The sequence below is a fragment of the Lithobates pipiens genome, unplaced genomic scaffold, assembly GCF_037356315.1.
Source record: "Lithobates pipiens isolate NorthernLeopardFrog02 unplaced genomic scaffold, aLitPip1_a1.2 Scaffold_28, whole genome shotgun sequence".
Lineage (NCBI taxonomy): Eukaryota > Metazoa > Chordata > Amphibia > Anura > Ranidae > Lithobates > Lithobates pipiens.
This window is the reverse complement of record NW_027507789.1, coordinates 14,256,108-14,327,864: the sequence shown is the minus strand read 5'-3', so window position 1 is coordinate 14,327,864 and position 71,757 is coordinate 14,256,108. Positions and strand designations below refer to the sequence as shown.

The 71,757-nt window shown below is 45.8% G+C and overlaps 3 protein-coding genes across 3 annotated transcripts in view; 2 read left to right on the top strand and 1 right to left on the bottom strand.

The window, feature by feature from the left end:
• Positions 1-2,487: 2,487 nt before the first annotated feature.
• LOC143935090 (tetraspanin-10-like) lies at positions 2,488-15,867 on the top strand. The gene is made up of 3 exons (XM_077458705.1): positions 2,488-2,646; positions 5,016-5,632; positions 15,521-15,867. The coding sequence occupies exons 1-3, from the start codon at positions 2,551-2,553 to the stop codon at positions 15,825-15,827; spliced, it is 1,020 nt and encodes a 339-aa protein (XP_077314831.1). The 5' UTR covers positions 2,488-2,550; the 3' UTR covers positions 15,828-15,867.
• Positions 15,868-23,062: 7,195 nt separating this feature from the next.
• Positions 23,063-62,785, bottom strand: PDE6G (phosphodiesterase 6G). Its single transcript, XM_077458704.1, has 4 exons — positions 62,677-62,785; positions 27,441-27,680; positions 26,914-26,954; positions 23,063-25,706 (listed from the first exon to the last, which is right to left on the bottom strand). Exons 2-4 carry the CDS (start codon positions 27,584-27,586, stop codon positions 25,630-25,632), a joined length of 264 nt encoding a protein of 87 aa, XP_077314830.1. The 5' UTR covers positions 27,587-27,680; positions 62,677-62,785; the 3' UTR covers positions 23,063-25,629.
• Positions 62,786-69,384: 6,599 nt separating this feature from the next.
• Positions 69,385-71,757, top strand: part of CCDC137 (coiled-coil domain containing 137) — a 14,672-nt gene continuing 12,299 nt past the window's right edge. Inside the window, exons 1-2 of the mRNA XM_077458703.1 lie at positions 69,385-69,545; positions 70,604-70,728. Coding sequence (XP_077314829.1) covers positions 69,478-69,545; positions 70,604-70,728 — 193 coding nt within the window. The 5' untranslated portion in view covers positions 69,385-69,477. The remainder of the gene's footprint in view (positions 69,546-70,603; positions 70,729-71,757) is intronic.

Genomic DNA, 71,757 nt, shown 5'->3' with positions numbered 1-71,757 from the left:
TGATACTGATGGATTTATTGCAAACTAATTCTCAAAGGCTTTTTTTTTTTTCTAGTGATATCAAGAATAATATTATTATGTTTTTTTTTTTTTTTATTTGTGCAAGTTACCACAACGCCATTATCCCGTCGTTTTTAACCTCTTGGCGTCCGCGCTATAGCCGAATGACGGCCACAGTGTGGACCTGAATTTCTGGGAGGACGTCGTAAGACGGCCTCCCCTTTGCACGTGCCCCACACGCCCACTGCGGGGCGCGCGCTGTGATTACCGAGTCACTGAGACGCGGGTGATCACAGATCCGAGTAAGGGATCGATCCCGGCCCCTTACCACGTGATCAGCTGTCAGCCAAAGACACATGATGTAAACAAAAGCTCGGTAATCTTTTTTTTTCCTCAGTGTGAGGAGAAGCTGATCACCGGCTTATGTGCAAGGGACATTGGTCCTGAAGAGGCAATTCTGCCTCATCTGTGCCACCAGTACCCCCTGCCAGTGCCACCTATCAATGCCCACAAGTGCCACCTATCAATGCCCACAAGTGCCACCTATCAATGCCCACAAGTTCCACCTATCAATGCCCAACAGTGGTGCCAATCAGTGCCACCTAGCAGTGCTGCCTATCAGTGTAACCAACCAGTGCTGATCAGTGCCCATTATTGCCACCCATCGCTGCCACCTATCGGTGCCTATCAGTGCCACCTCATCAGCGTACATCAATGAAGGAGAAAAATTACCTTTTTGCAAAATTTTATTAAAAAAAATATAATTTTTTTTTAAAAATTGGTCTTTTTTAACAAAAAATAAAAACCGCAGAGGTGATCAAATACCACCAAAAGAAAGCTCTATTTGTGGGGAAAAAAATGATAAAAATGTAATTTGGGTACAGTGTTGTATGACCGCACAATTGTCATTCAAAGTGCATCAGCACTAAAAGCTGGGAATTGGTCTGGACAGGAGGGGGGGAGGGGTTTAAGTGCCCAGTAAGCAAGTGGTTAAAGCGGAGGTCCACCCTAAAGTGGACCTTCCGCTCATTGTAATCCCCCCCCCCCTCCGGCACCACAATTGGCACCTTTCAGGGGGGAGGGGGATGCAGGTACCTGTACTGTACAGGTATCTACACCCACTTCCGGCGTAGATTCTGCAGAAGGTATGCCCCTTTCCGCAGAATCCACGCCCCTTTCCGAAAGTCCCCCGCTGTCTGCTGGGAAACACACGGATCCCAGAGACAGCGGGGACCATCCTTATTGCGCAGCGTGACTTGCGCATGCGCAGTAGGGAACCGGGAAATGAAGCCAAAAGGCTCCACTTCCTGATTCCCATACCCTGCTGCCGACTCCCAAACTGATATTTGAATAAAACGCATAGCCAAGTATTATTACTATAAGTATATATTCTACACAATTTTTTTTTTTTATTGTGCATTAAAAAAAATAAAAATAAAAAATAGACATGCTATCTGCCAATAGAACTTAACCAAAAAGTGAATTCTATGCATCCAAAAATATAGAAAATATAAATAAATAAATATAAATCAAATCATTATTATTCAACCCAAAAAAATTATGTCAAAGGAAAAACTCCAAGGCCAATAATAAATAACACGTTATCTCCTCTGATTCCACAACATGTCAGGTTGACGAGCGGCCGTTCAGAAACAAACTGAAATCGCAAAATGAAAAGCGCGAATCAACACTCACCAAACTTTTACTAACACGAAATTAGCAGAAGGAGCCCAAAGGGTGGCGCTAAAGAGCTGAGAAACCACGTAGTACATCACTACGTTTGTGATTGTTGGCCAACATTTGTGTGACCGTGTGTAGGCAAGACAAGTTTGAGCCAACGCCCTTCGGACAAAATTCCACGGTTTTGTTGGCGGAAAGTCCGATCGTGTGTACGAGGCATTAGTGAAAAATATATATTTTTTTAACATTATTGAAAGACAACAAACGTTTCATGCAATTCTGTACGCAGCAGTGCTTTGCGGCAGACACACTGTGGCGCTATTGTGTGTCGCATTTTTATCCAACATGCCGCAACTGGGGGTGTAGGGAATTGTATGATTTTTTTTTAACTAGGTGGACTCGTGTTTTCTTTCAACCTGACTAACTATGTCACTATGTAACCACAATCGACCTTGCTTCGATCAATGCAAATCAGTGCAGCCCAATGGACACGGTGTGAATGAGCCCTCAGTAATTACTACAGTACATGTAGTCCTGCAGCACCCCTAGTGGCAGCTTACCAATCAGCACTCTGTAAAGTATAATTACCCCCCCCCCCCCCCCCCTGTATACTGTCAGCAGACATATAATTGCTGGAAAGGGATGAACAGTGAAATCTGATTGCACATCACTAAACGCCCGTGAGTTCCTCCCTCGGTATACAGGGATTTGGGGAATAGGACAAGTGTCGGGAAGGAAGGGGTTAAGCGAAGGAGATTTAATTGGGCTGCACTGGGAGCTGGCCTCACATGATGAGTGGATGACCCGAGTCTGCTGATCACATTGCTGGGGATGGAGCTGAAGTTCTGTTTTCCTCTATGACCTGAGAAGATGGGAGGGAAAATCCTTCCCTTCCTCCAGAAACTTTGTCTGTTTCCCCGAAATTCTGCGACAGAACCCGACGAGTCCAGCACATTGTTACCTAAGGTGACTATCGCTACAATGTACCCTTCCCCCAGGTGATCGTCTCTACAATGTATCCCCCCCCGCCAGGTGACTCTCCCTACAATGTACCCTTCCCCCAGGTGACCATCCCTACAATGTATCCTTCCCCCCCCAGGTGACCATCCCTACAATGTATCCTTCCCCCCCCAGGTGACCATCCCTACAATGTATCCTTCCCCCCCAGGTGACCATCCCTACAATGTATCCTTCCCCCCCCAGGTGACCATCCCTACAATGTATCCTTCCCCCCCCAGGTGACCATCCCTACAATGTATCCTTCCCCCAGGTGACCATCCCTACAATGTATCCTTCCCCCAGGTGACTCTCCCTACAATGTATCCTTCCCCCAGGTGACTCTCCCTACAATGTATCCTTCCCCCCCCAGGTGACCATCCCTACAATGTATCCTCCCCCCCCCCAGGTGACCATCCCTACAATGTATCCTTCCCCCCCCAGGTGACCATCCCTACAATGTATCCTTCCCCCCCCAGGTGACCATCCCTACAATGTATCCTTCCCCCCCCAGGTGACCATCCCTACAATGTATCCTTCCCCCAGGTGACTCTCCCTACAATGTATCCTTCCCCCAGGTGACTTTCCCTACAATGTATCCTTCCCCCAGGTGACTCTCCCTACAATGTATCCTTCCCCCCCCAGGTGACTCTCCCTACAATGTATCCTTCCCCCCCCCAGGTGACCATCCCTACAATGTATCCTTCCCCCCCAGGTGACCATCCCTACAATGTATCCTTCCCCCAGGTGACTGTCCCTACAATGTATCCTCCCCCCCCCCAGGTGACTGTCCCTACAATGTATCCTCCCCCCCCCCCAGGTGACTGTCCCTACAATGTATCCTCCTCCCCCAGGTGACTGTCCCTACAATGTATCCTCCCCCCCCAGGTGACTGTCCCTACAATGTATCCTCCCCCCCCAGGTGACTGTCCCTACAATGTATCCTCCCCCCCCAGGTGACTGTCCCTACAATGTAACCTCCCCCCAGGTGACTGTCCCTACAATGTAACCTCCCCCCCAGGTGACTGTCCCTACAATGTAACCTCCCCCCAGGTGACTGTCCCTACAATGTAACCTCCCCCCCAGGTGACTGTCCCTACAATGTAACCTCCCCCCCAGGTGACTGTCCCTACAATGTAACCTCCCCCCCAGGTGACTGTCCCTACAATGTAACCTCCCCCCCAGGTGACTGTCCCTACAATGTACCTCCCCCCCAGGTGACTGTCCCTACAATGTAACCTCCCCCCCAGGTGACTGTCCCTACAATGTATCCCCCCCCCAGGTGACTGTCCCTACAATGTATCCCCCCCCAGGTGACTGTCCCTACAATGTATCCCCCCCCAGGTGACTGTCCCTACAATGTATCCCCCCCCAGGTGACTGTCCCTACAATGTATCCCCCCCCCAGGTGACTGTATCCCCCCCCCAGGTGACTGTATCCCCCCCCCAGGTGACTGTCCCTACAATGTATCCTTTCCCCCAGGTGACTGTCCCTACAATGTATCCTTTCCCCCAGGTGACTGTCCCTACAATGTATCCTTTCCCCCAGGTGACTGTCCCTACAATGTATCCTTTCCCCCAGGTGACTGTCCCTACAATGTATCCTTTCCCCCAGGTGACTGTCCCTACAATGTATCCTTTCCCCAGGTGACTGTCCCTACAATGTATCCTTTCCCCCAGGTGACTGTCCCTACAATGTATCTTTTGTAGCGGATCTAAAGTCAGACGTATTTATTTTAGTTTTGGATGGAGTAGGGAATAGATGGAACCCTTTTGTTTGTGCACCATGGTGGGGAGATTTCACTTCCTGTCCTGTAGAGTAAGATTGTCTCTTCTAGGGGAAGTATAATGGAAAATGTAACACTTACCTTTCTGTAATTTTCCTTTCCTGGTGCCTATCCATGCGTATGCTGCCATGAAGGCACCAGGAAAGTACATTCCAGTAACCTGCAAGGAGAAGACTTTTCTATTGGGCATTATGGATAATAGGTAGCACATGTGCAGTAATGCGCAGCCCTCAGCTGAGAAAAGGACCAGAGCAACCTCCAGCATAGGCTGTAGCTCCCAGACCAGGTCACTAGATGTACAGGCTGAGTATATTAGAACTGGGTGGGGAGGACTGGTCAGGTTGTTTTTTCTGAACACATAGTTGGCCTTTAATAACCACAGCAGGTAGGGGGCGCCAGGAGCTCCGGTGTACACAATGCTGATGGAGTGCTTGAGAGATTATATATATATATATATATATATATATATATATATATATATATTAATGGGAGTGCGTTAATATACGATGTGTCCCCTCCACTGATCATGGTTCTTATTGGTTTCCTTCTACAGAATGCTGTTGGACAACGGAAGTCGGAACATGCCCAGGAGACCAGGCGTGGATTCCAGTACTACACCCATAACACCGGTGATGAAGAAAATGTGGAGACCTCTGACCCCGGTCCCCGAAAAGAACGATTACTACTGTTCACCTACCGCCCTGACCCGTTCGTCCCTTTCGTTAAATACTTCATGTTCTGTGTCAACTCTGCCATCTTCACCCTGGGATTGGCCATCCTGTGTATCGGCTTCTGGGGCCTCGCTGCCAAGAAGTCCTTGGTGGGCGAACAGATTGGATACCTAGGCACTGACCCCATGCTGGCGTTCGTGCTCGTAGGCCTATTAACATGCGCCTTATCGTTTGCCGGGTGTGTTGGGTTTATCAGGGAGAACACTTGTCTTCTCAGGACCTTCCTTGTTGGGATATTGGTTCTGATGGTCTCCCAGTGCTTGGTGGCCATCATGCTCCTTTGTTTTCAGCAGCAAATCCAAGATTCCTTGAAGAGCACCATGCTGGTCGCCATGAGCCGATACCAAGATGATTCCGACCTGAAGTTCATACTGGATGAGGTCCAGCTGGGCATGGAGTGCTGCGGAGTGCAGACATACCAAGACTGGGCTGTCAATCTGTAAGTGTCAAAGCCGCTTTGAGGGCACAGCTGCCATAGCTGGCCTATAAATGTGTTCAAATTGCCAGGCTTTTTAAAAACAAGCAGAGCAAATGTGTATATTGAATATGTTGCTTCACTGGCTACATGCTTGTTGGGGATCCGTTACTCCATATTGTAGTAAGAGACCGACCGCAACTAGGCTCAGAGGAACTGAACTCTGGGCAGTCATCGGGCAAAGGACTAGTCACCAGTATTGTCTGTGGTAACCAGGGCCAGACTGAGACAAAAAACCGGCCTGGGCATTCCAGACCCAGCAGTCAGTTCCTTTGGGTTGGGGGGAGGCTGGCAATGGGACACCCACAGAGCCAGTCCCCCACATTGCAATGCAATACCCCACCAGCTGCTTCCCAGCCTAAGGGATTCCCACCTACTGCCCTTACCCCCACCCCAAGTACCGGCCCTCCCACCACTGACAGACCCCACCCTCCCCCGATCACCGCTCACAGATCTTCACCACCCAGCTACCATCTGCCCCCTCCCGCCACTGATGGTCATCCCCCAGCTACTGCCCCCCGGTCACCACTCACAGATCTTCACCACCCAACTACCATCCACCCCCTCCTGTCACTGATGGTCATCCCCCACCTATTACCATTTCCCCCACCCCAGCTACTGCCCCCTCCCACCAATAGCAGACCCCAATCACCGCTCACAGATCTTCACCACCCCAACTACTGCCCCTCCCCCTACTGACAGACCCCCCCCCCTCCTCCCCAATCACTGGCCACCGCTCACAGATCTTCACCACCCCAACTACTGCCCTTACCCCTACTGACAGACCTCCCCCAATCACCGGCCACCACTCGCAGATCTTCACCACCCAACTAATGGGCTCACCCCACCTACTGCCCTTTTTCTCCCACCATTGACAGACCCCAATCATTGCCCCCGCTCACAGACCTTCACCACCCAACTACCGACCCCTCACTGATGGGCACACCCCAGTCCTACCCCCTCCCACCACTAACAGACCCACCTATGCAATCGCAGCCCCCCCCGCTCACAAATCTTAACTACCGACCCCCCCTGATGGCCACCCCCAACCTACTGCCCTTTTTCCACACCCCAGCTACTGCCCCCACCACTGACAGACCCCCCCCCCAATCACCACCTGCCACTCACAGTTCATCACCACCCAACTACTGACCCCCGCCCCCCACTACCCTTTTCCCCCACCCCAGCTACCGCTCCCTCCCACCACTAACAGACTCCCTTTCAACCACTCACAGCGATTTACCCCCCCCCCCCAACTACTGACCACCCCCATCCCCCCACCACTACGGCCACCCCCAACCTACTATTTCCGCCACCCCAGTGTTAGGCAGCCTGTGTGGTCACCCTGCAGCTGATCTTCCCCATTGCTGATTTCCCATGCCTTGTTCTGCATTGTGCTTTTGTATGGAGGCAGCCGTCTTGGTAGTGCCAGGTCTTTGGTAGTGCCAGGTCTTTGGTAGTGCCAGGTCTTTGGTAGTGCCAGGTCTTTGGTAGTGCCAGGTCTTTGGTAGTGCCAGGTCTTTGGTAGTGGCAGGGCTTTGCTTCCCCATGTTGGACCTCCAGCAAGGAGAACAGTATAAATTTAATGCCAGATCTTGTGAGACTAGCAGTCAGAGGGAGCAGTGCCTTAGATCTCTTATTACAGGTATACAGCTATAATAAGGCTGAAGTCACAGGAGTGTCCCAGCACCGGACCACAAAATATACAAACATCACAACCTCAAATCAGGTGAATACTATTGGGTGTTGGTTGATTTTTCTCAAATCGCCTTTCAGGACAACCCCGGAGAGAGTAGCTCCACCTTGCAATCAGGAAACACATGCCCACTTTAAAAACACCTCCTCCTCCTCCATGGCTTCAGTTATTGTGTTTCCTCCTTGGAGGAAGCATGTGCCTGAACCAGGGAGAGCTACACTCTCTGCAGGGGAGTAAGGCTTACCTTTTGTTGCAGGTTGTTTCTCTTTGACCCCCAGCAGCATCTCCACGGGGAGAGGACTCCTGGAGCTCCTGGTCCCGCCATCTCACGGGAGTAAGGACCCTCGGAGTGCCGGCGTCGGGTGCCCGGTGTCCGCTTGTTAGCGCAGGGAGGGCTCTGTTGCTGGCGGAGGCCGCTGCAGGTCAGCGGCATGGCTCCGTTTTCGGCGCCGGGTCCCGGGCGGCGACGGCGTCGTTCACGGTGACGCGCGGGCGCTCTGAGGGGGCGTGGCGCCGTGGTTCAGCGCCTGGAACGCAGGGGTCATGGGGCGGGTCAGGTGACCGTGTGCTTCCGCTTCCGGCCGGCCTTGATGACGCGGCGGCCGGGAAAATTTAAAATGAGAGCTGTTTGTAAAATAGCTGCCTCACTCAAACGATGGAAGAGTGCAAGCCAGCTATGGCGGAGACAGGCGCCCCCAGCACCGGTCCAGCCCAGGTACGTAAGGTGCACTGGCACCCTCTGCTTTACTGTGGGTATGTCTTTGTTTGTTCCCCCCTCTTGGGGGCCTGTCGCTGCAGGTCAGAGGTGGACTTCGCTCTGACCTTTTGCAGCCTAGTTCTGGGGTCTCACTAGTAGGTCTGTTTGGTGGTGGGTCTCTGCACTGGCTTGGTGTTAAGCAACTGGTTGTTGAGAGCTTTTAGTGAATTAAACCTGTATGTCGTTTCAGGAAAAATCACTAGGAAAAGCTAGACCAGGTCAGAGAAAATGTCCTTCCTGCAAAACCCCCCTCAGAGATTCATGGCAGAAGGCAATGTGCAGAAATTGTATCAGAGAATTGGTGGAAGAGGAAACATCTCAACAATATAAGGATTTGTTTTCTTCGGTTAAAGAGCTGACAAACTCTTTGAGTTCAGTCAAGTCCATCCTGATACAAAACCCTCCCGCACAGACCGAGCCTCAGAACTTACCGCCCAGCCCCAGGGCGTCGTCATCCAGACAGGTGGAAACTGAAGAGTCTGGAGACGAAGGGGGTAGTACTCTCATCTCCTTCAGGGATTCTGAGGAGGAGGAAGAGGAAGAAGATAGCAGGGGCTCCAAATTCAAGCTATCACTAGAGGAAGTAGATGATATTTTAAAAGCAATCTACACTACTCTAGAAATTCAGGAAGAAAGAGTACAACTGTCAGTTCATGACAAAATGTACCAGGGGTTGGACGAAACAAAACGGCGAGTTTTTCCTGTCCACAGGGTCCTCTCAGACTCAGTGAGAAAGGAGTGGAAGGACCCAGAAAAAGCCCCTTTCTTCTCTAAAGCTCTCAAAAGAAGGTTTCCCTTCGAAGATAAGGACTCAGAGGTTTGGAATAAGAAACCCAGAGTCGATGCAGCTTTCTCGCAGGTATCCAGACGAACGGATCTAGCCTTTGAAGATATGGGGATCCTTAAAGACCCAATGGACAAAAAAGCTGACTCCATCCTTAAAAAAGCTTGGGATGCCGCGTCAGTCAGTCTAAAACCAGCAATGGCAGCTACGGTGGTGGCCAGGAATCTGGAATGTTGGGTAGAGAAGCTGAAGAGCCATATTGAGGCGGGGACACCCCGCAAGGATCTCTTAGAGTCCTTTCCACTGATCCTGAATGCAGTCAAATACATGGCGGATGCATCAGCAGAATCAGTTAAACTGGCCGCTAGGTCTTCGGCTCTTGTAAATTCAGCCAGGAGAGCAGTTTGGCTGAAAACATGGTCTGGGGACACTGCCTCTAAGGTCAAGCTGTGTGGTCTTCCCTTCTCGGGTGACTTGCTCTTTGGTCCTGATTTAGAGTCTGTGCTGGATAGAACAGCCGATAAAAAGAAGGCTTTTCCAGTTAAGAAAAAGCAGATGGCTAAAAAGAATTTTCGTGCTTTTCAGCAGTCCCATAAAAAAGACCAGGAGCACAAGAGCAGATGGGGTTCACAGAAGGGCAAAGGCAGGGGTGGAGTCCTCTTTAGATCTCCCCAGAGCAGTCCCCTAAGAACAAGTGACAATATCTCCCCAGTGGGGGGGAGACTGTCAGCTTTTCGCGAACAATGGGACAGGCTGTCTCCAAATCTGTTCGTGAAGAGCGTTGTCGATCAGGGGTACAGGTTGGAGTTTTCAGAACCACCCCCGAGCAGGTTTTATGTGACAACATTGCCAAGGGATCAGGAGAAGGCCTCTGCAATGAAGCTGTTGTTACAGGAGCTGATACAGCAAGAGGTTCTGATTCAAGTCCCAGTAAGCCAGCAGGGCGGGGGTTTTTATTCACATATTTTTCTGGTGAAAAAAACCCTCAGGGAAGTACCGTCTAATCCTGAATCTGAAATTCCTGAACAGGTTCATTCGGTACAAACATTTCAGGATGGATACAATTTTCTCCATCACAAAGCTGTTGACCCCAGAATGCTTCATGGCATCCCTGGACCTAAGGGATGCCTACCTTCATATACCAATTCATCAGGCATCGCAGCAGTTCCTGCGCCTGGCATTGAAGGTAGGGAGTTCGGTATGGCACCTCCAATTCAGGGCTCTGCCGTTCGGACTCTCGTCCTCTCCCAGGGTCTTTACGAAGATTATGGCAGAGGCTTTGGAACCCCTGAAATTGAAGGGGATTCCAGTTGTTCCTTATCTGGACGACCTTTTGGTTTTTGCAGACTCCAGGGAGCAGGTCCTAGTCAATCTCCAGAGGGCCCAGTCTCACCTCGAGGGCCTGGGATGGCTTCTAAACCTAGAGAAGTCAATCCTGACCCCCTCACAGGAAATGAAATTTCTGGGGTATACATTAAATTCGATTCTCCAGAAAGTTTTCCTGCCGTTGGAAAAACAGGAAAAGTTACAGCTAGCTGTACAGCGGATACAGAGCAACCAGACAGTCTCAGTCAGGATGGCTATGGCAGTTCTGGGCCTGCTTACGGCAGCAATCCCGGCTGTTCAGTGGGCCAGGTTCCATTCCAGACCCCTTCAGAGGGAGGTTCTGTCAAGCTGGTCCCATCAGGATCCTTTGGAAAAACAGCTAAAAATTTCGTCAAAGACGAAAAGGGCTCTTTGGTGGTGGAGAGACCAGGCAAACCTCTCAAGGGGCCTGGTGTGGACCTTTCCTGTGGACAAGCGCCTTACTACAGACGCAAGTGCCTGGGGCTGGGGAGCCCATCTGGATGGTCAGACATCTCAGGGGGTCTGGTCCAAACAGGAAGCTCAAAGATCATCCAACTGGAGGGAGTTGAAGGCGATCTTTCTGGGTTTAGTGGCATTTCAGCAGAGTTTGAGAGGCCACCATGTTCAGGTGTTGTCAGACAACACAACAGCGGTTACCTACATTATGAAGCAAGGGGGAACCAGAAGCAGGAGCTTGATGGAGCTGGCCAATCTGTTGTTAGACTGGGCAGAACAGAACACAGCCTCACTATCGGCAGTGCATCTGAAGGGCTCTCAGAATTTGTTTGCGGACCTCCTAAGCAGGCGCAAATTGCTAGAGGCAGAATGGAGTCTGAATCAGGAAGTGTTCCTGATGATCTCCGAGGCCTGGGGGGTTCCTCAGGTAGACCTTTTTTGCCAGCCAGCAGAACTCAAAGGTGGACAGATTCTTTTCTCTTCACCGAGGAGATGCAGCAATAGGGTTGGATGCATTCGCTCACCCCTGGCATTACCAGCTGTGCTATGCCTTTCCCCCCTTTCCTCTAATTCCACTAGTACTGAGGAAATTCAGGGAAGAAAGGACAGACTTAATACTAGTCACTCCTTTTTGGCCAAAAAGACCCTGGTTCGCGGGTCTTCGAAACCTAGCCTCGAAGCCCCCATGGAGGTTACCACTCAGAAAAGATCTGTTATCCCAGGGGACAGTAAGTCATCCAGAAGTGGAACTCCTGCAGCTAACCGCCTGGTTTCTGAGGAGGACCTGTTAAAGGCTAAAGGTCTCTCAGATAAAGTAGTAAAGACCCTGCTGTCCAGTAGGAAGGCAGTTACACAGGCAATTTACATGAAGGTCTGGAAAAAGTTCAACTCCTGGTGCAGTTCTAGAGAACTCAAGGTCAAGAGCACGGTGTCCGTCTTGGAGTTTCTCCATGAAGGAATGGAGAAGGGTCTCGCAGCCAGTACCCTGAAGACTCCGGTGGCTGCCTTATCAGTTTTCTTTGAAAAGACTTTATCTAAAGAAACTTTAATTTCTAGATTTTTTAGGGCTCTTGCTCGAAATAGACCAGTAGCCCTTAAAGACTTTCCAGGGTCTCTCGGGAGCACCGTTTGAACCCTTACAAGAAGCTTCTTTACAGAAGGTGGTTTTAAAAACAATCTTTTTGGTGGCCATCACCTCGGCCAGGAGAGTCAGCGAGCTCCAAGCTCTAGCTATTACAGAACCCTTCCTTAGAATTTATCAGGACAGGGTGGTACTGAGGACGGATCCAGCATTCCTACCGAAAGTATCCTCAACTTTCCATCGATCACAGGAAATAGTGTTACCTACATTCTCTGCAAGCCCAGCAAATGCAGGAGAGGAAGTTTTTCACACATTGGATGTGAGAAGATGTCTTTTACAGTTTCTGAAAGTTACTAAAGAATTTAGAAAATCAAACGCCCTCTTTGTGATATTTTCTGGATCACGCAAGGGGGAGAAAGCTTCTAAAAGTACGCTGGGTAGGTGGCTTAAGTTGGCTATAACAGAAGCCTATAAAGCAAAAGGAGAAATACCTCCCTCAGGTATTGCTGCCCACTCTACTAGATCCACGGCAGTTTCCTGGGCTGAAAGGGCCGGTGCCACGCCTGAACAAATCTGCAAGGCTGCCACTTGGTCCAGTTATTCGACATTTCTCCGGCATTACCGGTTAGATCTACTGTCTGCAGCAGATCAGGCCTTCGGCAGGAAGGTACTGCAGGCAGTAGTCCCGCCCTAGGGTAAGTTTCTCGGTTATCCTCTCCGGGGTTGTCCTGAAAGGCGATTTGAGAAAGACTCAGTTAGACTTACCGGTGACGGTATTTCTAAGAGCCTTTCAGGACAACCGTTACTTCCCTCCCTAGGTTATGCTTAGTAAATGTATTAAGTTCTACCATGGTGTTGTGCTTTCTGTGCTTTGTTTTCCAGCGTCGGAAGGCCACAATAACTGAAGCCATGGAGGAGGAGGAGGTGTTTTTAAAGTGGGCATGTGTTTCCTGATTGCAAGGTGGAGCTACTCTCTCCGGGGTTGTCCTGAAAGGCTCTTAGAAATACCGTCACCGGTAAGTCTAACTGAGTCTTTTTGCAACGTTTAGAAAATGATGAGCAATATTGCTCCCCCCTCCCCCCCCCTGCATAATGAATGCCGCATATAAACAATTGGAACGGAACAAATTTGTAATAATTATAAAACGTTTTGTTATTATTTGTTTCGTCCATTTGTTTAGATACGGCATTCGTTATTTCGGATAATTCGTAACTTCGGATAAATTTATATTCATTACGTTCACTAAAAGACAAATTTGAAAACTATTATAAATGATAGGTATTGAAATCTCCTTTCAATTTTGGCTGTTGGTGAACATAACAAATATGAATTTATCCGAAGTTACGAATTAACCCAAAATAACGAATGCTGCATCTAAACAAATGGAACGGAATGAATTTGTAATAAATAATAACAAAAAGTTTTTATTTATTTGTTTTGTTCCATTAGTTTAGATGCGGCAGTCGTTATTTTGGAAAATTCGTAACTTCGGATAAATTCATATTCATTACGTTCACTAACAGGCAAATTTGAAAACTATTAAATTATAGGTATTATAATTTCCTTTCACAATTGTCTGGTGAACGTAACGAATACGAATTTATCCGAAGTTAAGAAATTATCTGAAATGACAAATGCCGCATCTAAACAAATGGAACAAAACAAATTAACAATAACAAAAACTTTTTATTATTACTAATTCGTACAATTCCATTTGTTTTAGATATGGCATTCGTAACTTTGGCTAAATTCATATTCGTTACGTTCACTAACAGACAAATTTGAAAGGAAATTCTAATACCTATAATTTAATACATTTTTAGTTCCGAATTTCAGATTTTTTTTTTTTTTTTTTTTTTTTTTTTGAATTTACAAATTATGATTTTTTTTTTTTCCAGTTTTGCGAATTTTCAAATTTATGATTTGCGATTATAATGAATGACACAAAAAAATAATTTTTCGGCAGTGCACATGTCTAGTAAGGTGGGGTGGTTTGAGGGTGGGGGGGGGGAGGGTTGAGGCATGTGACCATATTTCATGTTACACCCTAATTTTCATATCGTATATTCGTTTTTAGGCATCTTTTGGACCTTAAGAGGTCTATTTATACCACATTCATTGCAGAAATGTCAGAAAAAAATTCAAAATTTCTTTTTTTTTTTTTTTTTTTTAGCACATCTTCTGTATCATCAGCGCCATCTAGTGGACCATATGCTGCATATTTTTCTAATTATTTCAGAAAACTTTGCTGCATTTTGGCCACTAGATGGAGCCGATGATACAGGGGTTAATCTATTTGAAGACCTATTGGGAAACCTAGTTCAGATTGCACAAATGTTTTATAAATGGACCCCCAAGTGTGCCTGAGAATATCCGTGGACCGCTATGTACACTATGCACTGCAGCACATCAAGGTATGTAATGTGGATTGCCGGCTGTTGCAGTAACACAACGCACAGATTTAAATCTGTGTAATTCTAGTTTTCTTCTTGGGTTTATTTTTTTATTTTCTTCTTCTTTTTTTTTTTCCTTTGTTTTTGGTTTTTTTTCACCTTGTGATCTGGCCAGTAACCTACCTCCTGTATTAGAGTACCCCCACTCTGGATTAAGGAGCACGTTTTGGACAGCAGCATTGTCAGTCTGGGGGGGGGGGGGGGGAGTGTAAGATGGACTAGCAGATTTAGATACACTAACAAATTGAAGCCAAACTCCAGCTCACAGTTTTGTTACTTTTTGGGGATAAAGGTTTTCCATCAATAAACGAAAGCTGATCATTGTAAGCACCCCTGCCAGTAGGAAACGGTTTGTCTCACCTCTTGAACTGCTACATCTGTAGGACAGCTTGTTCTTTTGAAAAAAAAAAAAAACAGACTGGCTGGATCACCAGATGAAAATAGCAAAAATAGAGCCTAAAAAAAAAGAAAACTAATGCAGCCATCACCTCTAAGGCTTGGTAAGCTATAATATGTTTGCTTTTTGGGTTTAATACCGCTTTAAATCCACTCAATACATTCCAGGTTCGTAAAAAAGGTGTTCTTAAAGCGGCCACAGGGGCTGAGTAGAGACGCCTGTCCCCTGCTGGCACGTTGCAGAGAAGGTCCCTTGCTCTATGTGGAAGCAGTGGTTTCTCTGCAGAGGTCCAACCCCCCCCCCCCCCCGACAAACCTATAGCTGCATAGCTCAAGCTTTGGGGTTGTGATAGATCCTCTGCAGTGAGACCGCTGCTTCCATACAGAGAGGGAGGGTCCTTCTCTACAGCATGCTGGCAGGGGTCAGGCACCTTTTTGCTTTGACACACGTTTAATTTTAAAGGTTAATTGGGACTTTAATTAGGAGACAAATTAAATCCCTTCTTCATCTGTTACAGTAACAGGTTTTTTATTTTATTTATTTTTTGGAAAAAAAGGTTTAAATTCTATGTATAAAACCCGACCTTTGTACTCGCCCCCCAAACGTTCTGTAGTTTGTCCCTGTTCCTGTAACTGTCACTTTTTCTGGACCTCTTCACATCCTGTCCACAGGGTGACAACACCGCTGCATGACTTTCCTTCTGAATAAAAAGCGTGGTCATCTTATTACAGGAAATGGGAAACGCAATAGATCTACTGGCAGGATCAACAGCTAATTTTAAAACAGGAGAGACTCAGAAAAGAAAATCTGCAAAGTATGTCATATTCGATTTTACCCAGAATCCCACTTTAAATATATTCTTCTTTTTATTTAATTTCAGGTATTTCAACTGCTCGTCTCCCGGGGTGAATGCCTGCGGCGTGCCGTACTCCTGCTGCATCGACCCGCTGCAGAACGGCACGGTGCCCAATTCTCAGTGCGGCTTCGGTGCTCTGGGGATGGGAGAAATCGCAGCCAGCGGCCTCGTCTATCTGGGGGGCTGCGTTCCGCAGCTGGTCCTCTGGATTCACAGCAGGATGTGGGATATTGCGGCGGTTTACGCCTTGCTGACCGCCATCGAACTTGTCTTCCTGGTCTTCACCCAAAGAGTGATGCGAGAGATCGAGGTGATCAAATCTCTGTACTGAAAGTTTCCTGTTACCTTTTCATTAAACTACAACTGACATATGGTGGCTGCAGATTTATTTTTTTATTTTTTTATTTTTTTATTTTTTTATTTTTTTATTTTTTTATTTTATTTTTTTATTCATTTTTTTTTTTGTATTAAAAAAAATACAGAAATTACTTTTTTAGGGGGGCACAAACAAACTGAAAAATTAAACTGCCATTGATCAGGTCATTCTGTCTCACTGCTGTCCTCATCAGAGCCCCCTTTTACTTTAGATGTCGCAGTCAGTGCCCCTCTTTACATCAGATATGAAGAAGGGATTCTGCTGTGAAATGGGGGGGGGGGGGCGCTGGTGTAAGGAGAGGAATGTGAAAATATGAAAAGTGGGGGGTTTGTAATGTTAAAGGGGAGACTTTGATATGAATAGTGGACTCTTGATGTGGCTGGGGGGGGGGGGGGGGATTCTCTGCTATCAAGGGGGGCTTTACTGTTGGGGGGAGGAGGGTGTTCTGATGGGGAGGATGCTAATGTGAAGGGTGGGGGGTTATTGTTAAAGGGGTACTCTGATATGAAGAAGGGACTCTTGATTTTGGGGGGGGGGGGTAGTCTGCTGTGAGCAAAGACAACTCTGATATGTAAAAGTATTGTGGAGGGAAAGGATTCAAATGTAATGGGAGGGGGGGGGGTTAATTGTAATGGGGAGATGCTGATATGAAGAGAGGACTCTTGACGTGAAGGGGGGGCACTAATGTAAAGGGGGGAGATGCTAATAGAAGGGGCAGATGCTAATGTGAAGGGGGGGTTTTTGTTAAAGGGGTACTCTAATATGAAGAGGGATGTCATGCTTGTAACTGTCAGCCTTGCAATGCCTCGTGGGACTTGTAGTTCCGCAACAGCTGGAGGGCCGGGGGGGTTTGACACCTGTGCATGTAAAAAAAGGGGGGGGGGGAGACTCTGACTGAAGGGGAGGATGCTAATGTGAAAAGGGGGGGGGGGGAGACTCTGATAGCAGGTGGAGATGCTAATGTGAAAGGGGGGACGACTCTGATAGAAGGGGAGGATGCTAATAGAAAAGGGGGGGGATTCTGATAGAAGGGGAGGATGCTAATAGAAAAGGGGGGGGATTCTGATAGAAGGGGTGGATGCTAATGGGAAAGGGGGGAGGGACTCTGATAAAAGGGGAGGATGCTAATGTGAAAGGGGGCAGAGACTCTGATAGAAGGGGAGGATGCTAATGCGAAAAGGTGGGGGGGGGGACTCCGATATGAAGAGGAGACTCTGCTGTGGAAAGGGACCCTCTGATGCAAAGGGGCTCCAGTATGAAGGGTGGATGTTGATGATAAAGGGAAGACTACCCCGGTGGCACCAGAGACAGGGGTACCTCCTCATCCAATCAGATGGTCAGTGCACCGCCATTAGCCCCGCCCTTTTATTTTTCCAGAACAAAGCTGACAACCCGAGCAGGAAGTGGCTGAAAGATGGAAGATGAAGAACAAATGACGGAGAAAACATGGAAAAAAAACAAAACGGCATCAATTGTTCCTCATACGCCGCCCTTTAGAAAGCCAACTGTCATGCATTGGGGGGTGACATCCCCTTTAATTAAAGTGCTGATGGGGCCGAGCTCCCAATAAAAATCCGACTGCGCCGCAATCGATAGACAAGCCGGTAGAAGCGCTTATCGATCGCTCGCCTCCATCCCGGCGGTGAGATATCACTTTATTTCCATGTAATGAGAACGCTTCCAGAAAAAAATAAAAATAATCAGCAGGCCGGCAGGCGCGGAGGTTTTTTTCTGTATAGCGGCGTTTATTTATCGCCGGCCTGCGATGATCCCGGAGGATTTCGCCGCCACGTGACGCTTTATCTTCTAGAACAGTTGTGTGGTGAGGATTAGAGGAGAAGATTACAGGTGATTTACACCGCCAGGAGGGACAGGGGCCGCAAGGACAATTGAGACGGAGGGGGGGGGGGGGAGCGGGACATTGAGCGCGCCACGGCGTCTGCGCACGGATGAGGTTACTGGAAACACGGACACCTTCCCTTTCAGGAAACGCGCCGCTGATCGAGAGGCGCTATTCTTCCCATAATGAAACCTTTATAACCCAACCCCAACCAAAAACGATTTCTTTCGCTTTCGAACAGGCGACGGGTCCGAACGTCTGCAGTGTTCTACGGCGGCGTTCACACCTCGAGGCTCCGAAATGCTGGAGGAGGAAAAAAAAAAAAATCAATTATTCCCTATGGAGATGGGTCTCATTTGAAGCCCTAAAAAAGTTCCGGAGCTTCTTTTGTAGCTCAAATTGGGCAGATTTAGACGTTTTTGGCGCGTTTTTTTAAATTTACACAGAAATTCACAGAAATGCGCAATTTGCACATGTTTGTGGGCTGTTGCGCGATTGTCTGCTTAAATGTAAAAAAAAACATAAAGTGTAAAAAAAATTAAATAAAAAAGTAATAATGAATAGATAACTGTAAAATACACAAAACTAAAAATCATCATAAACAAAATGAATAATATGTAATAAAAAACAATCCCTAACCTTAAAAATATATTTTATTATTGATAAAAAAAAAAAAAAAAAATATATATATATATATATATATATATATATATATATATATATATATATATATATATATAATATATATATATATATATATATATATATATATATATATATATATATATATATATATATATATATATATATAATTTTTTTATCAATAATAAAATATATTTTTAAGGTTAGGGATTGTTTTTTATTACATATTATCCATTTTGTTTATGATTTTAGTTTTGTGTATCTTACATTTATCTATTCATATATTATGACTTTTTTCTTTTTTTTTTTTTTTTTTTTTTACATTTATGCAGAAAATCATATATATAAAAAAAATTATATATAATAAATAAATAAAAATAAACACCCAAATAAATAATTGTCGGCTGTGCTTATATTTACGCCTAAAAATAAAACTAATCACATAAACAGCAGCTAGCACAATATTGAAGAAATGACAATAAAAAGTTATATAAATGAGGTGCAGCGCTTGTATAAAAGTTGAACACCATCTCCTGGGTTTATTTCTTGTGGACTTTTATACAAGTGCTGCACCTCATTCAATAAACACCCAAATCTGAACATAAAATAAAATAATAATTTATTTATTTCTTATGGACTTTTATAAGTGCTGAACCTCATTCAATAAACACCCAAATCTGAACATAAAATAAAATAATAATTTATTATTATAATATTTCGGTGTTTATTATTATTTTACTATTATTACTTTTTTTTTATTTATTTTTTTTACATAGTATTAATTTATTATATTTATTTATGGTTATTTTTATTTATTTGTGTATTTATTTTACATTTATTTATTAGTAGTATTAACACCATAAATAACCCTAATAAAAAATAGGACAATAAATAAAAATATTAACCCCAACTCCTAACCTTGACTCTACTTAAAAAAATAAATAAAATAAAATAATAAATGAAGAATAATAATAATAATAAAAAAGCTCATGGAAAAGCCGAAAAACATAGCAATAAATGATGCAACGATGATGCAACAGATGATAGTTTTCTCTATTGGCAATATAAAAAAAAAAGCTCAAAAACGTATGAAAACGTGCGAAAAAAACTCTACGTTTAGGTGTGAATGCAGCCTAAATACTGCCTGCGTCCACAGGAGGAGGACTCCTTAGGCCTCTTTCACACGGGGCGGATCAGTAATGATCCGCCCCGTGAAGATCCGCTCGCTCAGCGGGGATCGCTCCGTTGTCCCCGCTGAGCCGGTGTCTTGTAAAATAGTGTCCTCCATCAGATGGTGTCCCCTGCGTACTGCGCATGTGCAGTACACAGGGACACAGATTCCGAAAATTGCCGAGGATGAACGGCGCCTTCGCCGTGAGTCCATGTTCTATCCCCACTATCCAAGTGGACATAGAGTTAGAATAAAAAAGAGCCGAGCGCAGCGAGGCCGAGCCCGAAGCGTGGCGAGCGAAGCTCGCCCGCGAGGGGCCCTCTAAAATTCTCAACCCTATGTCCGCTTGGATAGTGGGGCTACCTCCTCCACTCACGGCGCAGGCGCCGTTCAGCTTCGGAGTTTTTCCGAAGCTTCGTCTGCTCCGTACTGCGCATGCGCAGTACGGAGCGGACAGCATTTGATAGGCGGACTCTATTAGGCAGAACACCGGCTGCGGACAGGGCGGTCTCCGCACACTGTGCAGGGACCGCCCTGTCAGCTCTCCGCTCTCCTCTATGGGGATCGGACGAGCACGGACCGTGTGTCCGTGTTCGTCCGATCCGCTCTGCAGATGGATAGAAAAATAGGATTTTCCTCCGTCTGCAGAATCGGACTGTTGCGGAGGCGGACGAAATCGGGTGTCTGCGGATGCTCATCCGCAGACACCCGCTATCCCATAGGGATGAATGGATGTCCGTATTTCATCCGCAAACGGATGGATGAAATACGGACATACCGTCCGCATGTGTGAAAGGGGCTCATTTCCTGTGCTACAGAATAGTTACATTGTATCTCGTTACAAATATGTATCCTGTATATTCCCTATTCTCCTCGGCTCCCTCTAGTGGCCGTAATGTACTATTTTACTACTGCCCATAATAAAAGAACATTTGATCAGGACAGAAGATAGCCTGCAGAACATTAGTTTTTGCCCAATCTGCACAAGGACATGCAAATTCGTTGGCGAAATGGCGACTTTTATACCACGTAAAAGCCCAAACTGATGATTTGTTCGCTAAAGTGCATTTACGTTTTGTAAAAATAAAATATTTGCTTTCATTCCTTTTTTCTATTTTTTTTTTTTTTTTTTTTTTTTTAATCTTTTGCTGCATCTCAGTGCTGCTAATCTCCTGCAGCCTCTTTGCAACCACTTCCTGTCTACATGCACTCCAGTGATGGCTGCATGGCGTTTCCCGGGGCGGTGTTTTCCTGATGGTGACCATAGTGAGCCGTATCCGTTTGATGTGTGTTGGAACTGCCATGTGTAGTTCTTCATCATCAGAGTCGACAACGCAGGACAGGAGCACAGGCAGAGCGTCGTCACCCTATACCAGGAAGTGCCAAAGCATGGACCTTCGTGGCAGGATCACCAAGTGTTCTTTTTAATTAAAGCTGCAGATTTTAAAAAATGCTAAACGACTTTTGAAATGACATTAAAGCTGAACTCCGAGCACAAAAATTTACATTTAAAGGGTAACTCCACTTTGGGTCATGGGGAAAAAAAAACAGCAAAAAAAATGTAATAATTTAGCGTGTACAATTGCTACACAAGTCATATTGTAACTGAATATTATTAAAAATTCTCTTTCCTTTTCAACCTGCAGCTGCTGTAATTTTCTGTAAAATGCAATATGGCCACCTGGAGGCGCTCTGTACACAGATGGTATACAGAATTCCCCCCAGAAATGCAATATGGCCACCTCGAGGCGCTCTGTACACAGATGGTATACAGAATGCCCCCCTAGAAATCCAATATGGCCACCTCGAGGCGCTCTGTACACAGATGGTATACAGAACACCCCCCTAGAAATCCAATATGGCCACCTCGAGGCGCTCTGTACACAGAGGGTATACAGAACATCCCCCCAAAAATGCAATATGACCACCTGGAGGCGCTCTATACACAGATGGTATACAGACCCCCGCCCCCAAAAATGTCATTTCCAGCTTGTGTGATTGGCTCACTGATTTCCCCAGAAGTCTGCACTAAGATACAAGTCAGATTTTGGGCATCCCCTGCAACAAAAATTTCATTTTTGGTGAGACACTCCCAAAGTGTGATTTTACAAAATATTCCCTTCATTTATTAAGCCCTCACTCACTCCTGAACACGGCTTTGAAATCGTATTTCAGTCTGACTTTGGGGGCGACTTGAACGACATCTGTGCGGGGTTCCTGCACAGAGTTCTATTGAAATCGCCCCTCAAAGTCGCCAAAAATAGTGCCGGAACTACTTTTGGAAATTGGGATGTTACTTTTGCCAGCAATAGGCTCTGACTTGACATGCGATTTGCCAAATCGCGCCAATGTGAACGGGGGGCTCAGGGCTCTTTCACATTGACGGTAATGCTTACCAACCTTTTGTAAAGTGACCCACCATGGATCACTTTTCAGAGGGTGGTATAGCAGCAGCTGCCAGGCATTCAGGAGGCGCTACTGCCACCTGCTGACACCTGCTTTTTATTTTTTTAACATTGCAAAATCGGCAAGTTTACATTGCAGAGCCAAGCGTTTGCGGTGCAGCCCTATTGACCTCAAAGGGAGAGCCTGAAAGGCAATGCTGCAGCCCGGGTTGAAATTGCTGGCATGTGTACAGTCAATGTCAGAATTCCAGTGGGATGCTGGGGGATGGTAAAACTGCTTCTCAGCCACCTGTTTTTACCAGCCGCCAGTGTGAAAGTACCCTTCCACCTGTTAATGTTACCCAAGTACAGTGATGGCGAACCTCGGCACCCCAGATGTTTTGGAACTACATTTCCCATGATGCTCCCGCACTGTGCAGTGTAGCTGAGCATCATGGGAAATGTAGTTCCAAAACATCTGGGGTGCCAATGTTCACCATCACTGCCCTGCTACAAGGTACCTTTAAGGAGACGCACTTCCTGTTCTCGAGATACAACATGAAGTGAGAGGAAATCTCTTCAAATTGAGAGGAAGTCCCCTGGTGCCCTGACCACACGTTATAAGAAATTCATCCGGATTCTGGTGAACTGGTTAAAATGTGGTCCTTTCTGCTCCCCCCCCCCCCCCGCCCCACTGAGTAACTGAAGGAGTCGGGCAGAAAATTGTCAGCTGGCACTGGCTGCCAGGATACAATGGCGGCCTTTGGGGATTTTATTATTCACGCGGTAAAGGAAAAAAAAAAAGTGTGGTTTGGACCACCAGAACGGGTGTCCCTGATGGAAGATTTCCCCTTTTATTCCTTTTTCAATGACAACTGTAACATTTTGGATTTTTTTGAATTACTTTCTGTCTTGGTGACAAACAAAGGACAAAGCCCCAGAACCCAGCCACTCTTGGGCGCCGGGTCTTAACCAATCAGTTCTCTGGACCCCCCCCTGTTATGCTGTGTCAGCCAATAGAAAGCCTCCTGTGTGCCTGCACTTTCCAACACGTAATTCTGAATACCAATAAGACCAGAAGAGTGCAACACTGAGAACCCTCTATATTTATTTATTAAAAATAAATAAATAAATAATAAAAATCACTCCAAAGAAGTTTTATTGGTTTTATTGGAATGGGATATTCTTACATTCGGGTTTTAAGAAACCTTTCAAAACCTCATGAAAGCCACAGGTGGATATTTCAAAACTAAATTTTAGAATTTCATTCACATTGCTGTGGATACAACGTCATCTACTGCACATTTCTATTGCTCATCTGCTGTAAGAAACGCGTAAGGTCAAGGATTTCCTGTACACGAAAAACTACGTAAGGTTTAGGTGAATCATAAACAAAATACATATTGTTGAGATAAAACTACGTTGGGCAGTTTCTTTCAACTTGATGCTCAACTGGATGTTCTGTAAAGCTGAAGTTCATCCAAAAAAAAAAAAAATGGTTTACGCTTAGTGTCGAAAGTTTGGAATTGCTGTGTACCCCAACCCAGTGACCCTCTGTTGCCAACATTTCTTGCCCTGAGGTCAATAGGGGTCACTGAGTCACACAGTGAGGGAAAAACACCCCAAAAAATTTGACCAAAATTTGACCAAAATTAGAACCTTTCCAAAATTAGAAAAGAAAAAAAAAACTCTTGTAGGAATTGGGCTTCAATGTTTCTCCAGCATTGTGACATCTCAACTGCCCATGTGCCATTGCTTGGTGGCCCATTCGTTTTTTTGATGACTCTCTGGCAACCTTTATTGCCAGAGATAAAACTAAAGTTTTGTAGTTAACTTGATGCTCAACGAGTTGATCAAAAATCTGAAAAGCCCACATTTTACCGTTCAGTGTGGAAAGTTTGGAATTGCTGTGTGCGCCCCAGCCCACTGAGGTCAATAGGGGTCTCTGAGACACATAGTGAAGAGGAAACTCCCTAATGAAGTCGCAGACGGCTAGAAAAACTTCCACGGTTGTAACCCTTCCACGCACTTTTAAAAACTAGAAGAAAAACTCTTGTAGGAGTTGGGCTTCAATGTTTTTCCAGCATTGTGGCATCTCAACTGCCCATGTGCCATTGTTTGGTGCCCATCAGTCTTTTTGCCACCTCTCTGGAAACCTTTGTTCTGGATACCAGTTGGAAAATGACAATATTTTGGGTTTCCCAATGGTGGTTTTTTCCATTGGAAGACTGCCATTGTCAGTTGACCATTGTTTGGTGCCCATCGGTCTTTACCAACTCTCTGGATACCAGTTGGTAAATGCCAATATCTTTTGTTCCCCAATGGTGGTTTTCCTTTGGAAGAATGCCATTGTCAGTTGGCCATTGTTTGGTGCCCATCAGTTTTTACCAACTCTCTGGATACCAGTTGGTAAATGCCAATATCTTTTGTTCCCCAATGGTGGTTTTCCTTTGGAAGACTGCCATTGCTGGTTGGCCATTCCCAATTTGCCGGTTAGCTATTATATTGACTATCTGTCAAGTTGCCTTTATTCTGTCAGCCACAACTGTTAGACGTCCCTTGCTGTGGTTCCCTCTGAGACTAAGCCAACATGCTGGAAACCTCAAAAAAATAACAGATTTTTTTTTAGACTCAGCTGTGGCTTTGACGTACAGGTGGTCCACCTCTAACTGTAGTAATATGGCTGAACCAGAGTGACTCCATCTTTGTAAGTTCATATAGGATTAACTTGGGTTAACTTTACTAGTTGGCTTAGATTCTGTATCTGCAGACTGTAGCAGTTTTTCTGTAAACATGCACATAAGGAAATATAGCTTGCATAGGCAGTTTTATTCTATACTGTCTAAATAAAGAAATTGTGTCACAATATGTCTGGGCCACATATCCCATGACTGTGATTCAGAAGCAGAGGACATGAGTAATAATATGTAATGATGATGTGTAATGTATGCCTCTGTATTAACCACACCCATGTTCTATACAATGATTGGCTGATAAGGGTGCATATAAAATGCAGCCCCTCCCACAATATATTAGACAACTCCTGAACTTTGGTCTTGACTCGTCTCTTCTTGTGTTTGACAAGATGTTGTCTCCTTAATACTGCAGTGTTAAGTAAAGGGTTTCATGAGTATTGTAATTGCGTTAGTTACACCTAGCTGGTCTTTGTCAGGTATATAGAAATACCATTTTAATCACAACACTAACCACCTGCCACAGGAAAAAAATATGGACAAACACAAAGTAGAACTGGGTAATTTTATAACGTACATCTACATTCAAAGGGTAAGAATGATTATCATGCCAGAGCAAAGGGTAGCAAAACAATTATCTTAAGTTAAAAAAAGGTAATTATATGTAAAAAGGTTAATGTTGGTGGAGGGGGAAACATGATGAGAAGTGCTTTCAGGAACAAGGGTGAAATGTGCGAGAAACCGCCTCCCCCAGGCTGGCCGGAGTTTTCCGCCCCATGGTCAGGGAAGAGCAGACTTGTATATGGAGGGTTGACACTAAAGTGTGTGCAGATGTTTGTGCCAGGGGTGAAAAACAAGGTCTCGGCTCGGCGTCATCAGAGAAGCAGAGTTGGTTAGTTTTGTCTTGTACTGAGTCCTACACAAATTACATCTCCTTGCAGTGGCCAGCCAGAGAAAAAAAATCAAAAAATAAAACAAAAAACAAAATGAATAAACCAGGCTTGAAGATGGATGGAGCCGTCGGTCTTTAGATGATACCATATTGGGCCAATTCGTGCAGCTCCAAGTGATTGAAGGCTTCCCAGGGGCAGATGACGGTGATGTCTGCAAACAAAGGACAGTCAATATTACCATCATTTCTACCTTACATTTGAAAAGTTTTAGAGCTAGAGACCAGTAGAATGGTTTGTGATAGATATTAAGGATATTAGGTGGAACCGTGGCTGAATGGTGGTGTTGATCTCCCTTTTGGATGACAGACCCATGGCCAGGACAAGGGATGGGCAGAAGGGGCGGCAAAGTGTTGTGAGGAAATAGGAGGAAGGGATTTGTGTTAGAAGGGGGAATTTGGGGGGGGGGGGGTGGCAGGGCGTAAGGATTATAGGTAAGAAATGGTTTAAAAAAAAAACAAAACAAAAAAAACTTCTCTTTAAAACCTCAACCCAACTCCTTACCTTAAACCTAAATCTTAACCTTTATGCTATTCCTCAAAATAGCCCCTTCTTAACAACCCAACCCCTAACTTTTCCTCCAGTTCTTAACTCCCAAACCACCTTCTCATCTTAAGCCTACAATCAGCCCTTATCCTAAACCCGAACCGTTTTAAGCCCTAACCATCAACCCAACCCCAAACTTTACCTGTAACCTTTAACGTTCAACACAGCTCCTTATCTTAACCATAAAGCTTAACCCAGCTCATCAACTTAAAACTATAAACTTACCCTTATGCTAAACCTCAACCCAACCCTTAACCATCAACCTAACCCCTAACCTTACTTCTAACCTTTAACCCTCAACCTAACTCCTTACCTTAAACCTAAATCTTAACCCTTATGCTATCCCTCTACCTAACCTCCAAACCAGCCTTTCTCAACCTTTTCAACACAGAGGAACCCTTGAAATAGTTCTCCGGTCTCGGGGAACCCCTGCTAAAAATGAGAAATCTACAATTCATGATCCATTAGTGTGATGGTGAGTGGGAAGAATGGTCATTGGGAAGAATTACCTCCTTACAGATAGCTAAAAAGATCAATGGGATCGTGGGAACTTATCTGAGAGGCAGACATCGCCCAATGCTGAAGGAACCTCTAGCAACCTCTGGAGGAACCCTAGGGTTCCACGGAACCCTGGTTGAGAATCACTGCTCTAAGCATCAACCCAACCCCTAATCCTACCTCTAATTCTTACCCTCAGCTTAAACCTTAACCATAACCTTCAACCCGAACCAAAAGCTATCTATCTATCTTAAACATATGTGATAATATCTTTCCGGACAGGATGATGTAAAATATGAAATCACAGCTGTGGTTACCTGTTCCTAGTCCCTCCATACCGGGAATGTCATCACCAAATCTGTAACAGAAAAATAACAATACTCAGTAGTGGAAAAATTTGCTTGATATGGGGCAGAGCTGGTAGAAACCAATCTTTCCTTCTTTTGATTTGTTTTTACCCCAGTGCAATAGAAGGAAGTGCTTTAAATGTTTTAAGTCTGGGAATTTAGAGAGTAGACTAAGGAGGAATGTGGATGGGTTGGTGTAGGACCTAATCTGATACACATTTTAACATGTCAACAGGCCATAGAGTTAGGAGGATCCCAACTGAGCATACATGTTTGTGCCGTGATATTGGTTGGTCACGGCTATCTGGAGCAGCTCATAGACATGAGACTGTTGCCCAGCCCAGCCTACTGTGCTGTTATTTTGAGCCCAAATCTAGATGAGCCTCTGTATGTTTTATTGAATTTTGCCAGTCATACCCGTCTCTGATGTTGATGTTTTCTTGTATGTAACAAACTATCCAGTAATTGATCTACTTCTTGGCAAAGGACCCTCTTACCCTTGAATGCCTTTCTTTGGAGGTTTACTCTTGAACTGTCGGGTCTGCCTCTGCTTGAATTTAGGTGGTCCTTTCCTGGGAGTTGCGGGCCCTCCCACTACGCGGGTGGCTGACTTAATATCAGGCTTTGCAGGCTCTAGGTTCATGGCAGCTCAGGAACCTTGTTGGCTCCGGTAGAAACTCAGTAGAGTGGAAAAGGTCCAAGTGAGACCAGCTGAGTGGAGATCTTTATAGAACCACCTATGAGAGGAAAAAGAGGTATTGTTATCTTAGTGGCCTCCAGATGAACAGCTCAAATGTTGGCTTCACATCTGTACCCTCATGTATCCAGGAATTCACATATATGATATGGGAAATGTGATATGCACATGCTTGTTCCAAGTCTCACTTATGCCGCGTACACACGACCGGACTTTTCGACATCAAAGGTCCGACTGAACGATTCCGGCAGACCATTCGATCGTGTGTGGGCTGCAGCGGACTTTTGATTTGCAAAAATCCGTCAGACTTTAGAAATGGAACATGTTTCAAATTTTTCCGGACCCAGTTCCTACCGAGAAATCCGCTCGTGTGTATGCTAGTCCGACGGACAAAAACTGACACGAGGGCAGCTATTGGCTACTGGCTATGAACTTCCTTATTCTAGTCCGGTCGTACGTCATCACGTTCGAATCCGTCGGACTTTGGTGTGATTGTGTGTGGCCAAGTCCGTTCATTCGGAAAGTCCGTCAGAACTCTGTCAGAACTCCGTCAGAACTCTGCCGAAAGTCCGTTGGACCTAGTCCCTCAAAAAGTCCGGTCGTGTGTACGTGGCATAAGTAGTGAGGCAATAACCCACAGGAAGAAGGAGGTCCTGATACCGCTATATAGATCTTTATATCACTAGAGGGATCACCAGCATGAGGAAGGAGGTCCCGATTCCTCTATATAGATCAGGCTTTTCAACCTTTTAACCCTAAAGGAACACTAAAAATAATTTTCATGTCTCGAGGAACCCTTACTGAAACCAAATCATCAGGGCTCAATAGGAACAATGCTCCTTATATTAGTGGTCAATAGGAAGAATGCCCCCCTTAAAGTGGTGTTTAGAATGGTGTCATGCTGCTGGCTTTGCTAAGTGGTGCTGAACCTTGAACTCTGTAAGCATCATCAAAATAGGTGGTTCATCAACCATAGCTCAAGGAACCACTAGCAACCTCTGGAGGAACCCCAGGGTTCCATGGAACCCTGGTTGAGAATGGCTGATATAGATCTTTATATCACTAGAGGGATCACCATCAGGAGGAAGGAGGTCCTAATTCCTCTATATAAATCTTTATATCACTAGAGGGGTCACCAGGAGGAGGAGGTAGGTCCAGATTCCTCTATATAAATCTTTATATCACTAGAGGAATCACCAGGAGGAGGAGGTAGGTCCCGATTCCTGTATATAAATCTTTATATCACTAGAGGGGTCACCAGGAGGAGGAGGTAGGTCCCGATTCCTCTATATAAATCTTTATATCACTAGAGGGGTCACCAGGAGGAGGAAGGAGGTCACTATCCCTCTATTTTGATCTTTATATCACTAGAAGGATCATCAGCAGGAGGAAGGGGTCCGGATTCCTTTACAGAGTTAGACTTAATTTAGATTACTGTGTCTAATTCTGAAGACCTGGAGATACAGTAACATAGAATAAGTCCAAAGACAGAACTACTGCTTCAATGTGAAGTTGGGTTTCAAGGACACATGGACAAGCCTCAAACTACCAGAAGAAAATTCAACATTAAACATAACATTAGAAAGTATTATTTTACCAAAATTTGCAAGGAAGAGACTACAGCAGAAGTAGCAAGTCAACCAACATGAATTTAAACATTCTTGGGATAATTTTAGATCTGAACCCAAATAGAATTATAAAAAAAAAAAAAAACGTGGGCAGACTAGATAGACCTCTTGGTCTTTTTATGCCATCACTCTTCTATGTCTCTATCCTCCTTTATCAGTCTGACTGCTATAGACTACAACATAGTGAAAGGTGTCATATGGTTGCTATGCTTTCATGCACTTTCAATATCAGGGTCGCTTCTTGTTTCTCTGGATGAAATAACTCGGATTATATTGAGCATTTGGCATTCTTAATTAACACGCATTTCCTTCCTGTAGTTGCTCTCCCTATAATGACCCATTTTTTCAGGTTGCAGTTTCTGCGGAAAGGCGTTAATCTCTGCTGACCTGGGTCTTAACTCAGCTCACACTTGATCCTCTTATGCCAAGGACGCTAAGAGGCAATTATAAGAGCGTGATGTGTGCCGGAAGAGGGAAAGTTCAGGGAGATGACAGATTTATAGACCCACTTGTAAAACATTTTTTTTTTTTTTTAAAGAAATCTACAGTGTCCGTGATGGTTTACTCTGGTCCTTGGATATAATAAAATAAATAATAAATAAAGAAATATAAAAAAGAAAAAAAAACTAAACGCTAACCTAATGCAGACTTTAAAAGTTAAAAACATTTTAAAATATAAATTTTTGTAAATATAAAATTAAAGAGTTCTTTTAAATTGTGTTACACAAATTTTTATAAACCAAAAACCTTGCGTGCAACCCTAGAAAAAAATACATAAAAAAACTACAATGTCAGCCGTAAGCACTTCTCACATTCCTATACAATATGTAAAACATCAAAAAACAACAATCAATGTGCCGCGCTTCTCTTACCCAAAGTAAACAATCAAATCAAATATAAAATACAGCTGCTATATCAATCAAAGGGAAATTCCTTGGAAAATTGCATGGACAAATTCTGCATATAATGGTAATGTAAACAATTTACAATATCTATGAATTTAAATCTATGAATTTGAAATATCTGAGAATTTCCCCCTGAAGAAGCCATGTGTCCCTGTGGTGTAACGCGTAGGGGAGGGGCAATAGGACAGCACGATGGCTATTCCCAGTGGGAGAACCTGTATACCAGTCGCTAGTGCTGTGTTACAGAGACAATGGACTGTATGATTTTTAAGTTTCACCAGGTAAATATTAAATGAGCACTTTAAGAATGGCAAAACTGTGGGTGTGGTCAGATTGCATCAACAGCGGGAGGGGCTTTTCTAAATAATAAACGTGTTATAATTACCTGCTCCGTGTGGTTTTGCAAAGAGCAGCTCAGATCCTCTTCTTGGGTCCCCCATCAGCACCCCTGGCCTCTCCTTCTTTCTGGGTGCCCCAACAGCAAGCAGCTTTCTATGGGGGCACCCAAGCAGGCAGTCCCCTTTATATTAAAGTGCCCCTAGCAATCATAGCCCTCCATCACTGTGCTTCTAGCATTCATGCCCCCCTTTTTTTTCTCTCTAATCACAGTGCCTCCCTTTTACCCTCTGCCCCCCCCCCCTGCACAGTCCTAGCCAGGGACTCCTGCAGATCTAGATAATATTAGCCAGCGGGTGATTGTCCGCTTGTTACTATGAAAAGACTCCCGCTCTCTGTGCAAATCTGCAGCTACGCCTGCCCCTGCTCTGCAGATAGGATGACATCGTTGGCAGGGCGGGTGAGCCAGGAGCGGAGACACAGGCATGGCCGCATAGCAGGAAGTGAGCAGAGGCCATGGTCCGGTCAGGGCTAACACAATCCATTGTCTCCGCTCACCTCTCAGTATGCGGCCTGGTCTTCAACAGGGCGTGGGGATCCCTGCATTAGCCAACTCTCTGTTAGGACATGCGGCCCAGTAGCTCCAGCCCACCGGGTAAATGCCCAGTGTGCCCTATGGCCAGTCTGGGCCTGCAGAGTAGAGATGTTATGATCTCCACCTTGTCCAATCAGAGACTGCCTTTCATTCTTTGGGAAAAAGGGCAGCCACTTGGCTTGGGATCCGGAAGTCAGCAGTGATCACTGTAGTGGCTTCCGCACTGGTCTCACAGGTATGGTTTATACATAGCTACATTGGACCTAGGTGACCTACCTTGAAAAATTCTGAATTTGAAAAAAGGCTCTGAAGTGCATCAGACATGGTGGCCAGGGAGCTGAACCATGGAACTCTCGAGAGGCAGGTACAGCTAAGCCGATGGCACACGCACCCTTGGGGTGGAGGAGGTCTTGGATCTGTTGAGGGTTTGAACAGTATTTTTGGGCCTTGAGCAATTTCCACCTTCCCAACTCTTCTCCTGGCACCTCTTTAGACATCTTCTTGCTAGGAAGCACCGTGAGGGGCCAGATCTCGGGATGGGAGTGAGAATATGAAACCTTTACACCAATACATGAGTAAAATGTCTTCGCTGTGAGCTAATGGTTGTACCACAGTAATAATCATACCCAGAATCTACAAATAAAGCATGTAGCCTTACTGCTAATTTTGAACTTCAAGATGTCCCAATTTCTTACTGTCCTTTCAGACCCCAACCAACCTAATCGCTAACCCCAAACCTTCAACCTACCATCCTACCTATAGCAAAGAGCAATTTGTTCATTTCTAAGACCCCTTTCACACCAGGGCGTTTTGCAGGCGCTGTAGCGTTAGAAATAGCGCCTGCAATCTGTCCTAAAAAAGCTGCACCATTGTCTGTAGTGTGAAAGCCCCGAGGGCTTTCACACTACAGCAGTGCGCTGGCAGGACGTCAGGGAAAAGTCCTGCCAGTGTGTTTACCGCTCCTCCAACGCTGCTCCCCATTGAAACTCTTTCTCGACCGCTAGCGGGGGTAAAAGCGCCCCGCTAGCGGCCGAAATGCGCCGCAAATCTGGCTGTAGAACGCCGCTAAAAATAGCGGCGTTTTACCGCTCGCGTTATGGGCGGTGTGGTGTGAAAGGGGTCTAAAGGGTAACCACCAGGCCCGGACTGGGACAAAAAATAGGCCCGGGCATTTTTGACTAAGCAGGGTTCCTCCAGAGGTTGCTAGAGGTTCCTTGAGCAATTTCTTCATTTCCAAACAGTAACCACCAGGCCCGGACTGGGACAAAAAATAGTCCTGGGCATTTTAGAGTAAGCAGCCCATTTTTTTATTCTAAATCAAAACCCTTCCGTGAGAGGAGGACCAAGACCACTCCGGGCTTATTGGAGGGCGGCAGACCAACAAAGCACCAGAGAAGAAGAAAAAAAAGACAGTAACTGGCTACCCCTATAGTATATCCTAAGCACGCTGCGTATCCTACACAATGTGCGTAGCCTGATACATCTTTATTCCCCCTCTGGCAGGTTGTCTAGGCTACCAGCCTACTGTCCCGCCGCGAACATGGTGTGAACCAGCCCTGTGTCCTGGAGCCCAGTGCCGGAACTTGGCTTCACTAACTTGCCTGGTAGGGAGGCACTAGCCTGGGCACCTGAGACAATTGCCCCGCATCTCTTGCAGAGAGCCTGGTGTCACCCCCTTTGTGGCAGCCAGCATCTCTTTGATTTGGGGGTGGGGGGTCATGTCTTCAGCTCTGAGAGATTTATGCTAATCTAAGGATGTTACCCCCCCCAAAGGTAAAGGACTATAAATACCAGCATGAACCCCTGATATCTAAGGATGTGACCCCCAAAAGTGAAGGACTACAAGTGCCAGCATAAACCCCTGGATCTAAAGATCGGACCCCCTTGATCTCAGGGGTTTATGCTAGGACTTGTAGTCATATCCCAAAAAGTGAAGGATTACAGGTTCCAGCATGAACCCCTGAGAACTAAGGATCGGACCCCCTAGATCTCAGGGTTTCATGCTGGGACTTGTTAGAGAACTCAAAATTTCAGAGATGTCACCAGTCCCAAATTTGCCAGGACAGTCCTGCATCTTGTGCCTCTGTCCTGTTGATTGTGTGTCCCGGGCTATGTCCCAGTATCACAGCATCAACCAAAAGTGGTTGTAAACCCTCCATATACCCAGTGAAGTGACTGGCCTCAGGTGATACCCAGAGATTAAACAAATTCTCCTACATAAGCTGTACCTGTTTATCTGCAGCTGTCTTTCCCCTACATCCCTTCAAAGTACAGAATTTACACAGGTTCTCTTAGCTCTGAAAAGCAAGGAGTGGAGAGCTGAAGTTACATCATTGAGGAGAGCTCTGAGAGCTGATTGGAGGGAAGGGACACCCCCCCTTTTTTTTTACAAGGAATGGAGCTGAAGCTGTCAATCACAGGCTGTGTGCTGGAGCCCCCTCCATCACTATTTATCTCTTGGTGTCAGAAAAACTTGTCAGAAGTGACTGATAGCAGAGGAAGGAGGCAGCAGACAGAAATGACACTTAGACACTCTGGACTGAGACAAGTACACACTATGGAGGCATATGCTGTATTCATATTTCCTTTCTGAGGTTTACAACCACTTTACATTTCAGGAAATTAATGAAAACACTAAATTTCATAGATGACAACAGTCCCAGATTTGCCAGGGCAGTCCGGCACTTTGTTCCTCTGTGCCTTGATGCTGTGTCCATGTGTTGGGATTACAGCCTCAACCTTATTTGAGTTACTGCACATGCTCAGTAACTCAAAAAATGTGTTAATAGCAAGAATCCGTGCTGTGAGTGGGTGGTTTCTGCCTATTTAGAGGTCTTATCTCGGTGAAAACCAACCCATAAAGTGGGTGTGATGGGCAGTCCTCACATATTTAGAGGCAGAGTCTTGGTGGAACCATCCCATAAAGTGGGTGTGATGGGCAGTCCTCACATATTTAGAGGCAGAGTCTTGGTGGAACCATCCCATAAAGTGGGTGTGATGGGCAGTTCTCACATATTTAGAGGCAGTTTCTTAGTGGAACCATCCAATAAAGTGGGTGTGATGGGCAGTCCTCACATATTTAGAGTCAGAGTCTTGATGGTACCAACCCATAAAGTGGGTGTGATGGGCAGTCCTCACATATCTAGAAGCAGAGTCTTGGTGGAACCAACCCATGAAGTGGGTATGATGGGCAGTCTTCACATATTTAGACACAGAGTCTTGGTGGAACCAACCCATGAAGTGGGTGTGATGGGCAGTCCTCACATATTTAAAAGGCAAAGTCTTGGTGGAAGTATTCCATAAAGTGAATGTGATGGGCAGTCCTCACATATCTAGAAGCAGAGTCTTGGTGGAACCAACCCATGAAGTGGGTGTCATGGGCAGTCTTCACATATTTAGACACAGAGTCTTGGTGGAACCAACCCATGAAGTGGGTGTGATGGGCAGTCCTCACATATTTATAGGCAGAGACTTAGTGGAACCAACCCATAAAGTGGGTGTGATGGGCAGTCCTCAAAAATTTAGAGGCAGTGTCTTAGTAGAACCATCCTATGAATTGGGTGTGATGGGCGGTCCTCGCATATTTAGAGGCAGAGTCTTGGTGGAACCATCCCATAAAGTGTGTTAATCGGTGGACCTTACATATTTATAGGTGGGGTCTGAGCAAGACCCATAAAGTAGGTGTGATGGGCTGTCCTCACATATCTAGAGGCAGAGTATTGGTGGAACCATCCCATAAAGTAGGTGTGATGGGACATTCCTCACACATCTAGAGGCAGTATCTTGGTGGAACCATCCCATAAAGTGGGTGTGATGGGCAGTTCTCATATATTTAGAGGCAGAGCCTTGGTGGAACCATCCCATAAAGCGTGTGATCAGTGGACCTTACATATTTATAGGTGGGGTCTGAGCAAGACCCATAAAGTGGGTGTGATGGGCTGTCCTCACATATCTAGAGGCAGAGTATTGGTGGAACCATCCCATAAAGTGGGTGTGATGGACATTCCTCACATATTTAGAGGCAGAGTCTTGGTGGAACCATCCCATAAAGTGTGTGATCGGTGGACCTTACATATTTAGAGGTGGGGTCTGAGCAAGACCCATAAAGTAGGTGTGATGGGCTGTCCTCACATATCTAGAGGCAGACCATTGGTGGAACCACCCCATAAAGTGTGTGTGATGGGTGGTCCTTGCATATTTCGAGGTGGGATCTGAGCAAGATTAACCCAAAAAAACGGGTGATTTGGGTGCGCCAGAAGGTCAGCAGACTTTCCACCTCAGCAGTGCAGTAATGACCATTTAATGCGTTTTTCTAGCAAGAGTGGACTTTCTGGCGTTAAATAATCAATGTAGGTTCACTTTAATTACCAGACTGCTAATTCCAACTGCAAGACAAATAAGCCGTTACAAAAGAGGGTTTTGCAGCAAAGCCTGCTGGGAAGGGGCATTGATGGAACCTTTGAGCATTTTTTTTCCCCTGTAATCCTCTTACATGTCACTGAGTATGACATGAGCTCATCCTCATTTATAACCGCATGGAATGTAAGCGCTGCAAGGAATTATTATGAACGACGAGGGTCAGTGAAGAGTAGAAAAAGATCCCCAAACTTCTGAAAGCGTATGAAAAAAAAATCTCAGATCAGCTCCGATTTGCATTATTATATAAGGTTCAGGCTTAATCCTATAATTTTACTCAATTTAAAATGAGAGTATATTGAAATCCCTCAAGAATGAGGTACCTGTTATGTGCTCCTGCATTTCTGGGTCTGGGGCGCGCATGAGCGCCACTGCCGGCCTTCTCCCGCTGTGATAATACACAGGGGGAGCTGATCGGCCGGTACCATGGACTCGATGTCCTCCAGCACCCACCGATCCTTCGGTACAGAGGGAGAACGGCGGTCTGCCCATGTAAACAAGGCAGATCGCCATTCTGTCAGCACAGAAGGCATGGATCCTGTGTTCCTGCAAAAGCAGGGGCACCAATCCATGCCTTCCCCTAGTAAAAGCTGGTTTCGGGTATCGGGAGCATTTTCACAGGTACTCGTGAAAATACTCGGTATTGGCACTGATACCAGTATCGGTGCATCCCTACTACAAAGCCAGTATTGGTGTCAGTGGATGTCAATAGGGCCCCAAGGGCCAGATAAAGGCAAGCAAAGGGCCACGTCCAATCCCCGGGCCACAGTTTGGAGACCACTGCTCTATATATTACTGTGCAGTAAGTGGTTGTTGTTACCGTAGGATAGGAGGTGTGTTACTGGCAGGGTCACCAGGTGAAAATAAAGGGGAACAAAAAAATCCAGAAAAAAGAAAACTAATGTAGCCACCATATCTAAGAATTTGTAAGCTGCAATAACCACCTGCCAACCATATAACTTACATATACAGCGGCAAAGTGGCACTTTTTTCCGTTTTCTATGCACTGCCACAGTCCTCAATAAAGGAGCTCCAGGAATTGGGGAGCCCCATGTGACAACTGGAGTGTCCTGCCCAGAGTCCCGACCTCAACCCTACTGAACAGCTTTAGAATGAATCGGAACACTGAGAATAATGGATGTCCCTGCTAATAAGGGTCGGTTGGCACCCTTGCTACATTTTCTGCTGCTTTGCTCCAGTGTTCTGCAAACCAGAGAAGGTTTACAAAGTAGTGCCCTACGTGGCAGCATCAAAAAGACATGGAAGCACCCATTGTGGTTCCACTGCACCCATAAATATACATTGGGGGTTATTTACGAAAGGCAAATCCACTTTGCACTACAAGTGCACTTGGAAGTGCAGTCGCTGTAAATCTGAAGGGTAGATCTGAAATGAAGGGAAGCTCTGCTGATTTTATCATCCAATCATGTGCAAGCTAAAATTATGTTTTTTTATTTTCCTTGCATGCCCCCCTCAGATCTACAGCAACTGCACTTCCAAGTGCAATTGTAGTGCAAAGTGGATTTGCCTTTCATAAATAACCCCCATTGTATCATTCTGGAAACATCTATGGAATGTAACATGTTCACTTCCTTCTAGCTTGAAACTGTTGCTCGCCTGGAGGTTACTACTAAACAGGAGTTCAGCAGAGCTTGGGGTTTCTACTGAGTGTGGGATCAGCAGAACTGGGGATACTACTGAATGGGGGATCAGCAGAGCTGGGGGATTCTACTGATTGGAGGATCAGCAGAGCTGGGGATACTACTGAGTGGGAGGACAGCAGAGCTGGGGATACCACTGAGTGGGAGATAAGCAAATCTGGGGATACTACAGATTGGGGGATAAGCTGAGCTGAGGGTTACTATTGATTGGGGATCAGCAGAACTGGGGGTTACTTATGAGGGGGGGGGGATCAGCAGAGCTGGGGGTTACTAATGAACGGGGGATCAGCAGAGCTGGAGGTTACTACTGAGTAGGAAATCAGCAAAGCTGGGGTATCATTAAGCCCTGGTAGGTGGGGCGAAACATGTCAGGGGGCATAGCCCGAGGAGCGGCATTGACTGACCTCAACCCTACTGAACAGCTTTAGAATAGAATGATATGGAACACTGAGAATAATGGATGTCCCTGCTAATAAGGGTCAATTGGCAACCTTGCTACATTTTCTACTACTTTGCTCCAGTGTTTCGCAACCCGGGGAAGGTTTACAAAGTAGTTCCCTATGTGACAGCATCATCGGCATCAAGAAGACATGGATGCACCCATTGTAGTTCCACTGCACCCATAAAGAAAAGACATTGTATCATTCTGGAAACATCTATGGAATGTAACATGTTCACTTCCTTTTAGCTTGAAACTGTTGCTCGCCTTAGCCGATCCTAGTATGGATGTGTACATGTAAAAGCCTCAGTCAATGCTGCTCCTCGGGCCATGGTTCGCCCCACCCACTGGTGCTTAATCATAGTCCCCTATGAACTGGAGGCTACTACTGAACAGAAGATCAGCAGAGGTTGTGGTTTCTACTGAGTGTGGGATAAGCAGAGCTAGGCATACTACTGAATGGGGGATCAGCAGAGCTGGTGGATGCTACTGATTGTGGGATCAGCGGAGCTAGGGATACTACTGAGTGGGGGGTCAGCAGGGCTGGTGGCACTACTGAGTGGGAGGTCAGCAGAGCTGGGTATACTAGTGGGGGATCCGTAGAACTGGGCGTTACTACCGATTGGGGATAGGCAGAGCTGGAGGTTACTTATGCAGAGGGGATCAGCAGATCTGGGATTACTAATGAACAGGGGATCAGCAGAGCTATAGGTTACTACTGAGCAGGGGATCAGCAAAGCTGGGGTACTACTGAGTGGGGCATCATTAAGCCCTGGTGGGTGGGGCGAAACATGTCAGGGGGCATGGCCTGAGGAGCGGCATTGACTGACCTCAACCCTACTGAACAGTTTTAGAATGAATTGGAACACTGAGATTAATGAATGTCCTGGCTAATAAGGGTCAATTGGCACCCTTGCTACATTTCTACTACTTTTGCTCCAGTGTTCTGCAAACCAGAGAAGGTTTACAAAGTAGTGCCCTACGTGACAGCATCATTGGCATCAAGAAGACATGAATGCACCCATTGTGGTTCCACTGCACCCATAAGGATACATTGTATCATTCTGGTAACATATATGGAATGTAACATGTCCACTTCCCTTTAGCTTGACTGCCTGATTGGGGGATCAGCAGAGCTGGGGGTTACTAATGAGCGGGAATGAGCCAAGCTGTGGTACTACTTAGTGAGGCATCATTAAGCCCTGGTGGGTGGGGCAAAACATGTCAGGGGGCAAGGCCCGAGGAGCAGCATTGACTGAGGCTTTCACATGTACACATCCATACCAGGATTAGCTAAGGTAAGTGGCAGTTTCAAGCTAAATAGTTTAATGCTCAATGGATGAGGTTTCCTTATGAGGGCATCCATACCATCCCGAGTGCCAATGGGGCTCTACACCTCAGCTTGGAGCCGCACCACCAAGTACTTATGGCCTTAATGTCCACTTTCTTCGCTATAATGGGACGCCTTATTGGCCAGTAGGAGAAAAGCGGGAGGTTGGAATGGGCAGACCAGCTCAGACATGTTTCAGCGGTGCTGGCATAGCAGAGCTAGGCATACTACTGAATGGGGGATCAGCAGAGCTGGTGGATGCTACTGATTGGGGGATCAGCAGAGCTGGGGATACTACTGAGTGGGAGGTCAGCAGAGCTGGGTATACTAGTGGGGGATCCGTAGAACTGGGCGTGATTGGGGATAGCTCGAATGGTGCCCCCGTTAGCCTACCACCCCATTTGAGCTTTCTCTCATCAAAGCCTTTTCCTCCATTACTCTAACAGAGCAGGCCTTCCGGGTACAGGGGGGGGGGGTGTGACCTGCCCATGTGACAGTGCTCAGGCCTGAGAGCACAATTTGGGGGCCAGTGACACCATCTGCCCAGGTAAGTTTTGGGTACACAAAGAAGGGTTATTGGTTAGAAACTTTGTGTGCAATGGGGGGGGGGGGGGGATTTCCCTTTGCTGCCTATCCCAGAGACGTAAGAGGAAGTGAGGAGAAGTCTCTCCATAGTAAATAGAATTTCCCTCTTAGACAGTTATCACAGGGGTCCCCAACGTAAGATTTTCCTTCTATGCCTGTCCCAGTGGCAACTGTAACATACTGAATTTCCCATCGCTTTCTGTTCCAGTAACAGTGGCCAGCAGGGCAAATAATGAGGGTGAATTCCCCCCCCCCCCCCCCCCCCCCCCGTTTGGGGCAGAGACAGTGATCATTGTCATTTGTCAGCCCCTTCCTTGCCATAAAGAATAAAGTAAGTGATCAGGATGTTTTTTTTTATTTTTTTCGTCTTTTGTTTTTATTTTTTATTTATTCATAGCTGAGGCATAGTAAACTGTGTTTCCTATTCTTCAGTTTACAAATGAACAGGAAACCTCTGTACAGAGCTATTCCTGTTCATTCATTCTGTGCAGCTGAGGCTACAGAGAAAGGGCCTGATGAATCCGTCCTCAGTTCCTTTCTCTGTTTTAAAAGTGAGACATCTGGGGTTTGTTTAGACCCCTGAAATCGCCAAAGCCCCCACAATGGGGGTCCTAAAATATATGTAAAAATAATAAAATAAATTAATGAAATAAAATGGTAAAAAAAAAAATGTAAAAAAATAAAACAAAACAAAAAAAATATACTAACACCAGTAGCGGAACTACCAGGATCGCAAAGGTCGCATCAGTGAGATGAACAGGAAGCCTCTGTACAGAGCTATTCCTGTTCATTCATTCTGTGCAGCTGAGGCTACAGAGAAAGGGGCTGATGAATCCGTCCTCAGTTCCTTTCTCTGTTTTAAAAGTGAGACATCTGGGGTTTTTTTTTTTTTAGATCCCTGAAATCACCAAAGCCCCCACAATGGGGGTCCTAAAATAAATGAAATAAAATGGTAAAAATAAAAAACAAAATGCAAAAAATAAAACAAAAATACTAAGTAGCAGAACTACAAGGATCACAAAGATCACATCAGTGAGATGAACAGGAAGCATCTGTACAGAGCTATTCCTGTTCATTCATTCTGTGCAGCTGAGGCTACAGAGAAAGGGGCTGATGAATCCGTCCTCAGTTCCTTTCTCTGTTTTAAAAGTGAGACATCTGGGGTTTTTTTTTTTTAGATCCCTGAAATCACCAAAAACCCCACAATGGGGGTCCTAAAATATATGTAAAAAATTATAAAATAAATAAATTAAATAAAATGGTAAAAAAATAAAAAGAAAAAAATACAAAAAATAAAACAAACAAAAAAAATAAATACTAACACCAGTAACGGAACTACCAGGATCACAAAGGTCGCATCAGTGAGATGAGAAGGGCCCCGGGTCCTTCATGGTTTCCTTCACTGGGGCTCTGAAGCTTCTAGTTATGCCTCTCTGTGTATCAAAAGAAAACTGCCACAAGAGAGGCTGCTACCGAGGCTGACCTCCTTTTGAAAATGCCAGTTGCCTGGCTGCAATGCCAGGTGCCTGATGTACATGACCGCTAAAAGTATACAGGCAAGAGCTTCTGACTTCAATGGGTGCATGCTTGCTTTTTGGTTCCCCCAGTTGAGCTCCACATCCCTGCTTTCCCTTGCAATGTCATGGAGGTCAGCAGGAGGAACCAGTGAGCTCTGCAGGGGACCACGGAGATAGATACTCTTGGAAGTGGGCAACAGGAGATGTAAGTATTTAGTTTAGTTTACAGGTATGTACTTGGTTGAGAGATTTTGCTGATGTTTCCAGAGCCAACCCCACCCCACCCCACCCCAAAGGGATATTGTAGATACCAGAATCACATGCTGGTTTTTATTAGACTGTTGGAATTCCCAGTTTGAGGTAACTGTTGTGGCCATTGCAAAGTCAAGTGATGGTGCCACTCACCCCCCGACAGATGCGGTATTACCTATATTAAGCCCTTTGTTAAAGATTTGTGGGAGGGGCAGAGACACCAACTATTTGAGGGTGAATTCCACCATTGTAGACTCTCAGGGAAACTATTGTTACTCCACCCAGGCTCACCAAAAATATTAGTCATTTGTGAAGTTGCCCCCTTCATCTTCTCACACACTCAGCTGACCACGGCATATTACAAACCAATTTCTACCTGCATTTTTAGTTAAGTTAAAGTAAAGCCCCATACACACTATCAGTTTTTCTGCTGAGTTTTTCCTTCAGGTTTACCAAAATCATGTAGTGCAAGGGCGGGCCTGATTGCATACAAATTGAAACTCCTAAGGTTTGACCTCATATTATTATATGGTTTTGGTAAATCTGAAGGAAAAACTCAGCAGACATTCTATAAGAATCTAAAGTGAAACTCAACTTTAGCCAACAAAAACACTATATTACCAAAAGTATTGGGACACCTGCCTTTACACGCACTTGGACATGAACTTTAATGACATCCCAGTCTTAAGCCTCGTTCACACAATCGGATTTTCCACAGACAAAACCTCAGACTTTTGTCTGAAGGGCGTTGGCCAGGAACTTGTCTTGCATACAAATGGCAAGGAATTGTCGCCCAACAAACACGAACGTAGTGACGTACTACGTGGTTTTTCCGCTCTTTAGCGCCACCCTTTGGGCTCCTTCTGCTAATTTCGTGTTAGTAGAAGTTTGGTGAGTGCTGATTCGCGCTTTTAATTTTGTGATTTTCAGTTTGTTTCTGAATGGCCGTTCGTCAACCAGCCATGTTGCGGAATCGGAGGAGATGACGTGTTATTTATTATTGGCCTTGGAGTTATTACTTTTACCCAAGTCCAGTCCAGGAATAGGAGGAGGAGGATTTCTTGGACTAAAAATTGGTTGTTTTATTAATGGTGACCAATTATGTCATATGCCTTTGCTGCGGGAGCTCCAAGAGAATAATCGAGATGATTTTTGGAATTATCTCTGAATGACGGACCCCTGCTTTCACCAACTTTTGGCATTGTTGACCCCCTATATCAGTGGCTGGTGAAGTTTTAGGATGGGGGGGTGCCAGACCCCGTCCTTCCTTTTTGAACCCTTCCACTTGGTGAAAATGGGCATGGTTTCAGTTAAATAGTGGGCGTGGCTCTAAGGTGGTGTGGTTAGCGTCTGAGATGAACAAGGGATGGAGGGAAAGAGGGAGGGACAGCAGGCGCAGATCCTACACAACAGTAGAGATATGTGTATTCTAGAAAGTTTAACAATCAGCAGATAAAGATACTCCTAACATCCGGTGTTAGCACTTCAATCATCCCGGCACCATGGTTGTTATGGTGTCAGGATGATTGAAGCGCATTATTTCTATTATTACATTGTAATATAAAATGAAATGATTCAACTCACCATAATGCAGAATCAGTGGGAGTCCTGAGTGTGTCACTTGCCACGTCACCTGCCACCAGATGCCAACAGGTGTCCCCAGCGGAGTCCGTCCTTACATCAGGTGCCCCCAGCAGAGTCCGTCCTTACATTAGGTGCCCCGAGCGGAGTCTGTTCTTACATCAGGTGTCCTCAGCAGAGTCCCTCTTTACATCAGGTGCCCCCAGCGGAGTCCCTCCTTACATCAGGTGCCCCCAGTGGAGTCCCTCCTTACATCAGCTGCCCACAGCAGAGTCCCTCCTTGCATCAGGTGCCCCAGCGGAGTCCCTCCTTACATCAGGTGCCCCCAGCGGAGTTCTTCCTTACATCAGGTGCCTACATCAGAGTCCCTCCTTACATCTGTGTCCCCGTCAACAGAGTCCCTCCTTACATCTGTGTCCCCGTCAGCGGAGTCCCTCCTTACATCTGTGTCTTCACAATAAAAAAATTGTGTAGAATAATACTTGGCTGTGTGTTTTACTTCAAATGACAGTTTGGGAGTAGGCAGTTACATTTAAAAAAAATACAATGTAAAATTGACAAGGGACACCAACATAGTTGTATCTTTGATCTTAAAAACTACGGGCTAATGGTGTTGTGGTAACTTTCACCAAAAAACAAAACAAAAAAAACAAGCATAATATTATTCTTGATATCACTAGAAAAAAAAAGCCTTGAAAATTAGTTTGCAATAACTCCATCAGTATCACCAGCAAATCCGCTTCATTATTATCCCATTAAAGAAGAAGAGAATTGTGCTCTGCATTTCCAGATTTCATAATTTTATTCATAATGTTAATTCTCCATTTGAACGCTGGTTTACAAGACCGACCGCTTCCGGCTCGTCCTTGCTTCTGAGCATGCGTGTTTATACTTTGGACTTTTGTCTGACGGACTTGTGTACACACGCTCGGAAAATCCGACAACAGACATTCGTCCACGAAAATTTTTAAAGCCTGCCATCCAACATTTGTCCGTGGAAAAGCCGACAACAATTGTCCAATGGAGCGTACAAAGTTTTGGAATTTCCGCCAACAGTCATTACACATTTCCCGTCGGAATATCCGATCGTGTGTACGAGGCTTTAGACTGGGATGCCATTAAAGTCCATGTGCGTGTAAAGGCTGTCGTCCCAATACTTTTGGTAATATAGTGTATTGGTGCACCTGCATACTTCAGCCTAGGGCTACTTGAATTTGTTTTCCCGAGTTCAGGCTTCCAGGGCTCCCTAAATTCAGGACTCAAGATCTTCTGATCCCTGGGGGGAGCTTAAACCCCAGAACCCAATAGTGACCACCCAACCAGCCTACCAGTGTTTTCCACATACCAAACCAAGGATCTAAAATACCAAACACTTAGGACCACATAAATTGACACTAACATGGGGGGGGGGGGGATTTACTAAAACTAGAACACTCAGAATTTGGTGCAGTTATGCATGGTTGCCAATCGGCTTCCTTAGTTTGACAATAAAACCTGGAAGCTGATTGGTTTCTATGCACAGCTGCTCCAGATTTGCAGTAGGTGGGGGGGAGGTCTGTCAGTGGGGGTCTTTTGGAGGGGTGTCAGTTTGTGGGGTTAGCATTGCTGTGTGGAGGACTGGCTCTGTGTGTGTCCTGCAGCCCCTCCATGTGTGTCCCTCAAGACATTGACTGTTCGGGTTGTCCCAGTCCAGGCCTGACCTTCCTCCCATACTTCAAAGGCCAATAACTTCTTGGGGTGGTCTCCATATTTGACATTCAAACCTTGGCATAGACACAAAAAACTTTCTTTTGCCCCAATATACCTATACGATCATTAAAATAGATAATAAATACCAATTCCAAGCTTGACTATGGCATGGAGATGAACTATCTCACCAAAAGTATTGGGACGCCTGCCTTTACACGCACATGAATTTTTAATGACATCCCGGTCTTAGTCCGCAGGGTTCAATATTGAGTTGGCCCCGCCCCTTTGCAGGGAAAGCAGCTTCAACTCTTCTGGGAAGGCCGTCCACAAGGTTTAGGAGTGTGTCTATGGGAATGTTTGACCATTCTTCCAGAAGCATATTTGTGAGGTCAGGCAATAATGTTGGATGAGAAGGCCTGGCTCGCAGTCTACGCTCTAATATATCCCAAAGGTGTTCTATTCGGTTGAGGTCAGGACTGGTGCAGGCCAGTCAAGTTCTCCCACCCCAAACTCGCTCATCCATGTCTTTATGAACCTTGCTTTGTGTACTGGTGGGCAGTCATGTTGGATCAGGAAGGGGTTGTCCCCCAAACTGTTCCCACAAAGTTGGGAACATCAAATTGTCCAAAATGTCTTGGTATGCTGATGCCTTAAATGTTCCATTCCCTGGAACTAAGGGGTCAAGCCCAACCCCTGAAAAATAACCACACACCCTAACCCCCCCCCCCCCCCTCCACCAAATGATTGGGACCAGTGCACAAAGCAAGGTCCATAAAGACATAGATGAGCGAGTTTGGGGTGGAGGAACTGGACTGGCCTGCACAGAGTCCCGACCTCAACCTGATAGAACACCTTTGTGATGATTGCCTTCTTGTCCAATGTCAGTGCTGGACCTCACAATTTTTTTTCTGGAAGAATGGTCAAACATCCCCATGGACACACTCCTAAACCTTGTGGACGGCCTTCCCAGAAGAGGTGAAGCTGTTATAGCTGCAAAGGGCGGGCCAACTCAATATTGAACCCTACGGACTAAGCCCTTGTACACACGGTCGGAGATTTCCGACGGAATGTGTCCAATCGGAGCGTTTTGTCGGATAATCCGACTGTGTGTGGTCTGCATCGGACTGTTTCCGTCGGAATATCCGTCGGACCAAATTTTCCAACTTGCCGGAAATATTTTCCGACAAAATGCTCCGATCGGACATACTCCGATCATGTGTAGAGAATTCCGATCGGACAAAGTGCCACGCATGCTCAGATCAAATTCCTACATCAAAGCTATTGGCTACTAGCCTGAACGTAGTCCCGTCGTAAAGAAAATAACGTCATCACGTTCTGAACGATCGGATTTTCCGACAACTTCGTCCGACCGTGTGTATGCAACAGTTTCGGACAAAATCCGTCGGATTTTGGTTGTCGGAATCTCCGACCATGTGTACAAGGGCTAAGACTAGGCTTGTGCAATTCGTTTCGTAACGAATCGAAATTCGGCCGAATTTAGCATCTTTATTAAAAAATAACAAATTACAACGAATATGAAAGAAATATAACGAATGAATTCGACATGATTCGAAATAATTTCAACTGTATTTGAAATTATTTCAACTGCATTCGACATTATTTCAACCACATTCGAAAATATTTTGTGACCCGATTTTAGGGCCATGTATCTCGGGGTCACTTGGTGCTAGATACTTCAAATTTGGATATGTTGTAGTGCTAGTATTATTGTGTTTGCATACCAAATTTGGGGTTTCTAGCTATAAGTGACCCCGAGATATGTGGCCCCAAAATCGGGTCGCAAAATGTTATTAGTTATTAGAGCAGAAAATTACATTTTGCGACCCGATTTTGGGGCCACATATCTCGGGGTCACTTATAGCTAGAAACCCCAAATTTGGTATGCAAACACAATAATACTAGCACTACAACATATCCAAATTTGGAGTTTCTAGCACCAAGTGACCCCGAGATACATGGCCCTAAAGTCGGGTCACAAAATATTTTCGAATGTGGTTGAAATAATGTCGAATCATGTTGAAATAATTTCGAATCTGGTAGAAATATTTTCGAATTTGGTTGAAATATCTTTGAATGTGGCCGATATTTCGAATTCGGTAGAAAACGAAACGAAATCCGAAAAGGAATTTAAGGAAGTTAACGAATATAACTAAATGAAATTAATGAATTAACGAATTAAAACGAAACGAAACGAAACGAATTTTTTTCCTTTTGCACATGTCTAGCTAAGACTGGGAGGCCATTAATGTTCATGTGCGTGTAAAGGCAGGCGTCCCAATACTTTTGGTAATATAGTGTAAGATTAGAGCATTTGAACAAAGATGAAAACCATTATGAGAAGTCTTGCCCACATAACACTTGTGACAGAAGAGATTGTACATCTAAAGTCATACAAGTAATTAAAATAATATACCTTTGAGCAATTTTTTTTTTTTTCAGCTAAAGATAATGTAGAGGATGTAGAGGACACAGAGGCAGAATCTGAAGGACTTTTTAGGGTCAAAAAAATTGATGTTTTGCTTCAAGTTCTTCAAACTATTATTATCGACTGGACAACCAGCATGTTGTACGTTGACTCCATGGGAAGCCGCAGGATTAGATGTGGTTTCTGCAGAGGCAGCAAAATGTTTTCACCTTAAGCAGCTTACAGGTGACACAAATCTCTATCCAGGATCACCTGCACCTTTGTATTGGGCTCCGCTGGTCCCGTGTACCCGTCTGGGCTGTCGTCAATGATAGCAGGACCGTGCAACCCATGGGGGGGGGGGTCCTAAGACCAGTTTCCAGTGGTCCCAGAATTATCAGATGTTCCTTAAAGTTTAACATGGAGGTGAAGCCGTGGTGGGAACCAGAAGGTCATGTGTCCAAACTTCAACAACGTTCGGGCTTGGCAAAATTCCTACCTGAAAATAAGGGATCGGGTTGAGGTATGGTGGTGGGCCACTCGCTACCAGCTCACCCGTTCTTAAGAATCTTCAATACCAAGAAATAGCAGGTACATCTTCATACGCTATGATTCCAATAACAATGCCTCAGCTTTCAGTCTGGCATGTATGCAAATATCGACTTTTCTCCAAGTCTGTACTTATGCACACCCTCCTTTCCTCCAAATTCGGCCATACAATGCAAGGCCCTTGCTGACCTGACCCATCTGGAAATGCAGGGCTCCTAGGTAGAGATGGTACCCCATTTACATAAAACAGGGGTCTCCAAACCTTCGAAACAAAGGGCCAGTTTACTGTTTATCAGACTTTAGAGGGGGAATAATGTCCCATCATTGGTGTCAGTGGGAGGAATAGTGCCCCATCATTGGTGTCAGTGGGAGGAATAGTGCCCCATCATTGGTGTCAGTGGGAGGAATAGTGCCCCATCATTGGTGTCAGTGGGAGGAATAGTGCCCCATCATTGGTATCAGTGGGAGGACTAGTGCCCCTTTCTTGGTGTCAGTGAGAGGAATAGTGTCCCATCATTAGTGTCAGTGGGACGGATAGGACCCCATCATTGGTGTCAGTGGGAGGAATAGTGCCCCATCATTGGTGTCAGTGGGAGGAATAGTGCCCCATCATTGGTGTCAGTGGGAGGGATAGGACCCCATCATTGGTGTCAGTGGGAGGAATAGTGCCCCATCATTGGTGTCAGTGGGAGGAATAGTGCCCCATCATTGGTGTCAGTGGGAGGAATAGTGCCCCATCATTGGTGTCAGTGGGAGGAATAGTGCCCCATCATTGGTGTCAGTGGGAGGAATAGTGCCCCATCATTGGTATCAGTGAGAGGAATAGTGTCCCATCATTAGTGTCAGTGGGAGGGATAGGACCCCATCATTGGTGTCAGTGGGAGGAATAGTGCCCCATCATTGGTGTCAGTGGGAGGAATAGTGCCCCATCATTGGGGTCAGTGGAAGGAATAGTGCCCCATCATTGGGGTCAGTGGAAGAAATAGTGCCCCATCATTGGTATTAGTGGGAGGACTAGTGCCCCTTTCCTGGTGTCAGTGAGAGGAATAGTGTCCGATCATTTGTGTCAGTGGGAGGAATAGTGCCCCATCATTGGTGTCAGTGGGAGGAGTAGTGCCCCATCATTGGTGTCAGTGGGAGGAATAGTACCTTGTATCAGTGGGAATAACAGTGCCCCAAGGCCGGATAAAGGCAAACAAAGGGCCACATCTGTCCCCTGGGCCACAGTGTGGAGACCACTGACTTAAACCATAAAGGGACCCTCTGGAGCCTGCTTTTCTGAAGGAAAATAAAAACTTAAATAAAAAAAGCAAAAGCTTTCCAGAGCCTTTTGTTTAATTCATTGGCCAATGGAAATTGAGGGAAATGGTGGAACAGATCAGAGGCAGCAATAAATATCTAGCCCAGTGATTGCCAACTTAGGGGGCCTCAACTGTGTCCCCTGACAGCTCCAAAGGGCCACACCTTGACCCCTTTCCCATGGGTGCCTGTGAAGCGGAATCCACTTGCTCAGTGGAGATCTCTCTGCTGACCCCCACGGATGTTTTTGGTGGATCGGATGCCGGCGCGTGTCAGCGGACATCCGCCGATCCATAGAAGAGACTGGAGGGTCCGATCAGGTCTGTCTGAGAAACTGACTAGCACAAATTCCCCTCCCAAACCCCTGCAATCCCCCCCCCCCCCACCACCATATTACCTTTTCTAGCCCAAAACCTCCCTAAATTTCCCCTCCTAGAACAATACTTACCTCCTGCCGCACACCCCAAATTCCCCCTCCCAACACAAATCCCCCCCCCAATCTCCTTGTGCCCTCGAACCTCATATGATACCACAGTGCCCAGGGCAGCCGCCCCTCCTTCCCACCCCCTTGTCCTGGCCCTGGGGGGAGGGGGGGGGTGACTGGATATTGAAGAAACAATATATAAACTGCTGGATCATTCTCGTTATGTCCTCTATACACGCCTTCTACTACTGACTGCTGGGATATGCCAAGGGCCACAGAGCAAATACCAGAGGGCCACATGGGTAGGGCAGCAGGGGTCTAGCCCTTGCACATTTTATCCAAAGCTAAAAAAAAAAAAAATAAGTTGATACAATTTAATTTTCTTCAAATTGAATAAGCATTTGATCGTGGATTTCTGACCACTTATACACAATACATGATAGGTGGAATTCTGATTATCCAGCCATTGCAGATAACAGGGAAAACTCTTTATCTGAAGACCAGAAACCAATAAGGTTCATGGTAGACTTTGGAAAGAACGGCACCACATCCCTAATCGTAGGATACATTTTTTGCAAATTGGGATGAGATTTTTTTTTTTAGGCCCCCCCAAGCCAACAAATAGATAAAATCCTTTCATTTTATTGATACAAAACAGTTAAAACAAGAGATGAAAGGATCTGGTTAAAATCAGACCACTACTTAACTAGTCATATGACAACATTCATGACATTTACAACCGTTGTTTGTATAGAGCATGAGGTTTCCGATGCGTTTCAACTCAAAAGAGTCTTCATCAGGGGGAAAAAACATGATGGATTCGAAATGTATGATAATTATAGAAATGGTGAAAACAAAGAGAGCTCTATAAAACCAGAGATGAAAGGATCTGGTTAAAATCAGACCACTACTTAACTAGTCATATGACAACATTCATGACATTTACAACCGTTGTTTGTATAGAGCATGAGGTTCCAATGCGTTTCAACTCAAAAGAGTCTTCATCAGGGGGAAAGCAACATGATGGATTCGAAATGTATGATAATTATAGAAATTGTGACAACAAAGAGAGCTCTATTTTCACCATTTCTACGATTATCGTACATATCATGAAATATTTTGTGCAATTTGTGTGTATTTTTTGATCCCATGTTTCAGTGGCGGCTGGTGCTCAACATTTGGGGGGGTGGGGGGGTCAGCAAACCAATGCCAAGCGTTGTTGCGATCCCCACCCCGTGGGAGACGGACGGGAATGCGGTGGCGATCAGAGGCCTCCTCTGATCAAGCAAACATGGATCCAGGCTGCAGCTCCTCGCTCCGGGGCCATTGCTTCTCCTCTAGGTCGAACAGGAAGTGGGTCCTGACTGAGACTTGACTGGCCGAAAGTCCTAAGACTCCCTGGCCAATCTGGTCTCAGGAACTGCTTCCTGATTGGCCAGGAGGAGAATCAGGAAGACAATAGCGAATATTAATTCAGAGAAGGGCTGGGATGTGCAGAAGTAACCGTAATAACCGTTTTTTAAAGGGATATTGAGAAGAGCAATGAAGGTGTGTACACAATTCTGAAACCAGTGGTAATTTTGATATCAGATTTCAATTTAGTTTTAGTTATAGTCTTTTGACTAAAATGTCATTTTAGTTCTAGTCATATTTTAGTCATCCGAGTTGTTTTAGTCGTATTTTAGTCGACTAAAATCCCCAGTACCTTTTAGTCGACTAAAAATCGAATGGGTTTAGTTACATTTTAAATGTATTATTTTTTTATAACTGCCAAACATTATATTCTCCTGGAGTAAAAATCTAATAAGTGCTCCAGGGATCACGGGGACCTGATTCATTTAATCTGGCAATGTCCCAAATTATACATTTATTGAGTGGGAGTACCGAATACGATAAATGTTGTATTCCACACTTCTATCCCGCTTGACCCTAAACCATGCCTTTTGGGCATCCTAGATGATTCCCAACTAGATGTCCCTATTAGAGAAGCAGTAGATAGAGCCCTTTTTGCAAGCCCGGAGAGTGGTGCTTTGGTATTGGAAGTCTACTGATTCTCCTCCTCATAAAGAGTGGATACAATGTATGGGTGAAACCCTTAGACTGGAGAAGTATATCTATCAACATAGGGGGCACCCTCACAAATTTGAAAATCTTTGGGGTCCGTGGTTGGATACCCCAGGCCTAAGCCCATTAGAACTGGCGATAGATAGGCTACTCGTAGGTTGAGTTAAACTCCTCTAAAGAGTGATTTTTATCATACTTTGGTTAGAAGATGTAGTGATTAGAGGAGCGCGGCCCTATTGTTTATATGTGACCATACTGTATTACAGTGGCGGCTGGTAGTTTTTTTTTGGGGGGGGGGGGCGGGCAACCCCCTGCCCACCTGCTCACTGTCTGACGGTCAGTCTGCCACTTACCCCATCTAGCAGTGGCGGGTTGTGGGCAGCGGCTCCTGTGTCCTCTTATCCCTCACGACGACAGGCTGCGGGCAGCGGCTCCTGTGCCCTCTCCTCCATCACAGGGGCAGCGACTCCTGTGTTCTCTCCTCCATCGCACGGCAGGCTACAGCTCCTGTGTCCTCTTCTCCATCGCAGTGACAGGCTGCGGGCAGTGGTTTGTGTCCTCTCTTCCATCACAGCGGCAGGCTGCGGCTCCTGTGTTCTTTCCTCCATCATGGTGGGGGGCTGCTGGCAGGGACTGGTGTCCTCTCCTCCATCACGGTGGTGGGCTGCGGGCAGCAGCTCCTATGTTCTCTCCTCCATCACGGTGGTGGGCTGTGGGCAGCGGCTTTTGTGTTCTCTCTTCCATCATGGCAACAGGTTAAGGGCAGCAGATCCTGTGTGCTCTCCTCCATCAGGGTGGCGGGCAGCGGCTCCTGTGTCCTCTCCTCCATCACGGCGGCGGGCAGCGGCTCCTGTCTCTTCTCCTCCATCACGGCGGCGGGCAGCGGCTCCTGTGTCCTCTCCTCCATCATGGCGGTGGGCAGCGGCTCCTGTGTCCTCTCCTCCATCACGGTGATGGGCTGCGGACAGCGGCTCCTGTGTCCTCTCCTCCATCACGGCGGCGGGCAGCGGCTCCTGTGTCCTCTCCTCCATCACGGCGGCGGGCAGCGGCTCCTGTGTCCTCTCCTCCATCACGGCGGCGGGCAGCGGCTCCTGTGTTCTCTCCTCCATCACGGTGATGGGCTGCAGACAGCGGCTCCTGTGTCCTCTCCTCCATCACGGCGGCGGGCAGCGGCTCCTGTGTCCTCTCCTCCATCACGGCAGCAGGCAGCGGCTCCTGTGTCCTCTCCTCCATCACGGCGGCGGGCAGCGGCTCCTGTGTCCTCTCCTCCATCACGGCGGCGGGCAGCGGCTCCTGTGTCCTCTCCTCCATCACGGCGGCGGGCAGCGGCTCCTGTGTTCTCTCCTCCATCACGGTGATGGGCTGCAGACAGCGGCTCCTGTGTCCTCTCCTCCATCACGGCGGCGGGCAGCGGCTCCTGTGTCCTCTCCTCCATCACGGCAGCAGGCAGCGGCTCCTGTGTCCTCTCCTCCATCACGGCAGCAGGCAGCGGCTCCTGTGTCCTCTCCTCCATCACGGCGGCGGGCAGCGGCTCCTGTGTCCTCTCCTCCATCACGGTGGCGGGCAGCGGCTCCTGTGTTCTCTCCTCCATCACGGTCATGGGCTGCGGGCAGCAACTGCTGTGTCCTCTCCTCCATCATGGCAGCGGGCAGCAGCTCCTGTGTCCTCTCCTCCATCACGGTGATGGGCTGCGGGCAGCGGCTCCTGTGTCCTCTCCTCCATCACGGCGGCGGGCAGCGGCTCCTGTGTTCTCTCCTCCATCACGGTGATGGGCTGCGGACAGTGGCTCCTGTGTCCTCTCCTCCATCACGGCGGCGGGCAGTGGCTCCTGTGTTCTCTCCTCCATCACGGCGGCGGGCAGCGGCTCCTGTGACCTCTCCTCCATCACGGCGGCAGGCAGCGGCTCCTGTGTCCTCTCCTCCATCACGACGGCGGGCAGCGGCTCCTGTGTTCTCTTCTCCATCACGGTGATGGGCTGCGGACAGCGGCTCCTGTTTCCTCTCCTCCTTTACGGCAGCGGGCAGCGGCTAGTGTGCTCTTCTTCACAACAGCGGCGGGCTGCGGCTCCTGTGTCCTCTCCTCCATCATGACAGCAGGCTGCGGGCAGTGGCTCCTGTGTCCTCTCCTCCATCACGGCAGCTTTATCCACGCATCTCCTCTCTCCTCCTCCTAGGTGCTAGGCGTCCAATAGGATCGCCTGTCCTTTCACCTAATCAGGTGACGGGTCTCACGACCTGCTTCCTGATTGGCTGGGAGGAGGATTAATGTGAGAATAGCAAATATTCATTCGCTATTGTCACACAACCGGGTGCTCTGCGCCTAGAGCCCATCCTTTTTTGAAGTCTATTAGAGCCTCTGGTTCTAATCATGTGTTTCAAATATAACACAACCCCCCAGGGGGCAGGACACATAGATAGGGGGTGCACAGGCACCAACCCCCCCCCCCATGGACTGGCCGCCCCTGCTGTATTGTATTGTAATTTTGTGACTGAGGCAAGCTGGGTTCACACCATTGTGCTGGTTAAATGTTATATGAGCAGTTTTCTGATTATGCCTAAGGAACCTAAGTGACTGTCTTGGAATTGTTGTAGACTCTGATATCTGTGCCTTTTTATTTTTTTTGTTCAATAAAACATTTCTTGATTTAAAAAATAAAATAAAATCAAACAACATGTTATTATTTATGGCATTAAGGTTTGAACATGCACTACAGACACAGATTTAGCCGTTGTGACATAAATTCAATTTAGTTTTGTCACGGCAACAGACCCAAGACTGGCACGTGTACCCACAAGGTATATATAAGTCTATTGGCTAATATAAAAACACTATCACTGAGTATTGATAGTAATTAGGTAGGGATCAATCCATATGGAATACTACTGTATCATTTAGTATAGCTCGACGCGTTTCGTGGATTGTTCCACTCATCAGGAGCAGATGTACCAGAGATTCCTGTAGAAGTATATAAAATATGTCACTATTTAAAATAAAATGATATATAATGTAATATTATATGCCAATAGAGGGCTCACTGAGCAAACTCACCAACCCAGATAGCGCGTGCAGCGCATGGTGACCGGCGCAGGATGAGCCACGGAGATGGTATGTGTTTTTTTTTTTTTTTTTTCTTTCCTCTGGTTGGAGACTTGTCTCTTTCTTCTATGGTTCACTCTTTGATCTAGTTTGCTTGTTTCTTTTTCACTGGTGGGTTTTTTTCATGCTGTCATAATCAAACACACCCATTTGTCCCATTCTATAATTCCTCACTTATTATTTATTAACGTAATCACACACATCATTAATATTTTCTCTTTTCCTTTTCCTACACCATGATAATCACCCCTTTATAATTATACATTGCTCACAACACAATATAATTCAAATATCACACACTTCTTTTTGCTAACACACATACTCCACACAAATATATTTTTTATTCATTTATTTATTTATTCTTGCCTTAGACATACTTCTTTCACTCATCACACCATTATTATGTTCGGTCACATTGAAATTGGCTGTTCACTTTGTATATATCTGTTTGTCAGATGCTGCACCTTCATATTATGCCGCCCCAGCTCCCGTGGTGGGGCCTATCTCCGTGGCTCATCCTGCGCCGGTCACCATGCGCTGCACGCGCTATCTGGGTTGGTGAGTTTGCTCAGTGAGCCCTCTATTGGCATATAATATTACATTATATATCATTTTATTTTAAATAGTGACATATTTTATATACTTCTACAGGAATCTCTGGTACATCTGCTCCTGATGAGTGGAACAATCCACGAAACGCGTCGAGCTATACTAAATGATACAGTAGTATTCCATATGGATTGATCCCTACCTAATTACTATCAATACTCAGTGATAGTGTTTTTATATTAGCCAATAGACTTATATATACCTTGTGGGTACACGTGCCAGTCTTGGGTCTGTTGCCGTGGCAATTCAGTGCCATAGCATTTATATCTTTTTTCTTATTTTTTTATTTTTTATTTTTTATTCTCATTATTATTTCCATTCATTTCATTTTTTTCTTATTAAATCGGTCTCTCCTTTTTATATATTTATTTATTTGACATTGATCATGCGCCATTTTGACTGTATTATTCTACTTATGTCTATGCTTTATGTGCATTATGTATATATATATGAAATAAATTTATACTCGTTATGATTGTAGATGAATGTCATCAATTAAATATCTAAACATTATTTATTTATTGTTCATTTCTCCTATACAATTGCTTCATTTAAAGTCCCAACCCCCCTTCAATTTTTTATCGATTATCGGGATGGAAGCATTATGTATTGCTTCATTTAAAGTCCCAAAATTCCCCCTCTCTTTGCCTACTCAATTTAGTTTTAGTCATAATCTTTTTGATTAAAACGCCATTTTAGTTTTAGTCGTATTTCAATCATCTAAATGGTTTTAGTTTTAGTCATATTTTTAGTCGACGAAATGAACACTGGCTGTAACCTGTAACCAATAAAGTATACAGGGCTATAACCTACAGCACACAGACTTTACCTTTCATTGGTTTAAAGCAGAGATAACAGTAAATAATGGAATGGATTTTTAGGGGTGCAAACCTGCAACAAAACGCCCTAAGGCTAATTTCACACTGAAGCGCTGCGGGCGATGGAGGTAAAGTGCCGCTATATTGAGCGGCGCTTTACCGTCGTTTAGCTTGTGCTTTTCAGCCGCTAGCGGGGCGGTTTTAACCCCCCCCCCCCAGCGCCCAAAAAAGGGTTAAGGGTTTGCAGCGCTGCCCCATTCTTTTCAATGGGAAGGGGCGCTTTAGGAGCTCCTGCAGTGCTCCAAAGATGCGGCCTGCAGGACTTTTTTTGACCGTCCTGCAAGCGCACCGCTCCAGTTAGAAAGCCCTCGGGGCTTTTCACACTGGAGACACGGCAGCGGCTGTTTCCGGCTCGGGTGCTCCCATAGAAAGCTGCTGGCTTGTGGGGGCACTCGATAGGAGGGAGGGGCCAGGAACACCGTAGAGGGACCCGAGAAGAGGAGGATCCGGGTTGTGGCAAAACGCTGGACGCAATGCCATTACTTGCTAATAGCTCCCCGGTCGTGGTGCGATTGGCGGGGAGGGGGGGTGATATATCCCACTGCAATCGCAGCAGAATCGCAACGTGCTACACTGTCGCCCACAAGTAGCTCCTGTTTTCCTTTTTTGAGCGACAAGCTTTGCGCATTGCAATTTTGCCGTAATTGTAGCACGATTTATCGCCTGCCAATTGCGGTAAAATTAAAGGGGTTGTAAAGGGTTGTGTTTTTTCACCTTAATGCATCCTATACATTAAGGTGAAAAAACACTTGTCAGTGACTGTCCCCCTCCCGTTTTACTTAGCTGACCCCTCTAACTTGTCCCATGGGGACGCGCTGCCTCTCTGCCCGGGATTCTCGGCTGTTGATTGGATAGATTGATAGCAGCGCAGCCATTGGCTCCCGCTGCTGTCAATCAAATCCAGTGACACGGCAGCCGTGGGGTGGGGCCGAGTCCTGCATTCGGAGTCCATACTCGGGAGTGCGCCCGCAAGGTAACCCCCCCGGGAGAGCACTTCCCCTAGGGGGTTATCTAATGCGGGGAGGAGCTGAGAGAGCCACCGGGGGACCCCAGAAGACAAGGATTGGGGGCCACTCTGTGCAAAACGAGCTGCACAGTGGAGGTAAATATAATATGTTTGTTATTTAAAAAAAATAAAAAAAATTACCTTTCGTGTCACTTTAAGTTGCGATTGGGGTGCCATTAAAGTGATTGTAAAGTCTTGTTTTTTAAAAAAAAGATGTTCTACTTACCTCCTCTGTGCAGTTGGTTTTCCACAGAGCAAACCGGATCCTCCTCTTCTCGGATCCCTCTCCAGTGTTCCTGGCCCCTCCCTCCTATTGAGTGCCCCCACAGCCAGCAGCTTTCTATGGGGGCACCTGAGCCGAGTCAGAGCTCCGCTTATCCAATTAGACACGGAGCCCCGACCCAGCCCTCTCTCCCCTTGATTGACTGACTGACTTTGATTGACAGCCGCAGGAGCCAATGGCGTTTGCTGCTGTGTCTCAGCCAATCAGGAGGAGAGTCCAGGACGGCTTAGACATACGTGGACATCTCTGGAGAAATATGGGGCTCAGGTAAGTAATTGGGGGGCGGGGGGGTGCTGAGGAGGCTGTTACACACAAAAGTTTTTTTGATCTTAATGCATAAAATGTATTAAGATAAAAAACATTCTGCTTTTCCAACGCCTTTAAAAAGTAATTGCATCGCAAACGCGTCCCACGTTTTGCCACGGTGGAATTGCGCCGATTCCACGCGCGATTGCAATTGCCTAGGTGTGAATGGAGCCTTAGGAGCTTTTAGTGGCCTAGGTGTTTTCCAGCTTTGTAAAAAAAAAAAAAAAAATAAAAAACCCCAGGGCCAATGCGTTAAGAAGACCAGCGTTACAGCTGTAAAAACGCCTGACGCGGCTAAACGCGTGTGTCAGCTGTGTAAGCTGTGTCAAGAGTTTTCAAGGTGTAGTCACGTTTATTAACAACATTGCTCAACCGCTGAAACGCTAAAATAAAAAGAAACATTGTTTCTTTTTGTATCTTTCTGTTTTTTCACCTGCAGATCAAAGGGATGAACAAAAGTCCCTCTGTTTAACACCTTTAATTTACTCTAATCAGCCTTAATTATCTCCCTATTCTCCTCCATTTAATTATTATTTTCCTGCTTTATTTTTTTTTTTTTTTCACGTCTACTTTATAAACGAAACGGTAAACAATGAAAACTTTTTTTTTTTTGTTCGCTTTGTTAGTGAATATTTTTACACATATATATTAACATATATTTACACATTTCACATTGAAAAAGTGCTAAATTAAAAAAAAAAATAGATTTAATTTACTTTTTTAATTTTAATAACTTTCCAATGCTTTGTACCATTGCTGACAGCTGAAGTGAAAACAAAACAGTTGCGGTAGGCATCGGTAAATGGTATTGGCGAGTACTAAAAAAAAAAGTATCGGTACTCCTGGTAAAAAAATAAAAAATAAATAAAAAAAAAATCGGTGCATCCCTAATGGAAACCATGGGATTGATTTACTAAAACCGGGGTTGATCAAAATCTGGTGCAGCTCTGTATAGAAACCAATCAGCTTTCAGGATTTATCATCAAAGCTTCCTTCAACAAGCTGAAGTTAGAAGCTGATTGGCTACCATGCACAGCTGCACCAGATTTTGCACTCTCTGGTTTTAGTAAACCCCCATGACTTTTTTGGGGGTGGGGTAAGGCTTGTAACCCAACAGGACCATATAGCCATACAAAGTTATGGCAAGAAGAGAATTATGCCCCATACGGAGCCCCGACGAAAAAATGTGCGATTGGATCATGTTGTCGGAAAAAATCCGATCGTGTGCGGGCTCCATCTGACTTTTTCCGTCTGATTTTCCGACGCACAAAGTTTGAGAGGAGGATCTAAAAATTTTCCGACAACAAAATCTGATCGCATAAATTCCGATCGAGTGTAGACAATTTCCGACGGAAAAGGTGCCACACATGCTCAGAATAAACTAAGAGAGGAAAACTATTGGCTACTGGCCCGTTTATAGTCCCGACTTACGCGTTTGACATCACCTCATTCAGAACGATTGGAAATTCCGACAACTTTGTGCGACCGTGTGTATGCAAGACAAGTTTGGGACAAAATTTCTCTGGAAAAAATCAGACGGATTTTGTGGTCGAAATGTTCCGACCGTGTGTACAGGGCATAAGCCCCCAGCTGAGACCCCTTTCACACCAGGGCGTTTTGCAGGCGCTATAGCGTTAGAAATAGCGCCTGCAATCCGCCCTAAAGAAGCTGCACCATTGTCTGTAGTGTGAAAGCCCCGAGGGCTCTCAAACTACAGCGGTGCGCTGGCAGGACGTCAGGAAAAAGTCCTGCCAGCAGCTTCTTTGGAGCGGTGAAGGAGCGGTGTGTTTACTGCTCCTCCACCGCTGCTCCCTATTGAAAATCAATGGGGCAGCGCTGTAATACCGCCGGCAAAATGCCGCTATTGCGACGTATTGCTGGCGGTTTTAACCCTTTCTCGGCCACTAGCGGGGGGTAAAAGCGCAAAAAGCGAAATGAAAATAATAAAATAAAAATAGCAGCGTTTTGCCGCCCACGCTATGGGCGGTGTGGTGTGAAAGGGCTCTTAGTCAGTTGGGTTGATTTACTGAAGGCAAATAGACCTGTGCACTTTGCAAGTGCAGTTGCGTTCATTTATTCTCAGAGCTTAGCGAATAAGGTGAAGCTTCACTTTGTAAAGAATATCCAATCAGTTGCAAGTAAAAAAAAACTGCACTTTTGCTTGCATATGATTGGTCGATGGAAATCAGCAGAGCTTCACCACATTCAATAAGCCCATTTACGCAGCTACTCTTGCAAAGTGCTCAGTTTATTTGCCTTCAGTAAATCCACCCCCCCCCCCCCCCCACATTGTGTAGCACAAAGAATTCATAGATCGGAATACATTTACACTTCTCATTCCATCATCTATTAATAAAAGGATTCACCGTCATCTAATAAAAGGATTATTCCTCAGTCCAGGACAATGGGCTGAGCCATGCCACCCATCCTGTTGCCACCTAGCTAAATCTGACTGGTGCCCGAATTCTAAATGTATCCTTCCTGTTCTGATCTATCTTTAGATTATATCCTTTTGTGTCGTTAAAGAGGACCTTTTAACGTTTAATCACATTGACAAATCGTTGACCATTGAATTATTTCAGCTTTGGCTTTTAATAAGTACTCAAGCAAGTTTGTGAAGGTTCTCGTATATCCAAGCCTTCAGGTCCTCTGAAGACAAAGAAACCCTGGCCCTGGTTCCCCAGGACACAATACTGCTGACAGGGACTTGGGTACTCATGGTCTCCCCTGCCGAAATCAGGTTGAATCCTTTCTTCTGTCTATCCAAGTACTAGGTGGGGCTCCCTCAAGGGGAGACCCCATGGGAAGAGGAGAACCTGAAGGTTCCTGTTTATCCAAGTCATTTTCATTTTTTTGTTAAAGTTCTGTGGTGCGTATGTGCTAAATCAACACCGTGTTCAATAGGTGAAGAACACAAAAAAAGGGTCTTCTTCCCGAAGAGAAAGGTTCCTGGACCTGATGCCTAAAGGGGACTGGGGTATAGGTGAAGAACACAAAAAAAGGGTGTACACATGGTCTTCTTCCGAAGAGAAAGGACCCTGGACCTGATGGCCCGCGGTGCAAGACTTCTAAAGGGGACTGGGGTACTCATGGTTCACTCAGCCAAAACCAGGATGACCACTATCTTCAGGAGACCCGCCGAAGCAAGTTCTGCTCAAGGTTGGGCTCCCCCAAATGGAGAAGACCCCCATGGGCACGGGAGAACCTGAAGGTTACCATTTACCCAAGTCATGGCATAGATACAAGTAGTAGTTGGGCACACTTAACCAGGGCTGGACTGGGACAGAAATTTGGCCCTGGACTTCATCCAGACCGGCCCACTTACATTTTGAGTGTCCCATCAGCACTCCCTTACATCAGAGTGTCCCATCACCAGTCCCCTTACATCAGAGTGTCCCATCAGCACCCCCTTACATCAGAGTGTCCCATCACCAGTCCCCTTACAACAGAGTGTCCCATCAGCACCCCCTTACATCAGAGTGTCCCATCACCAGTCCCCTTACATCAGAGTGTCCCATCAGCACTCCCTTACATCAGAGTGTCCCATCAGCACTCCCTTACATCAGAGTGTCCCATCACCAGTCCCCTTACAACAGAGTGTCCCATCAGCACCCCCTTACATCAGAGTGGCCCATCACCAGCCCCCTTACATCAGAGTGGCCCATCACCAGCCCCCTTACAACAGAGTGTCCCATCACCAGCCCCCTTACATCAGAGTGTCCCATCACCAGCCCCCTTACATCAGAGTGTCCCATCACCAGCCCCCTTACATCAGAGTGTCCCATCACCAGCCCCCTTACATCAGAGTGTCCCATCACCAGCCCCCTTACATCAGAGTGTCCAATCACCAGCCCCCTTACATCAGAGTGTCCCATCACCAGCCCCCTTACATCAGAGTGTCCCATCACCAGCCCCCTTACATCAGAGTGGCCCACTGAGCCATCAGCCCACCGGGAAACTCCCGGTAGTCCCAATGGCCAGTACATGCCTGCAAACTTGACTTGTCTTCAACTTTACAGATAACGTCCAGCTGAATGTGACTAGCTACTTCTAGCTATCAAATCGAGGTGTTCAGCACTTAGCTGGTCATAGCCTTGGCAATTTTTCAGTCAAACATTAAAAACCAGGTTCTATTTACCGGGAATCATAAATACAATCTAAAGTAATCACCAGGAACTAAGCAATGTATCACCGTGCCCGCCAAATAAGAGTGTAGTCACCAAAGTCACCTTGGGTTGCCTTTACACATTGCATCGTTCTTCAAAGTCATAAAAGTGATGAAGACATAAAAAAAATGGTGGGAATGAGATTGTCCCTATCAAACCCGACAGAAAAATCTGATTGCTTTTGGTGTGCTTTTTTCCCCCATTTGTTGGTTTGACCTTAATGGACTGTATTAAAGTTGCCAACGTATTGTCCAATTTCAGCAATAGGCTGAATTCTGTGGTCGATAGCTTAATCTCTGACCATCGTATTTGCGGCTCCTGGAGGTTGAAATCGAGTGAAAATTGCCTGGTGTATGGCCAACTTTTTTTGCCATTTGAAGATTGTACGCCCCGCGGCCCCACGGTGAAATGGACCCTTGTGAGGCACCAAAATGTTGGTCTCCTAAGCCTTACTTGACGTTATCTCCACCATAAAGACGTGATACGCCTCTATTTGAAGTGGTGGTGACTTTGCATTTGTTCCTAGCATGGCACCATCATTCGATTTGGGGCGGCACAGTGGTGTAGTGGGTAGCACTCTCACCCTAGCAGTAAGAAGGGTTGCTGGTTTGAATCCCAACCATGTCACTACCTGCCTGGAGTTTGCATGTTCTCCCTGTGCCTGCGTGGGTTTCCTCCCACAATCCAAAGACATGCAGGTAGGTTAATTGGCTTCTGTCCAAAATTGGCCCTAGTATATGAATGGGGACCTTGGATTGTGGGCGCCTTGAGGGTAGGGACTGATGTGAGTGTGCAATGTACAGAGATAAGGACCATTGTAGACACTCACTCAGGTTGAACTGGATGGACTGGTGTCTTTATTCAACCTTACGAACTACTATAAGTATGATCTCCCATTATTACCAAAGTCAACCCCATTATCCTGAAAAATCTGACCACCCAGCAGTAAAAAACGGGCAGCTTTAGGTCGGGAAGTTGGGTACTCTGCTTTACTTACCCTGCACGAATGGCTCTCACATATCCATCCGCAGGAAGAGTTTGTGGTCAGCGGACACCCCCTTCATGAGTTCTCCTCTGGCAATTGACTGATCCGCCCCACCTCTGAGGCTCGGGATTTATGAGGCTCAGCAGTAATAGGATTACCCCTTCTCTATCTCAAACGGTAATCTGATAGCCCATCTGGGGACATGCATAGCGCATCTCTGGAAACGCAGTATCCTTTTGCCGCGGTTCATAAAATACCCCCATTCTGCGGCCTTTCCATGAGAAGGTTTACAACCCATGGATGGATTTTTTTTCTTTAGAAATTGCAGAAAGAAAGCTGAGGTTGTGTGCACGGTGCTGGATTCAAATCATATGGAAAAACCTTTTCTCTGCTTTTATTATCAGCATTAAAATAATACAAAATATGTACATAAAAGGTCTCAAATAAATACCAACAAAAACAGAAACTGGATGATGTACGTGAAATACACTCTGTGGCCAAAACTTTGTACCTCTGACCCTCAAGACCTTTATGAGCTCGTTGGATTAGTGCCCCATCATAGCTGTTAGTAGGAGAAATAGTGCCCCATTGGCAGGCATGTACTGGCCATTGGGACTACAGGGAGTTTCCCGGTGGGCCGATGGCTCAGTGGGCCGGTTTCAGTGACAAAGTAATGGCTGCGCGGCTCGCCCTCCACTTCACGCAGTGATGTGAGAAAGATGAGAAAAATACAGAGGAGAATAAGTGAAATAATATAAGAAGTTAGTGAGGACTCCTTATGTTATGCTACTTATGTTTTTTTGCACAATTGGGTATAGTTTTATATACAGTTTTTGTGCTTGTTTGCAAAATTAAAGTGGGCCGGTCTGGATGAAGCCCAGGGCCAAATTTTTGTCCCAGTCCAGCCCTGCCCATTGGTGGCGTGAGTGGGAAGACTAGTGCCCCAAGGGCCGCAGAGTTTGGAGACCACTGCCGTAAGAAACCAACATTTCAGGTTCTTGCAGAATCCCTTTCTCAAAGCAAACCGGCACCGTTAAGTCAAATGGACCCTTGTGAGGCACCAAAATGTTGGTCTCCTAATGCCGCGTACACACGATCAGATTGTCCGGCGTACTTAGTCCTCCGAAACGCATTTCAGTGGACAATCCAATCGTGTGTGGGCTTCAGCGGACTTTTCCAGCGTGAAGTCCGGCGGACTAAGAAAGTATTTTTGCAGTCCAATCTTCCCGCCGGACTTGGGTTTCAGCGGACAATACATTCGTCAGTATGCCAGTCCGGCGGACTAAGAATGACGCATGCTCAGAAGCAAGTACGAAAAGGAAGCTATTGGCTACTGGCTATTGAACTTCCTTTTTCTAGTCCCGTCGTACGTGCTGTACGTCATCGCGCAAAGCGAACGTCGGACTTTCTGTGTGTCCGTGTGTGGCCAAGTCCATTCGGTAGAAAGTCCGCCGGATTGTATGTCGGTCTAAGTACGCCGGACAATTCGATCGTTGTGTACGCGGCATAAGCCTTACTTGACGTTGTCTCCACTAGAGGTGGACCGATATGGGCTTTTCTCTGGCCGATGCCGATATTTAGAAATCATAGCGGCCGATGGCCGATATATGATGCCGATTTTTTTGGGCCGATATGTTAGGCCGATTTTTTTTTTTTTTTTTTTTTTATCCCCCTTCATCTCATAAAACCTAACAGACAGACACCTTTCCCACTGGGGTGTTTTTTTAGGCGCTTTTGGGCTAAAAAATAGCGCCTGTAAAGTGCCTGCAAAACGGCTCCCCTGCAGTTTGCGTGAAAGAGTGTTTTCACACTGAGGCGATGCGCTGGCAGGATGTTAAAAAAAAAAAAAAGAAGTCCTGCAAGCAGTGCGTTTGGAGTGGTGTATACCCCGCTCCTCCACCACTCCTCCACCACTCCTGCCCATTGATATTAATGGGCACCACTGCCGAAGCGCATGCGATGCGATTTGGCAGCGGTGCTTCACGGGCGCATTTAACCTCTTCTTCGGCCGCTAGCTGGATTATATGCGCCCCACTAGCAGCCGAATAGCACCGATAAAATGACGGTAAAGCGTCGCTAAAACTAGCAGCATTTTACCATCAACGCCTGCCCGCTCCAGTGTGAAAGCAACCTATAAAATAAAAACAGGTAGTCAAAACTTTTGGACGAAAAAAAAAAATGGGCTAACTTTACTGTTTTAGTTTTTTTTTTTTTTTTAAATCATTTCGTGTATTTTTTTTCCCCCAAAAAAATGCATTTGAAAGACCTCTGCGCAAATGCCATGTGACATAAAAAATTGCAACAACCGCTATTTTATTCCCTAGGACAGGGATGGAGAACCTCGGCACTCCAGATGTTTTGGAACTACATTTCCCATGATGCTCCACTACACTGCAGAGTACAGGAGCATCATGGGAAATGTAGTTCCAAAACATCTGGGGTGCCAAGGTTCGCCATCACTGCCCTAGGATCTCTGCTAAAAAAATATATATATAATTTTTTTGGGGGTCTAAGTGATTTTTTTGGCAGAAAATACAGGACTTTTACTTGTAAGCAACAAGTGTCAGAAAAGATTTATTCTTTAAATGGTTAAAGCGGGAGTCCGCCGTTTTTTTTTTTTTTTTAAAACCAGCAGCTACAAATACTGCAGCTGCTGACTTTTAAAATAATGACACTTACCCGCCCAGCGCGCCCGCGATGTCGGCACCCGAAGCCGATCTCTCGATCGTCTCTCAGGTGCTGCTGCCGCCGCCATCTTGGCTATGGGAATCAGGAAGTGGAGCCTTTCGGCTTCATTTCCCGGTTCCCTACCGCGCATGCGCGAGTCGCGCTGCGCAATAAGGATGGTCCCCGCTGTCTCTGGGATCTGTGTGTTTCCTAGCAGGCAGCGGGGGACCTTCGGAAAGGGGCGTAGATTCTGCGGAAAGGGGCGTAGATTTTTTTTTTTTTAAATTGCATTTAAGTGTAAATGTGAGATCCGAGGTCTTTTTGACCTCCAGATCTCGCATTAGAGAGGACCTGTCATGCTTTTTTTTTTTTATATTACAAGGGATGTTTACATTTCTTGTAATATGAATAAAAGTGATCCAAATTTTAAATTTTTTTTTAAAGGGACAGTGTAAAAATAAAAAAAGTTAAATAAATAAGAAAAAAAAAAAAAAAATAGGGTCAAAGTTTGTCTCCATTCTACGAGCGGGCGCAATTTTGAAGCGTCACGTGTTGGGTATCAATTTACTCGGCGTAACATTATTGTTCACAATATAAAAAAAAACAATTGGGCTAATTTTTATTGTTTTTTTTATTTTTTTAATTTCAAGTAATTTATTTCTTGTAATAGGAATAAAAGTGATCCAATTTTTTTTTTTTTTTAAAGGGACGGTGTAAAAAAATTTAAAATAAAAAGTAAAATAAATAAGACATTTTTTTAAAAAATTTTTAAAGCGCCCCGTCCCACCATGTGCTTACGCACAGAAGAGAAGGCATACGAAAACGATGTTGAAACCAGACATGTGAGGTATCGCCACAGTCGCCAGAGAGCGAGAGCAATAATTCTAGCCCTAGACCTCCCCTGTAACTCAAAACTGGTAACCTGTACAAATTTTTAAATTGTTGGGTATCAATTTACTCGGTGTAACATTATTCACAATATAAAAAAAATTTGGCTACCTTTGGTGTTTTTTTTTATTTTTGGAATTTCAAGTAATTTATTTCTTGTAATAGGAATAAAAGTGATCCAAACTTCTTTTTTTTTTAAAGGGACAGTGTAAAAAAAAAAAAAAAGAAAAAAAAGAAAGTAAAATAAGATTTATTTATTTATTTATTTTAAAGCGCCCCCTCCCGCCACGTGCTTACGCACAGAAGCGAACGCATACGTAAGTCGCACCCGCATATGAAAACGGCGTTTAAACCACACACGTGAGGTAACGCCACAGTCGTTAGAGCGAGAGCAATAATTCTAGCGCTAGACCTCCTCTGTAACTAAAAACTGGTAACCTGTCGAAATTTTTAAACGTCGCCTATAGAGATTTTTAAATGTAAAAGTTTGTCGCCATTCTAGGAGCGGGCGCACTTTTGAAGCGTGACGTGTTGGGTATCAATTTACTCGACGTAACATTATTGTTCACAATATAAAAAAAAAATTGTGCTAACTTTAGTGTTTTTTTAATTTTTTTAATTTCAAGGAATTTATTCCTTGTAATAGGAATAAAAGTTATCCAAATTTTTTATTTTTTTTTTTAAAGAAAAATTAAAATAAATAAGAAAAATTTTTTTTTTAAAGCTCCCCGTATCGCTCGCGCACAGAAGCGAACGCATACATAAGTCACACCCGCATATAAAAAACAGTGTTTAAACCACACACGTGAGGTATCGCCACCGTCGTTAGAGCGAGAGCAATAATTCGTAAGATTATTGTTCACAATATAAAAAAAAAAAATTGGGCTAACTTTAGTGTTTTTTTTTATTTTTTTAATTTCAAGGAATTTATTCCTTGTAATAGGAATAAAAGTTATCCAAATTTTTTTTTTTTTTTTTAAAAGGACGGTGTAAAAAAAAAAAAAATCTAAAATTTAAATAAATAAGAAAAAATAAAAAACATTATCTTTCCCAATATAAAAAAAAAATTTGGCCAACTTTACTTTTTTTTTAATTTTTTTATTTAAAAAGGTGTATTTTTTCCCCCCCAAAAATTGCGTTTGTAAGACCGCTGTGCAAATACGGTGTGACATAAAGTATTGCAACGACCGCCGTTTTATTCTCTAGGGTGTCTGAAAATATATATATATATATATAATATTTGGGGGTTGTAAGTAATTTTCTACCAAAAAAACAAACAAACTGATTTTAACTTGTAAACAACAAGTTTGAAAAACAATCCCGGTCCTTTAGTGGTTTAACCAATTCCAGTGTCCGGTTCTTCCGATTGGCTCTCATGGCGTTTGGCTCTTCATCCTGAACCGAATTTCCATTCTTATAAACATCTTGATGTTCTCGTCCTCGATGTTCCTCTCCAAGGCGCTCAGCGCTCGCTCGCCGCCATCTTTGTAGAGTTCCAGCAGCTCCTCCGCGTAGGCGATCCAGACGCAGTTGTGGCAGCCGCTCATGCAGCAGTGGGTGGGGGGAGGCGGGATAGGCGGGTCTGCATTTTGTCGGAGATCGCCACTCACGGGGCTGGGGGAGTCTGCGCTCTGCGCGGAATCGTCCTTACCGCGGGATTGGCTGGTGGAGATCGCTTTCCGGCCGCAGGAGACGGATACGGAATGAGGGATCCGTCTCAGCAGGGAGCTCAGTATCTGCAAGACAGCAGACAGGCGAGTGAAATATCGGGGAGTGCAGAAACAAAAAGACTCTGTGCATTGCATACACCTGACCCCTGCACCCTGTGCATTACATACACCTGACCCCTGCACCCTGTGCATTACATACACCTGACCCCTGCACCCTGTACATTACATACACCTGACCCCTGCACCCTGTGCATTACATACACCTGAACCCTGCACCCTGTACATTACATACACCTGACCCCTGCACCCTGTGCATTACATACACCTGAACCCTGCACACTGTGCATTACATACACCTAAACCCTGCACCCTGTACATTACATACACCTGACCCCTGCACCCTGTACATTACATACACCTGACCCCTGCACACTGTGCATTACATACACCTGAACCCTGCATTTTGTGCATTACATACACCTCATCCCTGCACTCTGTGCATTACATACACCTGAACCCTGCACTCTGTACATTACACACTCCTGACCCCTGTACTCTGTACATTACATACACCTGACCCCTGCATATTACATACACCTGACCCCTGCACTCTGAACATTACATACACCTGAACCCTGCACTCGGTACAATACACACTCCTGACCCCTGTCTCTGTACATTACATGCACCTGACCCCTGCACTCTGTACATTACATATACCTGAACCCTGCACCCTGTGCATTACACACTCCTGACCTCTGTACATTACATACACCTGAACCCTGCACTCTGTACATTACATACACCTGATCCCTGCACTCTGTACATTACACACTCCTGACCCCTGTACTCTACACTACATTTACCTGACCCCTGCACTCTGTACATTACAAACCCCTGACCCCTGTACATTACATACACCTGACCCCTGCACTCTGAACATTACATACACCTGAACCCTGCACTCTGTACAATACACATTCCTGACCCTTGTCTCTGTACATTACATGCACCTGACCCCTGTTACATACACCTGACCCCTGCACTCTGTACATTACATACACCTGAACCCTGCACTCTGTACATTACACACTCCTGACCCCTGCACTCTATACATTACACACCACTGACCCCTGTACATTACACACTCCTGACCCCTGCATTATGTTCACAGGTTCAGGTGTTTAGCCCCTCCCACTACTAGCACAATTTTACCACACCCACCATTCCCTGTGGTCCCTCCCCCCACAGGAACTCTTCTTTCCCAGGTATAATACCTGCCCAACCATGGAAGCAATGACACGTCCCTGGAAGTCACCAAATATACACAACTCCACACACAGCTCCTCTATCAGCCCCAAAAGCATTACCATAGCAACAGGCTGTACTGCCCAGGAGGGCACCCCCTGCGACCCCTCTTGCTCGCTGACATTGCCAGGCGGATATGACGTCACACCCGTACTTCTCCCGGTAGTGCCAGAGTCAATGATGGCGGATAGGGCAGTTTCACGATGACGTATAATGAAGGGGCCGGAAGAGTGCCGTGTAATCCCACGTGTTGTGTGTACGGAGCGGAGCTGCCAGTGTGATGGGGAAGAGACCGGGGAATAAAACGGCTGGACCGGCTGCCCGGGCCGGTGCGAGGCGTCCCCGCGGGTGAGTTACTGACACAGGGCCGGGGGAGGGGATGGAAGCCAAGTGGGTGCTCTGTGGCGGGTATTGAGGCTTCTGGTACAGTGTCAGAGGGGTTGCCCAGGTGGGGCGGTATGCCCGGAGAGGTTCCCAGGTGGGGCGATCTGCACAGAGGGGTGCGCAGGGGGCGTTCCCAGGTGGGGTGGCTTGCCCGGAGGGGTGCCCAGGTGGGACGGCTTGCCCGGAGGGGTGCCCAGGTGGGACGGCTTGCCCGGAGGGGTGCCCAGGTGGGACGGCGTGCCCGGGCAGGTGCCCAGGTGGGACGGCGTGCCCGGGCAGGTGCCCAGGTGGGACGGCGTGCCCAGGTGAGGGGGGTGCCTGGGTGGGGTGGCGTGCCTGCAGAGGTGCCCATGTGTGGCGGGGTGCTCGGTCTTTCGGGGGTGGTGCACAGGGGACACAGTCTGCAGTGGGGGGGCGGGGTGCATGTTCCTCATTCTTTCTGTTGGGTTATGGATCACACCGTGCAACTAAAGTCGGAACTTAGTTTTGCCTTATTTTGGATCGAGTAAGGGAGGGTTATAACCCCTGTCAGATTGCTTTCCCTATCTGTATCCCCATTGTAGAGATTTCCCTTCACTTCCTGTCCCATTGCGACACAGGAAGTGAGGGGAAATACCTCAAAATGAGGTTGTCATCAGAACTAGTGTCCCCATTGGAAGATTTCCCCCTCTATTCCTGTTTTGGTGACAACCCAAAATGTTTTTTTTTTTTTTTATATAGTTTTGACAACCGTAAACAGAAGGAATAGAGGGGGTGATTCTCCCTAATGGGGACACAGCAATTAAACCTGGCAGAGGTTCTAATCCGTCTCCACTCCATCCAAAACCCCCTACTTGGAAGTCGGCTCTCCATAGTACCAGTGTGATGTGTGACTATGGTGGGGGGGGGCGGCGGGCTGGATGTAGTGATGAGTGAAACAATGCTGACATTATGCAATGGGGGGGGGGGGGTGTCACCCTCCTATAGTCACCAGAATACAATATCTGTCACTATAACGGAACTTTATTTCTCTTCCTTTATAGAAATGTAAAGAAAAAGACAAATTCCAAACCCGAGGACTTGGATACTCAGGAAATCCCATTCAAGCTGCGAGAGATTATGAGAAGCCAGAAGGAAATGAACAAACCAAAGAAAAAGAGGAAGCCAGGTTTGTTGTTTGTTGTTGCTGTGGTGGTTGTGGTGGTGGTTGTGGTGGTTGTTGTGGTGGTTGTTGTGGTGGTTGTGGTGGTGGTGGTTGTTGTGGTGGTGGTTGTTGTGGTGGTTGTTGTTGTTGTGGTGGTTGTTGTTGTTGTGGTGGTTGTTGTTGTGGTGGTTGTTGTTGTGGTTGTTGTGGTGGTGGTTGTTGTTGTGGTGGTTGTTGTGGTGGTGGTGGTTGTTGTTGTGGTGGTGGTTGTTGTGGTGGTGGTTGTTGTTGTGGTGGTTGTTGTTGTGGTGGTTGTTGTTGTGGTGGTTGTTGTTGTGGTGGTTGTTGTGGTGGTGGTGGTTGTGGTGGTGGTGGTGGTTGTTGTTGTGGTTGTGGTGGTGGTGGTGGTTGTTGTTGTGGTGGTTGTTGTGGTGGTGGTGGTTGTTGTTGTGGTGGTGGTTGTTGTGGTGGTGGTTGTTGTGGTGGTGGTTGTTGTTGTGGTGGTTGTTGTTGTGGTGGTTGTTGTTGTGGTGGTTGTTGTTGTGGTGGTTGTTGTGGTGGTGGTGGTTGTGGTGGTGGTGGTGGTTGTGGTGGTGGTGGTTGTTGTGGTGGTGGTGGTGGTTGTTGTTGTGGTGGTGGTGGTTGTTGTTGTGGTGGTGGTGGTTGTTGTGGTGGTGGTGGTTGTTGTGGTGGTGGTGGTGGTTGTTGTTGTGGTGGTGGTTGTTGTGGTGGTGGTTGTTGTGGTGGTGGTGGTTGTTGTTTGTTTGTTTTTTTTTTTTTTTTTTTTTTTTTTTTTTTTGTTCAGCAAAAAAAAAAATAAAAAAAAAGAAAACTGGTGATGGTTAAATGCCACCAAAAGAAAGCTCTATTTGTGTGAACAATAAATAATAAAAAATGTATATGGGTGCAGTGTTCCATGACCGGGCAAATTTTTATTCAAAGTGTGACCACGCTGAAAATTGGCCTGGGCAGGAAGAGGGTAAAAGTGCCTGGTAGGCAAGTGGTAAAAGCTGAATTCCAGGAATTTAGCTGCTTTGTTAAAAGTGAAGGCAC

Bases quoted from the DNA above. Each gene is read 5' to 3' on its own strand.
- LOC143935090 (XM_077458705.1), top strand. From the start codon at position 2,551: ATGGGAGGGAAAATCCTTCCCTTCCTCCAGAAACTTTGTCTGTTTCCC. The intron at 2,647-5,015 runs GTGACTATCGCT...TTCCTTCTACAG, and splicing joins CCAGCACATTGTTACCTAAG to AATGCTGTTGGACAACGGAA. The intron at 5,633-15,520 runs GTAAGTGTCAAA...ATTTAATTTCAG, and splicing joins CAAGACTGGGCTGTCAATCT to GTATTTCAACTGCTCGTCTC.
- PDE6G (XM_077458704.1), bottom strand. From the start codon at position 27,586: ATGAACCTAGAGCCTGCAAAGCCTGATATTAAGTCAGCCACCCGCGTA. The intron at 26,955-27,440 runs GTAAGAGGGTCC...TTTCTGTTACAG, and splicing joins CCAAAGAAAGGCATTCAAGG to ATTTGGTGATGACATTCCCG. The intron at 25,707-26,913 runs GTAACCACAGCT...CTTTGTTTGCAG, and splicing joins TATGGAGGGACTAGGAACAG to ACATCACCGTCATCTGCCCC.